The sequence below is a fragment of the Lipophrys pholis genome (assembly GCF_963383615.2).
Source record: "Lipophrys pholis genome assembly, chromosome: 21".
Lineage (NCBI taxonomy): Eukaryota > Metazoa > Chordata > Actinopteri > Blenniiformes > Blenniidae > Lipophrys > Lipophrys pholis.
The window spans coordinates 23184630-23256718 of record NC_137649.1 but is presented as its reverse complement, the minus strand read 5'-3'; the positions used below and the strand labels follow the sequence as shown (position 1 = coordinate 23256718).

The 72089-nt window shown below is 44.2% G+C and overlaps 3 protein-coding genes across 7 annotated transcripts in view; 1 reads left to right on the top strand and 2 right to left on the bottom strand.

Annotated features, from left to right (window-relative positions):
* Positions 1–17783, bottom strand: part of tab2 (TGF-beta activated kinase 1 (MAP3K7) binding protein 2) — a 23933-nt gene extending 6150 nt beyond the window's left edge. For both annotated transcript variants that reach the window (XM_080491108.1, XM_080491109.1), the window contains exons 1-3: positions 17650–17783; positions 1225–1415; positions 1–906 (exon numbers count right to left, since the gene is read on the bottom strand). The exon at positions 1–906 is cut by the window's left edge and continues 781 nt beyond it. In XM_080491108.1, coding sequence (XP_080347234.1) covers positions 1–906; positions 1225–1326 — 1008 coding nt within the window. In that variant the 5' untranslated portion in view covers positions 1327–1415; positions 17650–17783. The remainder of the gene's footprint in view (positions 907–1224; positions 1416–17649) is intronic.
* Positions 17784–28065: 10282 nt separating this feature from the next.
* cdk19 (cyclin dependent kinase 19) lies at positions 28066–67424 on the bottom strand. Of its 4 annotated transcripts, none has more exons than XM_080490123.1 (13): positions 67193–67424; positions 65378–65453; positions 46563–46673; positions 45567–45707; positions 36129–36186; positions 34539–34670; positions 33520–33663; positions 33247–33316; positions 33075–33147; positions 32849–32946; positions 32483–32561; positions 30296–30535; positions 28066–28270 (listed from the first exon to the last, which is right to left on the bottom strand). In XM_080490123.1, the coding sequence occupies exons 1-13, from the start codon at positions 67318–67320 to the stop codon at positions 28145–28147; spliced, it is 1476 nt and encodes a 491-aa protein (XP_080346249.1). In that variant the 5' UTR covers positions 67321–67424; the 3' UTR covers positions 28066–28144. The 4 variants fall into 4 exon arrangements, with proteins under 4 accessions (XP_080346249.1, XP_080346251.1, XP_080346250.1 ...); XM_080490125.1 differs by having other exon boundaries at positions 30308–30535; XM_080490124.1 differs by having other exon boundaries at positions 30296–30529.
* Positions 67425–69650: 2226 nt separating this feature from the next.
* amd1 (adenosylmethionine decarboxylase 1) overlaps positions 69651–72089 on the top strand; it is a 10157-nt gene continuing 7718 nt past the window's right edge. The window contains exon 1 of the mRNA XM_080491397.1: positions 69651–69899. Coding sequence (XP_080347523.1) covers positions 69787–69899 — 113 coding nt within the window. The 5' untranslated portion in view covers positions 69651–69786. The remainder of the gene's footprint in view (positions 69900–72089) is intronic.

Here is a 72089-nt window from a genome sequence, read left to right as displayed (position 1 = left end):
GTTGTACTGGCTGATAGTGGACAGGGAGCCTGGCATGGCCGAGGAGGAGGACGTGGAGGAGCACGAGGACACCCCGGAGGAGGAGGCCTGGCTTCCGGTGGGTAGGATGGAGGGGGCCTGGGGGTTCGTGGGGGAGCTGATCGGCATGTACACGTGAGAGGTCTGGTGGCCCTGGGCCTGGTGCTGTGAGGTATGCAAGGAGGAGGCGTACTGAGGGCCGGACCAGGAGCCGGACAGTGTGGAGGGGTGTGAGATTTGGTAGATCTGCTGCTGGGGCTGGGAGGTGGGGCTGTACTGGGCCCGCCCCCCCTGCTGCTGGGTCTGTCGGCTCGTGCTGGACTGGCTGACGTAGGGCCGGATGTAGATGGAGTTACCCTGTGGACTGCTGAGGCCCGACTGCGGCCCGCCGTGTATGTGCAAAGACGTGGGGGTGTTTCGGCCCGTCTGGATGTTGGGGGCCAGCGTCACGGTGATGGGGTTGAAGCGCGGCGCCTGCTGGCCCCCCATGGCGGTTCCTTTGACACACAGGGGGTAGAGTCCAAGGTGCTGCGGCGGCTGCGGTTTGCGTGTGGGCTCCATCACACCGAACACGTCGAGGGTGGAGGGCACCTGCACCGGGGCTGACTGGGGCTCCTGCTGAAAGAAGTCACTGTTGGGGGCTGTCGGGAGGGGCCCTTCGCTCACGCTGTGGGCCAGAGTCCGGCTGCCGTTCATCCTCAGGCCGTCCCGCACGGGGGCCACGTGCACATTCTGCGGCTCCAGGCCCAGGTTCAGCTGGGTCATGTGATTGCGGAGCCTGGTGAAGCTGGTGTCGTCGCAAAATCGGGGGTTCCCTTCTTCGCCGTACGCGTAGCCTGGACTGACCTGGGACAAGTATTCACAGCAGGCGTCTAAATTGTTGTTGTTCTGCAGGACGGACACACAGAGGACACACTCAGTTAAGGTGGAGCTCCGACAGGAGAACAATTAACACACATCAGTGCAAAAAGAAAGTACACATCCTGTCGACACGTGGAACCGATTCAGCAAGGTCTTTTCTTCCATCTCAGATTAACATCCGACACACAATGTTGAATGTTGTGATAATACAATCTGAAATGAATTCAAACGCTTGGAGACGATATCAATGAATTGGTGAGTGTGTCCTGGTCAGCAGGTAAGAAATAGTGTTGAATTAAGAGGTTCTATTTCCTTACACACGTCCACTGAGCAGAGCATGTTTACCTGCAGAACACACTGGGACACAACAACCTCTGGGACTTCTGGGAACTTTTGGCGCAGGTCATGCAAAACCTGAATGTCAATCGGCTGGCTTCCCTGGGCCATTCGTATTTTGCCGGTTCAGGTCTGCGGGTTCTGTTCAGCGCGCTGGGGCGTCAGTGGTGGCAGCAGACCGCCTTCATTTTGAACATCTTCTGAAAACACACCAAAGGAGAGAGAACAGGTTAAATTTTTCACATCATGACCAGATAACAATGATTCTTAATAGTAAGTGTTGTATGCTGTATTTTTGCATTAATCTGTTGCCGTCACAACCAAAGCAACATATCTGACAGACAGGAGTTAAATCTCTCACCGCCTCAGGTCACCTGTGGCACAAGCAGCAGATTTTAAAAAATCTCCTATTATCCAGCTTTTCAACACTTTCACATGGTCTCCTTGGTCCGAAAATGTTGTATTCAAAAGCTTATTGCCCCAAATCGAGATTTTCCTTGATTTTCCTCCATCCGTCATAGGAGCTGCATTCAGAATCTGCTGTGTCTGTGTGAGCTGGACTGGCTCCGCCCACACATGCCCATCTTGGGAAGAGGAGGAAGTACTTCCTCTCGTGGTGCCATGTGCCAGAGCAGAGCTGCCTAATTGTGGGAGGAGTCAAAGGGAGGAGCCTACCTTGATTGAGATTGGCTAAACCCCCGATGACACTATATAGGGTTTGATTTCTGATTGGCTGGTTGGAGCAACACACTTTTTAAAACCTGAAACAAGCCAGGGAGAGAGAGGACAGACTGTCTTCACTTCTGGGACGTCATTCCAGGTATGGGGACGATTAGTACTGATGGAGAACCTTTAGGAAGTGAATTTTGTATCATATGAGCTGCTTTTAAAGCTGCTTTTGAGTCTTCAGTGGTTAAACCCCCCCTCAAAAGGCTCCTACAGACTTTTAATAATCTTAAAAGTTGGTCACACTGTACGATGTGACTAATAAGCTTGAACCTAAACACGTCGTAGGTCGCACTGTCGAGCTTTATTGTTGAGTGAAGCAGGCAGTTCCATGCTGCCTGCTTCACTCTCAGCAGGGAGCGAACCCACACCACCACAGTTCTGTCACAAGGCCCCACAGAGCATGTCTCCCTCACTGAACCCCTTCCAGTTCCACACAGCTCGTCCACAGGTTTGGTCTGCACGGCCTCAGCTATTCGCTCTCCTGCGTGGTGGAGAACCAGACAAGAATGACTTGGAGCAGCAGCAGCAGCAGCAGCAGCAGCAGCAGCAGCAGCAGCAGCAGCAGCAGCAGCAGCAGCAGCAGCAGCAGCAGCAGCAGCAGCAGCAGCAGTTTCCCTCTAACCACAGCTCCTCTTACATGCCAATCAAAGCACAGTGACACACGAAGCACGTCCCATCCTGTTCTGTACCGACCGCAACCATGTGACACAGAGCGGAAGAGCCTGTGGGAAATCTCCCCACCGTACTACACAAGAGTCAGTTAAATCATTCACAGCAGGATTTACAAGCATTTAAAGACACTTTTTTAATGAGAAGAAAAAAGCAGCGAGTGCTTCGAATATGAGGAGCTGGAACTGTTTTATCTGAGCTATGAGAAGGTGCAATGTCGCTCCTGGAGTAGGTGCAAATCGGCACTGGAAAACATTTGTCTGGCTTTTCGGAGTCACACTCGAATAGAACATGCAAACTCCACGCAGCAAGGCGCGGCCCAGACGGGAGACCACGGCCACTTCACGATGACAACTCGCCACAGATCATACGTACACATTCCAACAGGATTACTCACAAACCTTCTAAACCTCCGGGAACGCATCACTCTGAGGGAACGTTCCAGTTGAATCAAACTAAAATGCTTGGGGCTACCAGACGAGTAAACAAAAAAACCAAAACGCTCAAAACTGTAAACATTTTGAGCAAGTTTTAGCCAAGTGTTATATATATATATATATATATATATATATATATATGGTATTAGGATCCATTTGAAGACCCGAATCAGAACTGTTAGATTTTAGTCTGTTGAAGTTGGAGGCTCTTTGTGCCCTGCAGGACTCTGGAAGTTAGCATTTAGCATGTAGCATTGTCCCTGCAGGGTGTATTCAGACTCAACCTCTTCCAGGAACTCCTTGAAGCATTTAAAAGTGCAGTGAGTGAAGTGAAGCAGATGTTTGAGCTCACTGTGGTGATGAGCTGTGGTATTGAAGGTCCCAGACCTTCAACATGTCAAATTAGCCTGAGCGAAGCTGTTTAGCAGCGGCAGCGTAGCTGGTACAGGTTAATATCCAAAGCTTCATGTGGTTGTGCATTTTTTTTCTTCTCCTGACTCGGCCTACATGCCGCCTGCTTTTCATTTTCTAGAACATTCAGTCAAACTGTGCTGGTTTTGGGGACATCACATCTCTCCATTTGTTGTTTTCAGTCATTTTTGTGCTTCTGGTTTTGGCCCCGTTGTCACCAGGTTTGATGCAATGTTGAAATTTGGGGAAACATAATCTATGGCAGTCCACTCAGCCGTTCTAATGAAGATAATTTTGTGATCCATGGTGCCGTTGGACTGTACACACTACAGCAAACTGCCATTCCAGCTGCAGCTTATACTGAGTGGAATTATGTTGGACAGCAGTGAGCTCCTAACCTTTAAAGGGGACATATCATGCTAAATCCACTTTTTTAGCCCTTAAATGCATTTTGTTGTATATTTAGAGTGTTTAGAAGTACAGAAAAGTTCAAAGTAGTCTCTTCAGGTGCTCCGTTGATATCTTTATATTCTGTTTTGGTCATATTTTGCGATCGGTTTCGATTTTTCTATTCTCTATTACGTTTTTTGAACAATGACGTCACAGTATTCTCAGCGGAACTGCCAAATTAGGACATCGACATTTCGAGCAATCCGCCATTTTTGTTTCTCGCTGCGATTTTGTAGTCCAACCGAAGTTACGAGAGGATAAGTCGAAATGTTCGGTTGTTGGATGTAGTAACCCACAAGCTTCGTTACACCGTCTCCCAGCATCAGAACCTTTTCGAAGTGCCTGGTTGAGTTTTATTTTTCACAGAAATGTACCCACATCTGTGGGTAAGGTCATTTTTGTGTGCGCGAATCACTTTAAGGACGACTGCTTCAGCAACCTCCGCCAGTATAAAGAAGGATTTGCCGAAAGACTTGGTCTGATTGAGCGGTCAGTTCCTTCTATCTATGGAGACGACGAACAGAGCACTTCGGTAAGCTGTATATAACGCTAAAAAGTGTGATGATAAGACGTCCCTGTCATTGTTTTGTTAGCATTAGCAGTTGCACCGTCTTCATATGTTAGCGCTGTGTGCTCGTTTTAGATTATAATGTAACTTCTGTGTTAAATAGTCGTTGTAATACAGGCAGTATTGTAGTAGTGGGCATGGATGGAGAAGTTAGTGTAAATATAGTAACACACCATTGCGTTACATCCATATGAAGACGTTGTTCTGTAGGTGCATCATCGTCATTTTCATCTCGCTCCGCCGGGTCCGACTCTGGCTCCAACATGTATGGCTGGATGGACAAATCTTCCGTTGTTGACATTTTGTAAATAATGTGTGAATATAAAGTTTCTGCGCCGCTAGATAATTGTATCTGTTCTATCAAACTACAAAGATGGCCGAACACGGTGACGTTGAACCGAGTGTCACCTCTGCAACCTGGAGAGGAGGCGGGGTATGAAGAGACCGCCCCAAAACGAGTTGCTCTCAGAAGCGCATCAGAAAAGGGGTAGAAAAGGGGCCTGTGGAGCTCTAATAATGAGGAATTTAGACCCAAGCATTGCAGTTTCGCGTTGTATAGACCACAACTGTATGATTTATATGTAAAAAGGAAGGATTTAAAAGCATGATATGTCTCCTTTAAATCAATGATGACTGCCCAATTAAAGCTGAACCTCAGACACATACAAACTAAATCCAGTGCAAACAATAACGATGCCATGTGACCTTCAATCAGAAACATCCTCCACAGCATGAAAAATGGAGCCAGCAGCAGTGTGAAAAGTCTGGCTGAGCTCCTTTTATAACACAGGGAGTACCGGGCAGTGGATGCTGTCGACTGCCGCTGGCCGGCGTCAGATAGAAGACTAAGCTATAATACACGCCACGTTAACCACGTTAAATCCTCAGACTAGGGCTGAGAGATATACATCCAAATTTACAATGCAGTATGTCAAGATTTTCCTAAATTTGCTGTTGGAAAAATTAATACCGATATAGCTTTTTGAATTCAAATACTAGTTTTAAGAGATGCTATGTTTCCCACGTATTATTGTATAATGTCATACTGGCTTCTTATTCATTTTCATGACACACAGTGGTGTTCCGGTGTATGGCAGAGTGTCCTGTCCGGCCTGTGAGACGACTGTGACTGTAAATACTGGAGTCATTCTTGTAGTTTCAGTTGCAGCAGCATTGGAAGCGACGTCTCACTGTATTTTGCACCAGGATACATCTTTTAAAATGGGCATGATGTTGAAACTGTACCCATTTTGAAGATATGACATTTCCCTGCATGCATTCCATTTATTTGCACTAGACCTCTCAATTAACTAAAATTAGTTTGAGCTGCCATAATTGTCTTTGGGGAAAAAGTTCATTGAGAAAAATAATATAGAGTTAACATTGTATATTGCCAAAGAGAGAAAAAAATATTGAGATGTGAACGTTGGGCCATATCGCCAAGCCCTACTTCAGACAGATACTGTCGGAGCTTCTGCACTTTGAATTGCCTCGTGTATGAACGTGGCCGCCATCTTGGATGAGGAGGACCCTCTTCCCCTCACACAGTAGAAATAATCCGAAGTTCACAACTCATTTCCACCTGGTTCAGTGAGTTACAGACAGCAGACAAGAAGTTATGATCCAGGACGTTCCTACACTTTAAAGTGTGGCTTTTTAATCTGAAATATTTCATGGAGATACTTTGTAGAAGCAAACCGACAGCAAGGCCACTCTTCGAGACAGTAAACTAGAATCCAGGAAAAGTCAGTCTCACAGAGCTTTTTATCCATCTTCTTATGAACGGATGAAAAAGTACAATTCCTCATATTTTAGAGCACAATCACCTACTCAGAAACCTTTGCTGTTATAAACGACTGAATATATTGAACCTGACAGATTTTTCTGGCTCAACGAGTACAACCCTTCTTTACTTTAACGTTTGTACCTGAAAGATGTTGTGGTGTGACTATACGGTAAGAATCCTTATTTGTGTCACAGGTTTTGAACTCCGGTAACTAGTTCACCAATCTGTCTATTTATATATTGGCCAGAATACGTGGCCTGAATATTGAACATGTTGAGGGAAACTGTAGCTCCGACGTGCTCCTGCGGAATTTCCATTCAGTTTTGTAGTGAAAACAACATTTACTTAAACACTGTACTTAAGTACAATTATGAGGTACTTGTATTTAACAGGAGCATTTGTATTTAATGCTCCGATTATGCTTCCACTGTTTTTTTTTCCAGCTCTTCTTCAGGTGTATTTATAGAAAGCTAATTACAACAATCATCTCACATGTCTGGACCAGTTACTGGATTTTCTGCTCCGCTGTATTTATTACACGGATTTAAATACTTTGACGATATAAACTGATTAAACAAAGATCCTTTTTATTTATTGGTTACTGATCATCTGCTGATCTTTTACCCCCTCTGCTAATGTCCCGCAAAAGGTGCTGAAAGGTTGATTTGAGGCAAAGTGCCTCCGACCACAATCGAACCAATAACTTGGATTTAAAATTCTCAGCTCGGTAGTGAAGCATTAGACATGGTGACACCGAGGTATTTGAGCATTTTTGTGTCTTAAATGACTTAAACGAAAGAATAAACAACGGGATTAACTTCATCCCATTTCCAAAATCCAAACAAAACGTTGTGGCAGACCACAAACTCAACACAACAACCACAAACAAGACATTTCTTTCAAAGTACGGCACCGTCTTGTATAATCTCAATCTAGTCACACAATATCAATCACATCGTAACGCTAGCCGCGATGGACGTCCTGAGGCTAGCCTCCTAGCTCGTGTCGCGGTGAGGTTTCTACACCAACAGCTGCCACGCAAACATGCAGTCAGCTGCGACGGCTTGTCCGAGTTAGCAAGAGTAACCGGGGGGGGGGGGGGCCTTAACCAAAGGTCAATTACACTCATAAATCAACGACTCCATGTACATTTGTGAAGATGACGTTGATCCTGTGTGTGTAACAGAGTGACTCCAATGAAAAACACCCCTGGCTCTTTCGGAGGCTGGGTTACAAGTACATCATGTTGTGGCTGCTCAGAGGTGAACCCGTGAACCTGACCAGCTGGAGGAAGGTTTCTGACCCTTTACTCACATAATCCGACCTTCTCTTGTGCTGCTCGTTGGTGGGCAGGAGTGTAAAAACATGTGTCGCCACGGTTAATTTCCCCAGACAGACGCTGGTGAACGGGACCGGCTCAGTGAAGGAGATAAGAATGTCTTGCGTGTTTTGAGAGGTCTGAAGTAAGACGGCGGTGGAGTCACAGGACTTGGCTGCACCGAGTCTTTTGGTTGGCCTCAAGGTGGAGAATGATCCACCTAACAGCTGCAGGAAGCATTTCCTGTGGAGGCTTTTCCTCCAGCCAAGCAGACAAAGGTCCGGCTATACATCTACTGCTGCTCCTGCGGCACAGGACACGTCAAACTGGAGCCCATCAACAGTACATTCCCTTCGATGGTTTCATTAAAGCGCCGCGCAGAAGGAAGGCAAAGAGTGTTTGGCGACACTCTGTGCTTTCCAATCTGCGTTTTTCTCCTCCGTGCACGTCTGCACACGGTTTCAGAAACAGGAGATGTAGTGACAATAGCGTTTAAACAGTACTGCCTCATTTCATATGGTCAACAATCAGCCTTTAAAGAAAATAGATCCGTCTGGAGCTGCCGCGTACGTTTAGTTTGTTTGAGCAAATCGAACCGATTTGCCCGATTCAGCCACTTTGGACACTTCCTGCCATCAGTTGTTTGAGATGTTTCATCCATTTTAGCAGCTTTACTTTTTAAGCGTTTTTTGGAGTTTCTATCCAGTTTTTGATAGTTCTGGCGTTTACCACTGTGGTCATAGCTGGTTCATTTTCAATGCCTCTCCTCATATCAAGCACACAGTCAAGATGATGTTGTAGTAAAAACAGACTTTTCTTCTCCAGTAAAACTATTGTTCTTCCCAGGAGTTAGTTTTTTTTTTTTTTTGGGGGGGGGGGGGGGGGGGGGGGGGGGATAAATAATTCAGACTAGAATTGATATCTTTAAATTCTTTATTCATATTTTGCACACAGCTGTGCTCTTATCCACTACCAAATGAATGGAAACTACATTCAACATTTACTATCTATTCATAAACAAATATAAAAACAAAGCATAATCAAATGGCTTGAATTAAAGCCCCATAATTTAATCAATTATATTAAGTTATCTAAAAGAGAAAACTACTATTGAAAATGAACATGTAAGTTTTGACAAAAGATTAACCTGCTGCTAATCCTCACCTAAAGGCCAGTCTGACACATTCCTCAGAAAGATATTCCAGACAGCTGCCACGCCCAGGCATTGTTCACCACACCGGAGAAACTTCACAGAAACTGACAATGTTTAACCTTCTTCTGTGCAAACATGGGGGGGTGGGGGGGGGGGGGGGGGGGGGGGGGGGGCGCAGAGGAAGAGAAAAAGGTTCACACACTTTAGCATTACAATATTAACATTGGTGATGACCGAGCGAGGCTTTGTGAGTTCTTCTCGGAGTCAGGTTAGGTGAGGAAGCACATTTTGTTTTGAGAAAGTTTACGTTTAATGTGTTTAATGTGTACGGCAAGACAACAAATTGTAGTAACTTGCTCTTAACAGGAAAAAAACTTCCACTAAATCCAGCACCAGAGGCACAGAAGGGTCAATTTAGTCCAGCGTCCCGACGCAGTGAAGTCAGAAGCACACAGTGGGACGTCTTCAGAGGAGACGCAGCAGCTTGTGACAACATGGTGCCACCAGGAAGTGAAACACAAAGAAACTTTCTCCCGGTTAAGAAAATACAATTCTCTGTTTGAGAGCAGCGTTTCTTCCGAATCCACCAGTCCAGCATTAACAAGAGCTTTTTCTTCTTCTCTTTTCTAAACACCATCGTGAAGCGTCACGTGGTTTACAGATTCTTTAATATTAACGAACACAAAAGTTAGACAGACTGTAAATTACGCTCTGACAGAATATTAAGAGAACGATAGTTCGTACAACATCAGTAACTTAATCACCAGAGACGTTTGGACCAGCAGAGGTATCCTGAAGTCGATCATTAATTGAACTGCCCAGTGGATCCAGGAGGATTTTACTCCCAGTCGTGCTACATGCTACACGCTAAAGAGTTTCCGGGCTCACCCACCAGCGATGCTACATGCTAAACATGATTAAAGTATGAGTGATGTGGGAAGGATGCAGACGCTGCGTGGGGGTGGTTCACGGTGATGCATAGCCTTCGCGTATTGTTTGTGTATGAAGTACGACTGAGCAAAATAAAATATGGATTGATTGAATTTGTAGCTAAAAAATTATTTTTATCTGCAAATTCAAGTTTTCTTTCCCCCAGTTTTTCACCATTTTTAAGCGTTGCGTTCCATCATTCCTTGTCGGTTTCCGTAGTTGTCGTGGCGCGTTTGCTTAAACCTGGGTTAAAGCTTGATTTTGATGAATGACAGCACCTCATTTACTTTATTTTGGGATTGTTTATATGCATTTTAACTCAATCACAGCAATAACGTTGCACTTTTGACAATATATCTGATGTCTGCAGTCAATGTTAAGTTCACTGAGAAGAAAATAAATCAAATCGAAACTCGAATTTTCTTCTCAAAAAAAAAGAATCACAAATTTATTGGGAAATATAAATTCGGCTTTAAGTGAAGCTGCGAATGGGAAAAAGTTATTGGAGATTTCAAACACTCAGCTTTAGCCTGCTCCCTCCACTCCAGCAGAACATACAGACCTGCTAGAACCGCACACTATCCACGGTACACTGTAATGATACTTACGATGCGATGTCTGAGATTCACATGTGGCAGTAAATTCCCACTTTGAGCATCAGCCTGGTGCGTTTGATGAACACGGTCAGGCGCCGACGATTCATGACAGTCGCGGAGCCTTTCAGAAAAGTTACGTTTACCTGCTGTGCGTTTGTATGTTGGACTCGGGACGCCGAGAATTATTGCAGTGTCCTTTAAAACAGCCAAAAGTTAACAAAAGTGAAAACTCAACAGCTTCTCCCAAAACACTACAAGGACAACCAAAGGTAAAACTGGATGAAAACATTTTTGCAGGTAAGGTGCGGACTCTGTGCTTGGCGGGTAGGAAGGATTTCTCTGGCTGTGGCAGCAGACGGTTAAATGTGTCATGAGTAGGTAGACACTGCTGAAGAGGCTGCTTACACTACTTACTTTGTGTTTAGTGGATATAAACTGACAATATCGGGTATTATAGTGAAGTTACAGTTAAGAGGCTGACCCACATCTTTCACAGGAATTCACACAATAAAAGCCTGCCTTCCGACCGCTCTGTAGCTCCGACTAGTGGCCGGCAAGCAACACAACCTTAAAACGACACCTTGTCCCCTAGTAAAATACTATTATATGTGGTGCGGATGTTTAATCGCTCGGTCAAACTGTCACTCACACGTCTCTTCTACAAACTGGATCACTTGCAAAGCTGCTGCTAAAGCTGGGAGATGTGGAGCATGGGCTCCCTCAGTGAGGTGAAGAGCACCATGAGCAGTACGTGAGGAAGAGGAGGAGGACTCCATTTAAAAGGGGAGAAGTCTACAAGGGAGGGGGATCTCTTCACACTGGAGAGGGGGGAGGGTTAAAAACAATACCCGGGTCTGCAGAAACTGCCCCCAGCTGATGGACCCTACCCTTCAACCTGCTCCACCACCAGTTAGCGTTACAACGGGAACTTTGCGAGCTGTGAAGCAAAGACGCACTGTGGACATGCGAGCGAGCGGCGGCGGCGCAAGCTCAGTGTCTGAAGTCCCCGTTAGTCAGAATCACTTCTGAGCCCGAGAAAGTAAAAAAAAAAAAAAACTGTAAGCCAAATCGTTTCCTGGGTTCAACCGACGGTGCGCTGTGGATCCAAACAACAAGCACACACACATGCAGCAATTATCTCCCCCACCGGTGAGGGGAGGGGGAGGGGGAGGCGGGGGCCCCTTCCCACTGTGGTGTTAACGTGTTGTGCAAACCCAAAATGATAAATCAGGAAAACAAGTTCTTCAGGTTTTAACGTGTTGGCACAGACTTAGTGACAGCATGCCACAATCACAGCACGTCCAGTAACACGACAGCATAAAAAAACAACCACGACTCAAAATCTTTCCCATTTGTTTCAGTGTAAAGGCGAAAATACGAAACTATCCAGAGAGCATGTCCTCGATTCAGCGCTTGTCTTTTCCCTTGAAATGACAGTACAACTGATGACTTTTGGAAATAGAGAGAAGCTTTTACTGAAACAGCCACCCCCAGTAAATAAACCAGAGTCAGATGTTCGTGATAGTGATGCACAGTGATGTTAGTCAACTCAGCGATTAAGCCTCCTCCGCCTCACGACTCAGCGCCACAGATATTTCACTTTGTGTTACTCACGTACAAGATGCTGCTTAACCGTCACTCACCCTCCCTCCGCTAGTAAGAACTACCGAGGTTCAGACAGCAGTACTCGAGTTAACTGCCTGCAGGAGCACTGGAGTAAACACATCATAATTTAGTGATATATAAATCACTCCACCGGGGCAAGGAAGCAAACACCTGCAGCAACCACGCTGCAAAAAAATACATTTAAATACTTTCTAAATACAAGCAAATTTACCTGGCCTGGGCTTCCGGAGTAAGCTTGTTCAACTTGCTTTAAAACGCAAACAACCAACGAATGAAGGAAGTATGTTCTGGGCTTAACCGTCAACATGGGTTCAAATTAGGGATGGGTACCAAAAACCAGTACTTTCTTTAAAAATGTAGGTACCAACCAAATTCCATCTGTAAAATCAAGTATCGATTCACGTAAAATCAAACGGTACCATGTTTCAGTATCTAAACGCATCAGTGTGACTGAGGGAGTGGAAGAGGAGATTTTTCTGGAGGCAGATTTGAACACAGCATTGTACGCACACGAGTGTAATGACGTCAAGCACGGCGGAGAAAAAACGCTCAAGAGGCTCTGTTTTTGAAAATGCGACGCAGATTACGCTCGCTGCAATATTTGTGACGTGAAGCGGCGGCGGGAAAACGTCTCCTGGTTAAGCACTAGATTTTTCTCAAGGCTGAAGAGGGCCCAACTTTACAGCCATGGATCGATTCTGACCACGTTCACACTGGAGCCACTCACACCGAGGAGGGTCAGGATTACTGGGCTTCTCCAAATCAGTGCAGAAACAAAATGAGCAAAATGTTTGCCCCTTTTGAAAAGTCACATCTGCACACATGCGCGGTTTGATAAACACCAAACAAACGAGAGAAGTGAGAAACATCAGCGCAAACACCACAGTCCTCCGGGGCTGTTGTTGTATGCATGTGCAGAAAAACTATCGAATGCAATCACAGTGTACAATAGTGGTCATTTCTAAAAGCAGAAAATGTGTTTTCCCTGTTTGGACGAGACGTTCTGCTCTGGAAGCCGTTTAACAAAAGTGCAACAAAACGTCATCGTCTTCGCTCGAAAGGCGGTAAAAACAAGCACAGCCGACCGACGGGACGCAGGACGGATTTTTTGATATTAACAATTCAACATTCCAACAAGAGATCGTTTGATCCACACCTTTCCCTTTAATTCGAAATGAACAAATAGAAACAAACAATTCAAGTAAAAATAAATAAATTAAAAAAAAAGCCAATATTTTGTTGTGTTGTGCGCGCTCGTCACACAGAGCGCTCGCTGCAGAGTCTCCACAGAGTGGCAAATCAGCAGAGTTTCCTAGCAACATATTTGCCCAGCTACAGACACACATGGTTTCAGTTAGGGGTCTGCACCTATAAACAGCAAGGCATGTCAGCTTATTGGTCAGGAAGTGCAATGTTGACTACAAGTCAAGGCAGGCACAAGCTGCTAATGAACGATACACACTCCTACAGTCGGGCTGCGACGACACAGATTAGGGCGAGCGTGCCGAGAGGCGCAGGAGACTTCTAGGAGTTGTGAATAAACTCCAAGAGAATCACGGCCAGCATGCGGAGCGGCCAATCAGCCGCTGACGGGGGTGGGGTGGGGGGGGGTTGAAATGAGAAGCCAGCACCAGGCTAACTTCAGCCAGGTATGCTGGGAGAACTTTGATGTCACAAAGTGGATTCAGGCGTCCAGAGGCCACTTCCACTACCCAGACACACAGATCCACCGCACACTGGCTGGTTCTAAAACGCCGACACGCCAACTAACAAAGCACAACCAACATTTTGCATTTCATTGAGCCGGTGGTAATATGAAGACGGGCCTCGGTCGCACAACATGGGAGAAGTGCAGGAGGCCTCCACACATCGACTTTCTGCCAAGTGGAGCGCCACACATGTTGTAACGCTGCCGTGAAGCTGGAGGAGTGTGGCAACGATGTAAAAAAAACAAACTCGTAGCAAACAGTAAGACGGATTCACAGTTATACTGCATTAAAATAATCTAGTAGAAGAAAAGCAAAGCAACGACTCCAGAAATCTGCTGTTTAAACACTTTATTCTATCAAGACCAGAGGTGGAACGCAATAAAAAAATTAATTACATTTTAATCTCACCTCAGTGGTGATAAAAGAAGCAGCATTCTTCAATTTAAACTGGTTTTGTTAAGTGAATAAATCATACATACATTTACACAACAGAATCATCTGTTTGGGTTTTAAACTTGAAATATGGACAACTTTGTTTAGTTTTAGAAATAAACTTAGCATTAGCTGGCCGCTACAAGTTCAGAGTTAGCTGGCGGCTACAAGTTTAGAGTTAGCTGGCGGCTACAAGTTTAGAGTTAGCTGGCGGCTACAAGTTTAGAGTTAGCTGGCGGCTACAAGTTTGGAGTTAGCTGGCGGCTACAAGTTTGGAGTTAGCTGGCGGCTACATGTTTGGAGTTAGCTGGCGGCTACATGTTTGGAGTTAGCTGGCGGCTACATGTTTGGAGTTAGCTGGCGGCTACATGTTTGGTGTTAGCTGGCGGCTACATGTTTGGTGTTAGCTGGCGGCTACACGTTTGGAGTTAGCTGGCGGCTACACGTTTGGAGTTAGCTGGCGGCTACATGTTTGGTGTTAGCTGGCGGCTATATGTTTGGTGTTAGCTGGCGGCTACATGTTTGGAGTTAGCTGGCGGCTACACGTTTGGAGTTAGCTGGCGGCTACAAGTTTAGAGTTAGCTGGCGGCTACACGTTTGGAGTTAGCGGCTTCTAGTGGACACTGAGTAAAACGTCCTTGTTTCTACAGACATGTACGTCTACTTTTCATATCCTATCCCCCCGAGAGGGTTTGATAAATATTTCTATAAAGTACGTGAAGCTTTTCATAGTTTTTTTTAAATGAATAACAACAAAAACGAAAAAAATATTGTTGCTTTTTGGATGTCCGTTGACACGACGACGGCGCTCGGACTCCCTGCAACGGTCCCTTCTTCAAACCGGCTTCCAAGATGAATCCCCAAAGCCTCACCTGTCCATACCAAAGTCTTGTACTTTTGCTGTGTCAGCGTTTATAGTGTAGCGCTCTCTGCACACATGCATGTGTGGTTTCATTACAAAAACAAACGCCACCTCGTGGCCTGGAACGCCAACTACATCGTTGTCAATGTTACTGCCATTGCTGTTTAAACGCTAAACAAGACATTGCCAACTGGAACGTTTTTGTGTAACCGGGGTCTAACATGTCTGACAAATTGCTTTCCAAAGGGACTGAGAGAAAAAAAAAAAATCTCATTTACAGATTTATTACACTGAAAAAGGGAAATTCAGTGAAAACGGGATTATCCCAAACTGACTTTAGTCAGATTATTATTCTATTATTTTGTCATTTTATTCACCCAATAAGTTGATATTTAGATTTTCTGTACAAAAGAGGCATCATTTTGACTTTATTCATTGATTCCAGAGTTTTTTGTACTGTATATTGTTGTTTTAGGCCTTATAGCGCATGTTCAGTAAACACTGAGGAGTTTTGTGGCTAAAAACTCAGAAATTCACCATTTCTATGTTGGATGCGAAGAGCGAGTCCGTTGTTTGCGAAGGTACCCTGAACAGCGAGACGTGTGGGGTTCTGTAACGGCAGGACGTAATAACTGTGGGCGATTTGGAACGGCAAACAGCAATATGGAACAAACACAAAGTAAAGTCGATCCAATGAAAAGGACGAGAGTATGTGAGACAGAGTACGAGAGGTTTATAAGTATTTTATACTCTTCATTGCTTTAGATTAAGGCCCCGTTGACACGGCAATGTCGTTTAGTGTAACTGTGTCCTGTGTCGTTTTTGGCCGATCATCCACACGGCGCTGCGTTTCAGAAGCCTGAAAACGGGTTGTTTTGAGAACGGGTTCTAGAGTGCAGAAATCTGAAAAAACCTTTGCTGTGACAACAGACACATTTAGTGAAAGCGATGATGTCATCGCCACATCACTCGACCCGATAACCTCGCAACGTCACTAAACAACAACGGCGGACTACATTCTGCAGAAGGCGATATGTCGGATTTATCGAATACGAGGATTTTTGCATGCTCAGTGTCGTCTTCTCCATTTATTGGTGTAATTCTGTGGCAGAGTTACAGTGCCACCTATAGGCCTGGCATATGTACTACACCCTATTGAGACGTGCTTGTGATGCCGTGTCGATGGGAAAATCTTTAAGAGCGACAGGGGAAAAAAAAAAAGCTTGTGGTTCGGTTGTTAGAGCAGCCGTCTTACAGTCGAAAGGTTGCAGGTTCGATTCCGCCTCATCTCCGCCTGTCCACATGCCTTGAGCAAGACACTGAACCCCAAACAGCTCCCAATGGATGGATGAGACACGTTGCACGGCGGCCGCCTTCATTGGAGTGTGAATGTGACTATTGATGATTTACTAATGATGCAAAGAGCTTTGGAACTGATCAGGCAGTCGAAAAGTGCGATATGAGTAACGGAAGCTTTTAAGTTACTCTACCAGAAAAAATATTTATGTATTTCCGAATAAAGGAATGAACAGAGAATAAACAGATACACCAAAACAAGATCATCGCCACTCATTCCCACTAATTTCCAACCCGTACTTTCCTCAAATCCATCACACCGAGGTCGATATGTTTACAAACCATCAAACTGTTTGTTTCGCTAACTGACATCATCTAGGGAAACCTGCCGCAAGGGTTTCTGGGATATCAAAGATGGCGGTCAAATCAACATTTAACTGATTCAACTTGGGGGGGGGGGAAACTAAAAAGCCAGGACAATAGTCTGAAATATTGTGAAACTGATTGTAGATTGTTTTTTCAGTGCAAATCCCAATCGAGTGTACAAACGGGGGAATCTCTAGGAGTTTCCGTAAGATGTCAAGAAAACTCACCGGGTAAAAACGTAAATGCTGGAAATACGTGTTTGTATGGGTGTAATGACGAATTTCCCTCAGAAAGGTGTTGGCAGCATATTAGAGATGTAGATAAACAACTAAAACTCGGTTCTACGTTATTATTATTGTTATTTTCCGTGTGGATTCTGATAGAGGAAGTTTAATGGATTTCTTTGTAAAGCAATATGAATTACCTCACATCTAGAAGGTGCTCTATGAACATATTTGCATTAAAAACAGTATAAAGTGCTACAGCTTGAGATAAAGATGACGTTTGAGGAGGTTTTTCTTTTTGGGGGGGGGGGGGTTCAGGTGCTACACACTGGGGGAAAACAAAGTCTCAATCCACTAACGTCGGTTTTATTGTGGGATCGGAAGGATTGAGGTGTAACGACCTGATGCCGAGGCTCGTCCTCCGGGTAAAGGGTTAAAGCCGAGCTGGAGTTTCATGATTTAAGGTTTCCATCCACGACTGCTTGCGGAGCTCGAAGAAGCTCAATGGAAAAAAAAAAAAAAAAAAAAAAAAAAAAAAAAAAAAGTAGCTCCTGCTAGCAGCGGCTACAAACATGTAGCGCCAGGAAGCGGCGCAAAGCTCCGCGAAAATAAGCAGCGAGCCAGACCCGGAGCGGAGCCCCCAAACCGGCCAGGAAGCACCCAGAAATAAAGCCCCGGGCTGCCCAGCCTCCGCCGCGGCTGTAGCGACTCAGTGAACACCGCTCCAAACACCGTTAGCTCCATCCAACAGACACAGAAAAAACTTTTTCCACTTCTCCAAAACTTTTTTTTCCCCTTCCTCCTCTCACACGGAGCCGAAGCGGCCGCAGCCTTTATCCCCCCTTCTCGTCCCCCGGAGGAGCGTTTCTCACCTTCCAGGCCCGCCGCCGCTCCAACCGGGCCGCCTTCGACGCCCCGAACCCGACCGCCGGACCTCCGCTGGACCGCGGAGGCGGAGAGGAGAAGCCGAGAGCGCCGCGGAGAGACGGGCCAAGCTGCACCGAGGCCCGGGGCCTTCGGTGTCCTCCACGCAGCGTCGGGAGGGGGGGGTCCGGAGCCCCAGCAGGCGGCCGTGTGACACGGGCTCGGGAGCAGCTTTCTGACAGTCGGTGTCTGCGGCCCCCCTCCCCTCCACAGCCCGTCACCAAGAACTTTTTCTCCACTTCAGCACATACGAACCAAAATACTGACACACAACATGGCGGCCGAGCTGCTGCTGATCCCGCGAGAACTGACGCTGCCTCTCAGCGCGAGCAACCTGTGGAGGGGGCACGTGCGCGCGCGTCAACACACACACACACACACACACACACACACATTCATACCGACATAGACACACAAATTCACACACACAGTGACAGAGAGGCACACTGACAGACACACGCACAGACATGAATACACGCACACAAATATACACCTCGAGATACAGACACACAAAGGCAGACACACACACACAAATATACATATATAAAGATATATACAACTCACTCACACATTTATACACATACAGAGACATACACACATAAATTCATACACACATTTACACGCAAATGCATAAATACACACAAAACATACACACACACACACATATCAAGAGACACACACACAGATAGACAGACCCTCAAATTAATACACACGTAGACATAAATACTCGCACACACAAAGATACACACATGCCGAGGTACACACACTCAAATATACACATACATAGATACACACATATACACGCACACACAGTTTTCCTCTTCTCCTCACAAAGCTGCTGCACTGAGCGAAGCGTCGCCGCCATGAAGACGCTTTGTGTTCGTCCACTGAGTCGAGAAGAAGAAGAAGAAGAAGAAGAAGAAGAAGAAAAGAAGCAGCTGAATAGAAATTCCTCATTTCTTTACTCCGAGGCTTCGTTTTCTCGGTCGCTTACAAGTAAAGTTTGTCAAAATGAGAAACGTAAAACTTCTTGCTCGTCACATTAATAACTGACATTAATTCTGCTTTCTACACGTTGGAGACGTTTCTCACCAGAGGCTTTATTACATTTTAAAGTGGTATCTTGCTGGTGTCGTGTTTTAAAATCCCCCTGATCTACTCATCCTGATTGTCACTTTATGAAACGTAATTTTTGAAGTTGGAAACTGTGACTTCTCCATATCGATGAATACAGTATGTAAACACAAGGGAACACAAAATATTCTTTTTCTTGGACAATGATATATTTAAAACAACCAGATATTAACCAACCAAAATAGATGAGATTAGTAAATTAGAAAAAGGAAAAGAACATTTTAATGTTCCCCACCTGCATAAATCAACAAAGATATAAAGGACTCACAAAATCCTTATATTATTTATATATTTATAAATATATGTAATATATATAAATAGAAATACATTTAAATATTACTTAGGAATAAAACTATAAATTATGCCGCAACGTGGGAGGAGGTAGAGGAAAATGTTCACAGATATTCAATATGTTCAAAGAAATGCAAATAGGAATACTTCAGCTTTAAAGGGGTCATATTACACAAAATTCACAGACTAAAGGTTCTCCAGCAGTACTAATCGTCCCCATACCTGGACTGACGTCCCAGAAGTGAAGACAGTCTGTCCTCTCTCTCCCTGGCTTGTTTCAGGTTTTAAAAAGTGTGTTGCTCCAAGCAGCCAATCAGAGATCAAACCCTATATAGTGTCATCGGGGGTTTAGCCAATCCCAATCAAGGTAGGCTCCTCCCTTTGACTCCTCCCACAATTAGGCAGCTCTGCTCTGGCACATGGCACCACGAGAGGAAGTACTTCCTCCTCTTCCCAAGATGGGCATGTGTGGGCGGAGCCAGTCCAGCTCACACAGACACAGCAGATTCTGAATGCAGCAGGAACCTTTGAATAGAATGTTTTTGGACCAACGTGTGAAAGTGTTGGATAAAGGAGATACTGGAAGGGATAATAATAATAATAATAATAATAATAACAATAATATTAATAATAATAATAATAATAATAATAATAATAATAATAATAATAATAATAATAATAATAATAATAAAAGTATTAAACAGGAAACAACTAACAGCTTTGATCATCATAACATAAAGATCCAGGTACAAATATGAATATTCCACTGTCATGTTAATGTCAGTGTCAGTGTTGCTAACCCTAACCCTAACCCTAACCCTAACCCTAACCCTAACCCTAACCCTAACCCTCATCTTTGTCCACATCCTGTCAGCTGGATGAGTTTTAAAGTCTCCTGGATGAAGAGTTTATCATCAGCACTCACAGTGTTCGACAGAGGAACCAAAAAGAAAAAGAAATCAGTATTTTAAAAAAGCATTAAAACTAAAGACTGTAAATAAGAACCTGTCTCACAGGGTTTGCTGTTAAAGTGTGAGGACTGGACGTGGGCTGGGAGTGAGTCCTGCGATGGCACAGCTCCAGACAGCGCAGGTCACACTGACCCTGAGCAGTGGACAGAAACACTCTGAATGCAGCCGGAGAGCGAGGAGGCTCAGATACTCCGGGCAGGAACAGGCTGAGATCCTCAGAAACAACAAAAACATCTTCAAATGTCACGTTTCTAACCAAACCAGCTTCGCTCTTCATACCATGACGTGCTGTACCATACCATACCATACCATACCATACCATACCATACCATACCATACCATACCATACCATACCATACCATACCATACCGTACCAGACCGTATCGTACCGTACCATACCATACCGTACCAGACCAGACCAGACCAGACCAGACCAGACCAGACCATACCATACCGTACCGTACCGTACCAGACCGTACCGTACCATACTATACCGTACCGTACCGTACCATACCATACCATACCATACCATACCATACCATACCATACCATACCAGACCATACCGTACCAGACCGTACCGTACCAGACCATACCAGACCATACCATACCAGACCATACCATACCATACCGTACCAGACCGTACAGTACCATACCAGACCAGACCAGACCAGACCAGACCATACCATACCGTACCGTACCGTACCGTACCAGACCAGACCAGACCAGACCAGACCAGACCATACCATACCGGACCAGCCATACCGTACCGTACCGTACCGTACCGTACCGGACCGGACCGGACCGGACTGAACTAGACCATACCATACTATGACGAAAGAACTGTAACCAACGGATACGATTTGTGGTTACTCCTCCATTGAGGTACCAAACACTTCCTTACGAGTCCATAAGGAGGAGCTACGACGCAGCCGTCTGTTGATTGGTCGGTGACGATCGTCACTGTGGACAAGCAGTATGAACTCTCCCGTTGTTGTTTACATACGCTGCTCTGCACTGACTTGGTTTATTTGAATTTTTATTTACTTAGTCTTTTTAAATGTTGGCGCTACACTGCCCCCCCGCTACACTGCCCCCTGGTGTTCCAACAAACACCGGGGGGCAATAAGAACATTAAAATCAACAGCAAAAACATTTAAAATCAGCATTGGACAGATCTTTCTTGAATCTATATTTTCCTTCAGGTAAACACACTTTGTGTTTCGACTGCTGCAGCAGAAACACACACTCTGTTCTTTCCTTTAAGTTTTATTCCCATTTAAAGTCAGGCCATATTATATATCAATCATGTTTACGTCCCGTCTTGCCGCGGCCTGTTGAGGTATGTTGAGCATCGCGTTTCGTCACACTATCATTTGCATGTTGCTGCGTGCACCAATGGCCTAAACAACCACTCAAACTTCCCTTTTTTAACATTTTTTATTCTCTTTACATCAAACCTCACGAAGTTCAGTATAAATATAGTGTAAATATAACATAAGAAACCTCCAGAGTCCGTGTGTTTAGGACCAGAGGCCGGGGTTTGTTCAGTCGCCGCACCTGAAGGAGGAACCGTACGCATCAACACATTCTCCTCTCAGCTCGATCCACGTCGCTCGTAAATCTCCCGGGAGCTGCGCAGCGACGCCACGAGCCGCAGCGCAGATCCGGCTCCGCTGCCGGAGCTGCCGGAGGGACCGGGACGCCAAGCTGAGGCTTGTCCACGACCCAACCAGGACGAGTCAGCGTGGAGCTGGCAGAGCACATCCCCAGGAATGTCCTGGTGCACACACACACACACACACACACACACACACACACACACACACACACACACACACACACACACACACACACACACACACACACACACACACACACACACACACACACACACACACACACACACACGGGGGGGTGGGGGGTGTCTTTCTATGCCATTGTCCTTAGTGGGTAAAGTTTTCTCTCATGTATCTGGTCAATCCAGTTTTTCCACATTTTTTTACATTTTGCTGATTCAAGTCGAACTGAGAAAGTTTTCTCTGCTTCTCTATAGTATAGATGGTTATAGTATAGAATCTATACTATAACCATCTATACTATAGAGAAGCAGAGAAAACTTTCTCTAGTATAGAATCTATACTATAACCATCTATGGTATAGATTCTATACTATAACCATCCATACTATAGATGGTTATAGTATAGATTCTATACTATAACCATCTATGGTATAGATTCTATAATATAACCATCTACAGTATAGATTCTATACTATAACCATCCATACTATAGAGGGTTATAGTATAGATTCTATACTATAACCATCTATGGTATAGATTCTATACTATAACCATCTATAGTATAGATTCTATACTATAACCATCCATACTATAGATGGTTATAGTATAGATTCTATACTATAACCATCCATACTATAGATGGTTATAGTATAGAATCTATACCATAACCATCTATGGTATAGATTCTATACTATAACCATCTATGGTATAGATTCTATACTATAACCATCTATGCTATAGATTCTATACTATAACCATCTATAGTATAGATTCTATACTATAACCATCCATACTATAGAGGGTTATAGTATAGATTCTATACTATAACCATCTATGGTATAGATTCTATACTATAACCATCCATACTATAGACGGTTATAGTATAGATTCCATACTATAACCATCTATGGTATAGATTCTATACTATAACCATCTATAGTATAGATTCTATACTATAACCATCCATACTATAGATGGTTATAGTATAGATTCTATACTATAACCATCTATGGTATAGATTCTATACTATAACCATCACTACTATAGATGGTTTGATGACCTCCATCCGATCCTCCGTTTCAGGTGCCTCCTTTTAGCCACTTCTACGGGATGGTTTTATTTAAGTTATTTCTAATAGTTTATTTCTTAGTTTTTTTGTGTGTTTTTATTTATTTTTTTATTAAACATAGTAATTACGGTCAGATTTTGCTTATCTTTTTCTCTTCTGTTTATTTATTTATCCCCCCCCACCTTTAGGTGACACGTTGCGGCCGTGGAGCCGCCCCCCCGGCTACAGAGCAGCAGGACAAGGCGTAAGGACGAGGGAGGGAATATTAGACGGGAAAATATCACTTTAAAAAGTTTCGCTACGGCTCGTCGGAGACAGCGAGACTATTTGTATAATTCGTAAAGCCGAATTTACCGACCGTGGAAAAACAACAGGTTGCCATGTTGGCTGATTAGTAGCCAAAGGGCAGAAGCTGGAGGAAATACTGGACACTTGCAATCGGGAGACATTTAAAGGGACGTCCCCCATCATTGACGTGAAGGCTCCGCCTCCACTACCCCCGTGTCTGCCGTCCTCGATGTCCTCAGGACAGGATCGTCTTCTTCTTCTTCTTCTTTTGGGTTTAGCGCCAGTTTGCTCCATAAAGTCGCAATACCGCCATCTGCTGGTTCTATCTACATTGTCTCCCACCGTCGTCCCTGATGACTGTTTCCCTTCTTCTTCTTCTTCACTTGGGTTCGATGGCAGTTCGCATCTGTGACGTTGCACTACCGCCACCTGCTGGTTATGGCTAGTCACTACCATTGTCACCGCTCAATGAAAGAAAGAAAAAAGAGACAGAAGGAATGAAAGAAAGAAGAAAAAGAAAGAAAGAGAGAGAAGGAATGAAGGAATGTTTTCCAACATCTAGTTTCATTATTTTCTGCTGAAACACAAAGTTTCTTCATGAAGCAAAATGAAGCCACATTAAACAACCTTTAGTTGAAAACACTTTATTAAGATTCTAAAACTCTCGTTCTCATCCCCTCATCACCCTGCGGCCGAACCTCGCAGCGCTTCGTAGAACAACCTAGAACCAACGGCTCTTCATCCTCGATGAAGAGCCGAACATCTCGGGTTGTTTTTTTTTTTTTGCTTTTTACAGAGTTTGAGTTGGAATCAGTGAAAGTCTGTCGTAGTTTGATGGTGAAGATAAAGAAGAAATAAAAAGGCACCTTCTACATAAACCATCATCATCATCATCACTGGAGAAGCTGCTCTGTGTGTGTGTGTGTGTGTGTGTGTGTGTGTGTGTGTGTGTGTGTGTGTGTGTGTGTGTGTGTGTGTGTGTGTGTGTGTGTGTGTGTGTGTGTGTGTGTGTGAGACGCAGCTTCCCACTGGAGTTAAGGCAGAGGGAATTTCAAACAACGGGTATCATTTATACTTGGAAGGAGAAATAATAATAAATATGATTGTATCCATATATATATATATATATATGCATTTCTTTACAATAGTTCATTTAAGGTACATTTACAAACGCTGTGGGGAACAAAAAGTAGAAAAACAAAAGCAGATGAAAAACACGTCCGACATACAAATCTTCTCAAACCCGCAAACTCAGCACATCTTAAAGTCTGTAGTCTGTTTGCATAGGAGAGACTGACACACACACACACACACACACACACACACACACACACACACACACACACACACACACACACACACACACACACACACACACACACACACACACACACACACACCTGCTGGGGTTTGTCCGTCTGCTGTTTAACGCTGCACAAACTGAAGCTGCTCCACCAGTGTGTCATACTGAAGCAGTGACAGGGGGCGCTGCACACCACAAGCTATACTATAATCTGTGGAGGAAGATGCTCTATAATCTGGATGTTAGAGGATGAAGATGCTCTATAATCTGATGTTAGAGGATGAAGATGCTCTATAATCTGATGTCAGAGGGGGAAGATGCTCTATAATCTGATGTCAGAGGAGGAAGATGCTCTATAATCTGATGTTAGAGGAGGAAGATGCTCTATGATCTGGGTGTTAGAGGATGAAGATGCTCTATAATCTGATGTTAGAGGGGAAGATGCTCTATAATCTGATGTCAGAGGGGGAGATGCTCTATAATCTGGATGTTAGAGGATGAGGATGCTCTATAATCTGATGTTATAGAAAGAAGATGCTCTATAATCTGATGTCAGATGAGGAAGGTGCTCTATAATCTGGATGTTAGAGGATGAAGATGCTCTATAATCTGATGGCAGAGGAGGAAGATGCTCTATAATCTGGATGTTATAAAGAAGAAGATGCTCTATAATCTGATGTCAGGGGAGGAAGATGCTCTATAATCTGATATTATAGGAAGAAGATGCTCTATAATCTGATGTCAGAGGAGGAAGATGCTCTATAATCTGAATGTTAGAGGATGAAGATGCTCTATAATCTGATGTTATAGGAAGAAGATGCTCTATAATCTGGATGTTAGAGGGTGAATATGCTCTATAATCTGATGTTAGAGGAGGACGCTCTATAATCTGATGTTAGAGGAAGAAGATGCTCTATAATCTGGATGAAGACAGCAGAAGAGAATCTTCAGAGGAGACGCTAACCATGCTAATCACATGCTCGTGTTACGTTACAGTCACTTCAGGACTAATGAGGTAAACTGGATTCTGGTCCAGCAGCAACAGAGCTGCTACTGGCTTGAATGGCGCTAATGCTAAAGCTAAGAGTCCTAGATCTGTAACACTGGTGGCGACGCGTTGCTCTGTCGATAAACAGTGAAAACTGTGACACGTTTCCATTGTTTGTTCCTCAGCAGACACACATCCGGGGGGGGGGGGGGGGGGGGCACTAAGAAAACAATTATTCTTCTTCTGTTTTGTTTTAAATATCTGTGAGTCGTGGCACAATAAAGAAATGTTTTATTAGACTTTTTTTTAAGGCCTCTACTTTCTCCATTCGTAATATTTTCATATTATTGAAAGTATCTTAATCAAAAGTGTAAAAAAAACAACAATGTGCAACATGAAAAAACAGTCGGAGCTTTAAAGGTCCCCTATTACGCCATTTTTCAACAATCTCACATTGTATTCAAAGTTTATCTCCACAAATCCAGCCTTGGTCCTGAATTTCAGTCTAAAAGTCCCTCTCATGAGCTCTACTGAGAGAACAGGCGGTTTCTGTGTCTATACCTTTAAATGCTAATGAGCTGTGGCGTTTGCGAGAAGAGAAGCTTATATTTTTAGAGGACAGAGCTGTTCTACCTGTGGGAGGGTCAAAGTGAGTACCCTCTACCAGAGGGGGAGGTTATCTCCCCACGTGATGTCATGAAGGGAACAATGGCAGAATCGCCTGTACGAGCGGACATTCGCTACAAAGTGGAGCGAGTGAGGGAGATGATGGACTTTCTTCACCTCTGGGGCCTCGTAGAGGAGATGCAGACACGTGTTACTGTTAGAAAACCATCACAGAATGAATGTTTGTACGATACGGGACCTTTCAAAGATCAACGGGCCTGTTTTCTCTGCTCCTTCTCGACAAATCAGTTAGTGCAACTTTAAACCCACCGGACCGTCTCTCCAAACCCGGCAGCCTGGCATCGCGACAAAGACGTGGATTTGATTTTCAGACGGGGGAAAAAATAAATTCCTGCAAAAAACCTTCCTTCACAACTGGACTCATCATCATCATCATCATCATCATCATCATCATCATCAACATCATCATCATCATCGTCGTCACCACCGGATGCAGCTCACACATGATCCTGACAGGTCTGGTGGCGGCTGGTTCCAGTGGTTGGATCGAACTGTGAGCCTGAACAGGAGGAAGCGGGTCTGAAGGAGGTGCAGTTCTGTGTCCAGCCTGCAGGGGTCGGTGTTTCTTCATCGGACAGAGGCTCTCTGTTTCAGTCAGTTTGCTGTGAACGGAAAAGCATGAAGACACAACTGCTGCTGTGAAAGTCTGAAATGAAATCCAAGATGAGAAAAAAGAAAGAAGCACAACTTTCATCTGAAGGAAGAAAGGGAGAGAAGAAGAAGAGGAGAGAAAGAGGAAGAGGACAGGAAGAGGAGAGGGAAGGAAGAGGAGAAAAACAGGAAAAGAAGAGGTAAAGGATGAGGGGAGGAAGATGAGAGAGAGGTAAGGAAGAGGAGAGGAAGCAGAGAGGAGGAAGAATACAGGGCATGGAGAGGAAGAGGAGAGGATAAAGAGAAGGGCAGAGGTAAGGACAGGAAGAGGAGAAGAGGAGGGAGAGGAAGAGAAGAGGAAGAGGAAGAGAAAGCGAGAGAGGAAAAGAGGAAGGGGAGAGAGAGGCAAGGAAGAGGAGAAGCTGAAGAGGAGAGGAAGAGGAGAGGAAGAGAAGAGGAAGAGGAGAGGAAGTTGAAAAGCTGAATAAGAGAGGAAGAGGAGAAGCTGAAGAGGAGAGGAAGAGGAGAGGAAGAGAAGAGGAAGACTAAACTCACCCAGTTTGTTCCAGCTCTCTACAGATGGTCCGGCGGTCAGTGCAGGTCTAGAGAATGAAACAAAATAAACACAATAAAAAACACACACACACACACACACACACACACACACACACACACACACACACACACACACACACACACACACACACACACACACACACACACACACACACACACACACACACACACACACACACACTCCTACCTGTTGGGGGGGTCGGGGTTTGTAGTGCCGTTAGTTAGCTGCCCTGTACGAGATGCGCTCGTTGTTTATAAAGTGATCGACGGACGATCGGACGGCGTCACGGTCGCACGTCGACCTTTGACCTCCAGAAGCTGCCGTGTTGTCGGGGGAGGGGCGTTAACGCAGCGGCGAGTCCAGACGTGAGCCCTGATCCCGTCCAAACGTAGAAAGTCGTGGAACTGAGCTTTTGATTTTTCCCGCTTCCGCGTGTGACCGTATTTATCATGACATCATCGGAGTCACGTTAGCGAGAGAAAACAAATCAAACAGAAAAACTAAAAAACTAAAAGTGCAGTATAATGTACACGTATGAAACACAGTCGCAGTCCTTCCTCCGTCACGTAGTGTCTGTCGGTCCCTCGGTTCGCCGCCGCGGCCCGGCGAGGCGGAACATGTGAACTGTTTCCTGTTTGGGAGTGATGAGATGGATTGGACGGTGGGTGGGGGAGGGGGGATGGTGGAGGGGGGAGGGGAGGGCGATGGCCCCCCCTGCTGGTTGAGGAGACGGAGCAGGAGAGCCTTAGTAGCGGTGGGTCTGGTGGGAGTACTGCGAGCTCTGCTGGGTGGAGGACGAGTATCCCATGGTGCTCTGGGGCTGGGCGGAGCCTCCCACGTTGCTCTGGTAGCCGAGGCGGGAGCCGGAGTGCTGAGCGCCACAGGAAACAAAGTGTGAAAACAAACGTTTGTTTTTCTTTTTCTAATTCACTTCATACGACTAAACTAGAAATTTAAAAAAAACAATAAACACAAAAACCTCCAGTCCGACAGTCTGAAGAGAAGATCAGTTCCTCACAAACACTTCACATGTCTCTTATTTTGTTAATGTCCAACCTTCGAAATATTTACAGTTTTACACATATTTTGGTGCATTTTATGTAAAGTATTTAGTATACAGAAATACAAAACCATCATTTTCATGTTTATATCTCACATTTATTTATGTCCAGATCGAATTTTCATACTTAAGAGTTCCTGACGCTTTTACTTCTTTCTGAAGTTGCGTTCCATAAACTACTTCCTTTTACCTTTTTGTCTTTTTTCCTTTTCTTTTTCTCTTTATTTCCTTTTTTCTTTCTTTTTTCTTCTCTTTTTTCTTTTTCAAACTCCACAGTGTATGTCACACCTCAACTTTTGTAAAAAAAAATACAAATAAAAAAGTAAACTCCAATAATCAAATCAATCTTTATTGCAGACTCTTAAGTCCACATATATATAAAAAAACCTAAAAAAACATGAAAATAAAATAAACTACAACCTCTTTTAACCACCTTCTCTGTTTTACCGTGGAGCAGTAATCTTTGCCGTCGGTGTAAATTTCAAGCACGTGAACAGTGTGATCATGTTAGGTGGAGCAGGATTATTTTTATTATTATTTATTTTATTTTGGAAGCATATTCAGCAACGCTTCATCTTCTGCTTTGTGTTCACCCAGTGAAGAGCCGGTCCATTATGCTGGCAGCGTCCAAGCATTCATTTTTTCATTCATTCTTACCATGTCCCCCCTGCAATGGCACTGCGCGCCCTCGAGAGGGCGCCACCACCACCACCACTACTTTGGGACTCACTGTCTTAAAGTTTCTCCTTTCTTATCATTTCACAGTTCTGCCTTGTGTTCCTGTTTTTCACGCAACGGATCAGGTTGTGCAGCTGAATAACGGGATTACCCAGAAAGCAGGTTTATTTTTATTTTGAAATGAAGTTCACTCTATATTTACTGAACAATGAATCACAAGTCGGCGATCACACGGGTCTTAAGAAGCTGCTGCTCAGGTCCCGGGTATTGTGTTTGTGTGTTTCCCACGTTCTCAGTCTTTTGTGTTTCATCACTGTTGTTGCTTTTGCTTCCTCTTATTTTCCCCCGTTTCCTGTTTTTAAAAAAAAAATTTGGGGGGGGAATGTGTGTAATGTTGTTGTTGTTGTTGTTGTTGTTGTTGTTTTTCTCTTCAGTCGCTGACTGAACGACACTCAGCATGCAAAATAACAACGTTCAGGCTTTTTGTCTTTTTTAATTTAATTGAGTGAGAGCAGTCTACATTTCCATCTAAACTCTCTCTCTCTCTCTCTCTCTCTCTCTCTCTCTCTCTCTCTCACCATACATCAACTAGAGCTACACTCGGTAGAGCGCAGAACTTCACTCACCCCACATTTGTTTTTGAGTATTGGCATGTTAGCCGTTAGCTCATATCGATGCTAACTAGCATGTCAGGTGGCTACATCGCCGTGTGAAACACTGAGCGGGGAGCGTCTCCATGGCAACAGGCGCTGATCTCCTTCGATCTCCTCCATGAGGTGCCTCTCTCATTCGCTTTGTATGGGGATTTTCTTTTGTAGTTTCTTGTGATTTATTCAGAAACTGTTAGGTGTTAACGTCCCAGAATCTAATGGACCGGTCCTTGGACGATGACAAATCATTCCTGAAGATTTCAAGTAATTCGGGTTTATAGTTTTTGCAAAAAGTTGGTAGAATACATACAAATCAGTAAATAAATACAAGCAGATGAAAACAAAACCTCCTCGGTCAACTTTCGTTAGTGAAGATACATCTAAAGATTCTATTACATCTCAATCAGGATCCATGGACACACACCCACACACACACACACACACCCACACACACACCCACACCCACACCCACACCCACACCCACACACACACACACACACACACTGACCTGGTACTCTGACTGCAGTACTCCCGTGCCTGAGGCCCCAGAGGTGCCGATACGAGGTTTCTTGTTGGGGGGCCCCTGGTCCTGGCTGTGCTGATGACCCCCCCCACCCCCGCCCCCGCCCCCGCCGCCGCCAGCCCCGGCGGCGCCGTTGGTTTGAGCCGAGCTCTGCTGGGAGGCGGCCTGCTGCTGGTTCTGGGTCTGGGTCTGGCCTGTGGTCTGCTGGTGCTGCTGAGTCTGGTTCTGCACACACACACACACACACACACACACACACACACACACACACACACACACACACACACACACACACACACTGTTCACACAAGTCACTTGTTCACCTGAAACGCTGAACGGGCTGCAGCGAAGGATGTCGACGTACACTTCCTCTGGTACTTTAAACTTTAAAGTTACTCTACCAGAAAATGTCTTTAAAATATTCTTCCCACAAAAAAGTCTCACTTCTGCACAGAGAATAAACCAATAAACCAAAACCAGACCCTCACCACTCATTTCCACTGATCGTAGGTACTGCTAAGGTATTAAAAAATATTATACAGTATATATAGTATTAAAAATGTACATCAACAATTAAAACTGGATCCTAATGATCTAAATCGTTCCCTTGTGGATTCTGGTCGAGGAACTTCATAAGAAAACCATCTTTTCTGAGTTCTGCTCTCGTTTGTAAAACAGAAATGTGTTTTGATCATTTCGTCATCAGCAGGTCGCCAAACTGTGACGGTGTGTGTGTGTGTGTGTGTGTGTGTGTGTGTGTGTGTGTGTGTGTGTGTGTGTGTGTGTGTGCGCGCGCTCCTCATGTGACAGAACCAACAGAGCACGAGCCTCTCATGACTTTCAGCTTAAACTCTGCAAATTTCGTCGGAGTCTGAAACCTTATTAGCGGATAACTTCGGGCTCAGCGTGGAAGCCCGACAGGTGTGTGTGTGTGTGTGCGTGTGTGTGTGTGTGTGTGTGTGTGTGTGTGTGTGTGCGTGTGTGTGTGTGTGTGTGTGTGTGTGAGTTAATCCTTCATAAGGATTATCTTATAAGGCAGAGAACAATACTTTATAATCATTAACAATGGGAGTATGTGGATATTCGTATGGACAGACGACTCATTTAGATTGTTTTTGTCTGTTTACACAACGATGGTTCCCCCCCCCACCCCCCCACCCGCCACCCCCACCCCCCCCACCCCCCCCAATGCGTTCTGTTCCGGGTGCACACAGGAACTGCCATACGAAGGTCAGCCGCCCGCTGCACTTTGCTTGAGTGCGTGCAGCGTGACCCCGCCTCCGGCAAAGTCACGGCTGGGTCCGCACGGTGATTTACTACTACTGCAAAAATAACTGAAGCCGCCAGGGAGACGATTTATTACTGATCGTCGCAGTACTTTAGTGTCTGGGAAAACGCATCAAACACACCTGCTTCACCGACACGACCAGATTCATGATTCCTGGACCAACGAGACCAGGAGGAAGTGTTGAACCATTTAAAGACACCAGCCTCCATCCTCTGATCGGGCCGCTATATATTCTGTCACCAGTAGATGGTGCTGCAGTTCTACCCACAGCTAAAGTTTCCGTAAAACTATTTTTGCACTGAACCACGGCTCCCACAGCTGTCAACGGTGACGTGACAGTCGAAGCTCCTCATATCAGCCAGTCTAATCTCGTGTGTGTGTGTGTGTGTGTGTGTGTGTGTGTGTGTGTGTGTGTGTGTGTGTGTGTGTGTTAACTGTAGTATTTTATTGAGTGTTGATGATCACATTTCAAATGACTCCTATAATAATGATCACTCTGAATGATGTTCTTGCATTTAATTTCCAGCTGCATGCAAGTCGCCTTCCTCTTGCTGGATTGAGCCTAAATTAAATTAAATTAAATTCAGATTTTACACCTATTTATTATTTCTACCTGTCTGCTGCCATGTTAAGTATGTAAGTATGTTAAGTATGTTGTGATCCTCCGCTACTGTGTTAATGTTAGTACTACTGAATGATCTTTTTAATTTAATAGCTCTTTTATTGTATATTATTGTCCAGCGGGTCTGATCATGGACGCCATGACGTCAGTCCTGCACTAAATGTCTCCGACCCGCCGTTATTGAAAAATAATCCACGTTTCCGCTTCATGGCGTCACGTTTAAAAGCCTCCTCCCCGTCGGGACTCGAGAGGAAAACTTTACCTTTTCGGTTTTCTCCTCCGGCTCGTCCTCGTTGAGAAACTCTCGTTTGGGGTAGGGGATCTGACAGCCGGCGAACACACTGAGGAGCAGACGGAGAGCGCCGTGTCACACACACACACACACACACCTCACTCCGCAAAACACAACCCGGCAGGCTCGACGGCGGCGTGGCGCTTTGCACTGTCGACTCGTCGCTCGGTTCGATTCCCAGTGTGTGTGCGTGTGTGTGTGTGTGTGTGTGTGTCCTGCTCACCTGTCCAGGTGAACCTGCCTTCACTGTTACTGGGATCAGATCAGGACCGTGAGACTCTGAGGTGGATAAAGAGGGATGGATGGACAGGGTGAGTAACGTGCAGTGGGACTCACTCGGTGGTCGGTAGCGGGTCCTCCAGGAAGTAGGGGTCCTGCAGCGCCTGCTCCGACGTGATTCTATTGGTGGGGTCCATTGTGAGGAGTTTCTGGAGCTGAGGGAGAGCAAAACAAAACAAAAAACAACGACTGAAAACAAACGACAGACTCAAGGTGGGGAAAGCTGTCGCCTGCAACGTGTTGTTGTTGTTGTTGTTGTTGTTGTTCGGAGGCGTGGACTCACCAGCAGGAACACTTTGCTGTCAGGTTTGACTTTATGCTTCTCCATGTATTTGATTAGGCTGCTGTTTGCATACCTGCAGGATAAGAAATAAAAGAAAGGAAAAAAGAAGCGTCTTTATAGCCGTCCGCTCACGGCGCTCGGCGGTTTCTCACAACACTCGGCGCTCGCTCACGTCGTCCTCCGGAAGTCCTTCTGCAGCGTCGGGTACTCGGGCATCTTCCTGATGTCCTCCCAGTCTTTATCTGAGGTAAACAAAAAAACAACAATCAACAAAACACACACAATCAAACGCACACGGTGACAGGAGGCAGACAGAGTTCGGCTGCACGATTCCTGAGTTTGATTAAAAATAGAAAAAAACTGGAATCTTGTATGTGTGTGTGTGTGTGTGTGTGTGTGTGTGTGTGTGTGTGTGTGTGTGTGGGTGTGTGTGTGAAGCACAGACCTGCGGGGAAGCCCATGACGCTGAAGATCCGGTCCAGCTGGTCGTGATGAAACGGGTTACTGGTCTTGATGTCTTCCTGCCGGCAGTGAAAGATCGGCTCCGATGTCAGCAGCTCCGCGAAGATGCAGCCGATAGCCCAAATATCTGCAGCGCACACACACACACACACACACACACACACACACACACACACACACACACACACACACACACACACACACACACACACACACACACACACACACACACACACACACACACACACACACACACACACACACACACACAAACACACACACACACAGACTTGTTATTGCGTGACTTCATCAGATTATACGATATTAATACGGTGATATAGACGCACTGTGATCACTCAGTTTCACTTTATTCCAGCAGAAACTTTTCAGGCTGAACTTCCTCACTGATCTTCTTTTACTTAATTCATCACCGTGACGACAGGAGTAAGGAGATTCTGCAGGTCTGTCAGGTGAGATCATGAACCTCATTAAAAGAATAAAAACATCCTGGTGAGAAGTGAGCGAGCGCCGTAGCACGGAAAACCAGAGGTAATCCTGAAGTTATCTGGATAAGAGAAAATCCAGCGTCGTAGTACAGGAGTGTACTCAGGAGTGACTCCACTGAGTCCTACACCAGAAGCTGAAGGTCCTTCAGAGCAGGTTTCCACAAAGTGACCAGGAAGCAGAAGGATGAATGGATAATCTGGGCGTGGCGCTCATCAGCTCAGAATGTTAAAGCTAGACAACGGTTGTTTTTCTACCCACAGTGACTTCATCATCAGCTGCTGATGATTCAGGAATTGCTTGGTCAGCAACTTGTTTCAGTCACTTTGACGAACTATAACAGATTTTTTTCCTGAGTCACTGGGTGCACTATTAGGAGACAGGAGGGACTATAGGACACACCCACCCACCCACTCACCCACTGACTCACTGACTCACTCACTTACTGACTCACTGACTCACTCACTGACTCACTCACTCACTGGTTCACTCCCTCACCGATAGCCTTGGTGTAGTGTCGGGCCCCCAGCAGCAGTTCGGGGGCTCGGTACCAGAAGGTGACCACCACGGGGTCGAGGTCCGCCAGCGGCTTGAGGGGCGAGTTGAAGAGTCTGGCGAAGCCCATGTCGGCTGAGGACAGGAGGCAGAGAGGCGCAGACGTTCAGTGCACTGATTGACACTCAGAACAGAATTCCGCAGGTGTTGGTTGTAATTTGGTTTTTAAAGACGCGCTCAGGAATGAAGACGTCAGAGCAGCATTGTGTCAAATCTGTGCTGCTTTTCAGAGGAAGTGAACTAAAATAGAAATACACATTTACAAAGTCAAACTGTAATCCTCGTGAGGCTGTTTTCTCATTATATTATAACTCAGGACGCAACAATCCGCAGACATTTTATGGATTTTTACGGGTCAACAAGCATCATGCCGCCAACACATGGGTGATGCGTTCATGTGCATCACGGAACTCTGAACTTTCTTTTGTTTTCTTTTTAAAATTCGCGGGTTCGGCTCATATTCAGGTGCTCAATAGTCCGGAAATTATGTTTTTACCTCTATGCTATTTATAAAAACACTATAATAATGCAAATCAATAATTTATGATTTATTTACAAACCAAATATTAATTTATAAAATATTTATTCACAGTTGTTAATAAATGAAGAAATTATTATAATTATTCATTTCAAATAATTAATTTATTTGGGTATTGATTTGTAAATAAATAAACACATAGATAAATAGAAGAAATATTAAGATCATTAATTTTTGATCATTTATTTATCCACTTATTTAATTATTTACCAATAAATAAATAAATACAATACATATTTTTTCAAATAAATCATTTTAAATAATAAATTTTGTTACCTAACCTATAAATAAATAAATCAATCAATCAATCAATAAATAAAAAAAATAAAGTACATATTTTTTCAAATAATTAATTTTAAATAATTAATTTAGTTACTTACCATATAAATAAATAAACAAACAAACAAAAATAAATAAATAAATAAATAAAAATAAATAAATAAAATAAATAAATACTAAAACATAGCCTCACCCAACCTTCATTGGCGACAGTAACAGAGAGATAAAAATGTTCATTGACCTTTGTGAAATCTACAGGGAGCCGCTCTGGAGAGGCTGTAGAGCCACGTGCGTCTCACCAAAAGGAGAGACCATCGGCCAACCGACTCGCCGCTGAGCAGCGTCTCTGAAACTTTGACTTGAATTAAAACGGCTGGACGGCGTTAAAGAACAGGTTGCCATGTGTGAACCTTTAAACGATTGTTGCCTGCATTAGAAGAGTTGCTGTGGCGTCCGGGTCACGGCGGCTGCACTGGAGCGCCCGCTGAGCTATTACTGGGAACTCTGTGTGTAAAAATAGACGGCAGCCCGAGCAGCGGGCCCGGCTGGGCGGCGGCCGGCCGGCTTATGTAAGCACTCCGACCCGAGGCCGCTCGCTGGGGAGAAGGTTAAACACTGCAGCCACTGGCCACTCAGGCAAGTCGCAGACACGCGTTACATAAGGCCTCTGCAGCAGCTTCCTCACACTCATGTTCTTCATTTAAAATGGACTTTACCGATTTTCACCCTTCCCCGCTCGGGACCTTCGCCCATCACCAGGATGTTCGCCGGTTTCTGTGGGACAGAAAAACACGTGTTCGTTACTCCGCTTGAATTCCCTGCCGGGTATTGCAGCACATGAGCTCATGAGTCAGTGTCCCCTCTGAGCCGAGAGTCCAACCGAGGATCAGACCGAACTGAAGCCCGGCAGATCGTTTCGTCCCTCAATATGTCCAACATGTCCAATATGTCCGATAACCGTCTTCATCAACAAGCCTTCAACAAGTATTGTGGTGTTTGTGGTGGATCGGAGCTCCGTTCGATCAATCTTTTGGCCGGCTGAAGCAAATTAACATGGAAACAATCCAGTTTCCATGGCGGATCGTTGTTGTGTGTCAACATATTGCCAAAAGTATTTGCTCGCCTGCATTCACACGCACGTGAACTTGAGTGACATCGCATTCTTAAACCAGAGGATTTAATTTGATGTCGGTCCACCTTTTGCAGCCGGAACAGCTTCAACTCTTTCTAAGTAGGATTTGTGTGTGTGTGTGTGTGTGTGTGTGGAGAGACAGAAGTTCATCCAATTAATACAGATGAATAAATCAGTAAATCTCACATTTAGACCAGAACAATCTGACAAAATGTATTTTTATTGAGTTGATTTTAGCATTTCTCCTGAACAAGAGGAATCTTGAAAGCTTTCAAGACGTTCCCAGATCTTCTCTCTTTTAAATGAAATCATTCCTAGAAATATTTCAGGTTCCCTTCAGTCGGTCATCTGAGATGTGCCGGTGTTGACGTGGAGCTAATAAAAGACCTTCCTTCTTTGGTGGGTCTCACGAGGGGAACCCGGGGCAGCGTCCAGGTTCTGGTTTTAAAAGTCACAACATCTCTGGAAAAGACACTAAAATCCAGTTTTAGTTTGACTGTCAAATTGTGCTTTCTGTTCTTTGTATTTGAGGATTCCTTCACATTGTGCCTTCAAAAAGGATCAAATCGTGCGTATTGGTAAAAATTGAACAGCTTTACGAGGGGGACGTTCCAAAAGATACTGATGAAAACTTTCCCCAGAACCTTTTTTGTTTGTTTGTTCGTTATGTTTAATATATGCCTCATTCTGAGAACAGGAGGCGACACCTTTCTTGCGGTTATTGACGAAGAGCAACGTTTTCAAGTGTTGGGGGATCCGCGTACACGACAGCGGTGGCTCCGAGTAGGTGGAACCTTTGGAAACGCAGTGTGTTTTCACTTGAAACGTTGCGGTGTGGACGGTGCTGTACAACCCGGCAGGATAATGGAGGCGGCGACGTCGGCGGCGACGTCCCGCACGCTGCCCAGTCTCTCCGAGTGAACCCCCGCGGCTCGGCCGAGTCAGATCTGCCAGGCAGGCATGTCTCGTTGCCGTGGAAACAGCGGCGATAATGAGGGGGGGATTTATTCACGCCGACAATACAACGCGGCAGAATCGGCAAGCACAAAGACAAGCTTCTCTCTGGAAAGGCCGGAGGAGCTCGGCTCCTCGTTCCAAACGGGCCGAAATGAAGACGCGCAAAAAATAAAAAAAAAAACCCCAGTAGTGAGCCCCGAAACGCTCTGAAGGACCCGAGTCAGAGGAATCAAAACATGCCAGAAGAGCCACATCAAAGCTAGAAAAATAAAAATAAAACAATCATTCAGCTTCCCAAAGAATCCCTGCACCAGAGGCACAAAGTGAAAATTCGCCAAATCTGCTCTTGAGTTCCTGCAGTGAAATGAATCCGTTCCAGCTGGTTGTTCCTTCGGGATGTGGCCCTTTTTTCTCCCTCTTGACAACAGCGTCTCCGTCTTTGTCTGAGAATCAGGCCGGCCGCCGCAGGCACACATTCCCAACGCCCGGATAAAGAGGAGGCATGAAAACCAACAGAAACATCCACTCAGGAAAAAACACTTTTCTCTCCTCGTCGTTTTTTAGGGGGAAAAAAACAAGAAGCTCGTCTTTCAGGACATTACAATAGTAACAAACAGTAACTTAAATAAGTAACTTTAATCATGTACTGGTTTGGAAATAGTAACGCGTTAGAAGTGTTTGTATTAGAGTAAGGTTTTACTGCTGAAAACGATGTGGTACATATGCCAGGCCTTTAGGTGGCACTGTGACAGAACAAGACAGAGAGAATACTCGTGCTCATTCTTGTGAGACCAGATTTTTTTGCGTGATCATTTCAAACGCGACCTGCCGTACGAACGTGATCGGACCGGATGTTTTCGTGCCCCAGAGCGCAGAAGACGACGTTAGGTCACGCTATATACGTATGGCACGCCGGTCAGCAACCAGGGTTGCCAGACATGACTCACTGTTTCAAGCCCAAACAAGGTAAACACACACCTCAATAAAAAACAGCCCAAATCTCAGCTTGTGTAGGAATCATGTTAAAACCATAAAACTAATATATGTGTAATAAAGAACACGCTATGAACACACAAATGCAGGAAATAAACAAAGTTAAAAGGAAGAATTTGGCTCCCCAATTGGGGGATACTGACATATCTGGCAACACGGGTCAGCTGTAGATCCATTTTCAAGTGGTTGTTAAATACGAACCGACAGAATCTAGACAACATGAGGAGGAAGGAAGAAGGAGAATGAGAAAAAAAGAGAGAACTGCTTTTATTCTGGCGGAGCAGCTTCCTCCGGCGCTTCTCCGTGACGTCAGTTACACGTTGATGACGAAGCAGTCGGTGTAGAAAAATATCTGAATTGGTTCCATATATGACCGAGGCCTGGGTCTGGGGTGAAAACGTCAGAATTGTGAGTAAGAAAATCTGAATTGATTGGCATTATCCTGCAGTGTGAACGAGGCCCGAGTGCCTCCATTGTTATCCACCACCTCACACCTGCAGGGAATATGTTGTTGTTGTTGTTGTTGTTGAGATGTTGACCGGAAACACTTTTCAGAGAAACTGTGTAAACAAACATTAACGGATTAAGTAACACAGCAGACGGATCCTGAATGGTATTAAAACATTTTCTATTATTGTGGTGCAGTTGTGTCATTTCCCCTCTAGTTGGTGCTGTTCAGTCTGACTGTGTGTGTGTGTGTGTGTGTGTGTGTGTGTGTGTGTGTGTGTGTGTGTGTGTGTGTGTGTGTGTGAGGTCACTAGTATTAAATGTGTGCCACTGCACAGTTCACCAAGGAGCCATCAGGTACAGTGTAACAATAACAACAACAACAACAACAACAATAATAATAATAATAATGATGATGATGTCGTTCCAGAGGCGCCTCCGGGTCGCTGTGCCACACTAATACCAGCGTGCAGAGCAGCTCACCATGCATCCTGACTCAGCCGTGCGGTGGGTTCGCTGTTACATAACATGGGGGGGGGGGGGGGGGGGGGGGGGCTCAGGAGTTGCAGGACGGGCGGGTGGGAACTGTGCAGTGGTGCAATGCAAAGCACATGCCTGTTTTCTAGAGACGCAGCGGCGCGCTCTGCATGCCAGCACAAACACAGCGTTACATAACCGCTCCTCCGCCGCTGCAGACATGGGAGGCACACGACGGCCAACTCCTCCTCCTCCTCCTCCTCCTCCTCCTCCGACGTGTTCCGACAAAGAACCTCCAGCGGCGAACCCGCTTCGGCAGATTGGCTTCAAAAATGGCGACGGGCCTCGTGGGGCCTTTTTTCCATTAAGGAGCAGCGACGTATTTTCTGCCTGTTTTTATTCATCGCTCACAGCCTGACAGTGTTGATCGACCAGCGAAAGCTGAAGCACTAAAAACACCAGGACGGGCGGGACGTCCTGCCAGAGAGAAAACACCCACTGCCATCCATCAGCGGGTGCTCAGGTCTGACCGCCAAGGCTTTTACTGTGGCGGGAAGGAGGGATTATCTCCCCTGCTACCGTGCTGCTCCGTCAGGACTCATGAACACATGAACCAGACATATTCTGTCCCCGTTTTCCCAGCATGCACCGGGGAATGTCGGCAGCGTCGTAACGGATCCTCTTTATCTTATTTAACTCTGCTAATCGGCAGCTGCTATGGTTGGACAGCCTCTCCGTCTCCATGGTAACCAGCTCTGTTTACACGACACATTTTCAAGGGAAAACGCGAAGACTTCCGTTGCGTTTTTAGGTGCGGCGAGCCACTAAAAAAACTTTTTGAAAACGGCTCCCAAGGTGGAACCTTTTCAGAAACGCTCTGTTGTGTTGTGCAGTAGAACCTCTTGACGATGCGAAAGAAGCGTTTGTGTTTCGATGACGTTTCATCGAAGAGGTGTTAATGCCGAAACGTGACCAAACTCGCTGTTTGGATCTTGTCTGGGTCAAATCCACCAATTAACTCCGACGTCTTCACACACCCGGCCTGTGTTGGCCGAGCTGAAGCACTTGAGCCTTTGTTTGCTGGCTGTTGTACGCTCTGACAGAGCCGGAGAACGCCTGGTTGCTTTGTTTCAGTGAGGTTACGTCCCACAGGAGAACATTTGTTTCCTTTAATAAACAATTCCTGCTCCTTTTCTCAGCAACGATACCGATGCGGCAGAGCATCAGTGTGGGAACAAGCTAGTGGCGGACGGATGTGTGCAAAATATGAACAAACAAAATGTAGAGCGATCACCAAGAAATTCAAGTCTTTGTGTCAGCTCAATGCTAAAACATGTAGCCACCAGCTAATACTAAAGATGTCGCTTTCAGCTAATGCTACACATGTAGCCACCAGCTAATACTAAAGATGTCGCTTTCAGCTAATGCTACACATGTAGCCACCAGCCAATGCTAAGCATGTCATCATCAGCTAAACATGTAGCTACCAGCTAATGGTGAACAGTAGCAAACAGCAAATGCTAAACATGTAGCTTTCAGCTAATGCTACACATGTAGCCACCAGCTAATACTAAAGATGTCGCTTTTTCAGCTAATGCTACACATGTAGCCACCAGCTAATGCTAAGCATGTCATCATCAGCTAAACATGTAGCTACCAGCTAATGGTGAACAGTAGCAAACAGCAAATGCTAAACATGTAGCTTTCAGCTAATGCTACACATGTAGCCACCAGCTAATGCTAAGCATGTCATCATCAGCTAAACATGTAGCTACCAGCTAATGGTGAACAGTAGCAAACAGCAAATGCTAAACATGTAGCTTTCAGCTAATGCTACACATGTAGCCACCAGCTAATACTAAAGATGTCGCTTTCAGCTAATGCTACACATGTAGCCACCAGCTAATGCTAAGCATGTCATCATCAGCTAAACATGTAGCTACCAGCTAATGGTGAACAGTAGCAAACAGCAAATGCTAAACATGTAGCTTTCAGCTAATGCTACACATGTAGCCACCAGCTAATGCTAAACATGTAGCTTTCAGCTAATGCTACACATGTAGCCACCAGCTAATACTAAAGATGTCGCGTTCAGCTAATGCTACACATGTAGCCACCAGCTAATGCTAAACACTTAGCCACCGCCATTATTAGATTTAAACTACGCACTGTCCACATTCGAAGCTCAGACTCCCTGAATAAAGAATGTTTTGTTGTGTAAAGATATATAAGTCTATTTATTGATTCATTCATCTGAATATGTTGTTTCTGGTATAAAAAACTGCGACGACCGTAACCCCGTGTTTGATTACTCATGAAGCCTCAATTAAGTGTATTCTCTTACAAAATGGAGTCCCGCCACCAATCACCTTTGAACCACTGTTGTCGATCGATTGGCTGGAGTCAGCAGTGAGCAGGTTTATGTAATGTGACGTCCAGCCACCACATGATCATCGGGGATTGTCGGGGATTACACAAGAGCAGACGCCCCGACTCAAAGAAGAGGTCTGAACCACGAGAAGAGCTCTGACCTTTGACGTCTTGGCCCGACTTATCCTCAACAGACAGCTTAACTACACTTTCACTCGCACTGTAATCTCAGGCCCGCAAACCGGCGCCTGTCTGGAAACCTTGACGTAAAGCCAGTGATCACAGTCATCAGGTCCAGGTTCTGCCATGCGACGCATCATGTTTGATCAATTATACGGTTTCCTCTACAAGCACCGAACGTTAGCAGTGGCAGATGCAGAGCCACACACACACGCACACACACACACACACACACATACACGCACACACACACACGCACACACAGATGGGCTGTGGGAGTCAGATATGAGAACAAACTGCTTTGTGCTATTTTAAAAACTCCTCAGCGACAGATGTGTTTTTCTCAGAAGCTACAAGGAGTCACAAGATTTTTTTGGGGGGTTTTGATCTCTGGTAACTCTGGTATTTCTGTCCCTGACCAGGCTATCAGACATCCAGTGGCATGGGGGACGACATAGCCACTGGGTTCTGGGTGACGGCTGGAATGTGTGTAATCTGAGAGATATCTTTAGTTCAGAGCTCGGAGGACGACTCATGCGAAACTGGGCGGAAAACATATTTCAGTGGAGTCGACGAGCAACTCGTTCACCAACCAGTGAGGCGTCACACTGGGCGAATCACACATTGACAGGGTCAAGACATTTTCACCCAGTCAAAGTGATCGGGGGCCAGAGAATGAAGAGCACGCAGTAAAACCTGGAGGGATGTTTTACCTCAATCTGGCCATTCTGCCTCACTGAGTCTGCAAAGCATTGTGGGAAAAGGGGGTGGAGGGACTCCCACAGACTGAAGGACAGACTGGAGAGATCAGGTCAGTCTGATCTTCAGCTGCGTAATAATCACACTCCTCCAGATAATAAAACCACAACAGTGACACATGACAACACTGCAAGAAGGTAAAAGACTGCAAAGCAACTAGGTACGTTAAAGCTAAACTCCCCAACAGACAATGAACAGCGTATGAACAGCTAAATAACGACTAATGAACAGCATATGAACAGCATATGAACAGCTAAATTACAGCTAATGAACAGCTAAATAACGACTAATGAACAACATATGAACAGCTAATGAACAGCTAAATTACAGCTAAATTACAGCTAAATTACAGCTAATGAACAGCTAACGAACAGCATATGAACAGCTAAATTACAGCTAATGAACAGCTAAATTACAGCTAATGAACAGCTAATGAACAGCATATGAACAGCTAAATTACAGCTAATGAACAGCTAAATTACAGCTAATGAACAGCTAAATAACGACTAATGAACAACATATGAACAGCTAATGAACAGCTAAATTACAGCTAATGAACAGCTAATGAACAGCATATGAACAGCTAAATTACAGCTAATGAACAGCTAATGAACAGCTAATGAACAGCTAATGAACAGCTAATAAACAGCTAAATAAAAGCTAATGAACAGCTAAATAATGACTAATGAACAGCATATGAACAGCATATGAACAGCATATGAACAGCGTATGAACAGCTAAATAACGACTAATGAACAGCATATGAACAGCATATGAACAGCTAAATTACAGCTAATGAACAGCTAAATAACGACTAATGAACAACATATGAACAGCATATGAACAGCTAAATTACAGCTAATGAACAGCTAAATAACGACTAATGAACAACATATGAACAGCTAATGAACAGCTAAATTACAGCTAAATTACAGCTAATGAACAGCTAATGAACAGCATATGAACAGCTAAATTACAGCTAATGAACAGCTAAATTACAGCTAATGAACAGCTAATGAACAGCATATGAACAGCTAAATTACAGCTAATGAACAGCTAAATTACAGCTAATGAACAGCATATGAACAGCTAAATTACAGCTAATGAACAGCTAAATAACGACTAATGAACAACATATGAACAGCTAATGAACAGCTAAATTACAGCATATGAACAGCTAAATTACAGCTAATGAACAGCTAATGAACAGCATATGAACAGCTAAATTACAGCTAATGAACAGCTAAATTACAGCTAATGAACAGCATATGAACAGCTAAATTACAGCTAATGAACAGCTAAATAACGACTAATGAACAACATATGAACAGCTAATGAACAGCTAAATTACAGCTAATGAACAGCTAATGAACAGCATATGAACAGCTAAATTACAGCTAATGAACAGCTAATGAACAGCTAATGAACAGCTAATAAACAGCTAAATAAAAGCTAATGAACAGCTAAATAATGACTAATGAACAGCATATGAACAGCATATGAACAGCGTATGAACAGCTAAATAACGACTAATGAACAGCATATGAACAGCATATGAACAGCTAAATTACAGCTAATGAACAGCTAAATAACGACTAATGAACAACATATGAACAGCTAATGAACAGCTAAATTACAGCTAAATTACAGCTAATGAACAGCTAATGAACAGCATATGAACAGCTAAATTACAGCTAATGAACAGCTAAATTACAGCTAATGAACAGCTAATGAACAGCATATGAACAGCTAAATTACAGCGAATGAACAGCTAAATTACAGCTAATGAACAGCATATGAACAGCTAAATTACAGCTAATGAACAGCTAAATAACGACTAATGAACAACATATGAACAGCTAATGAACAGCTAAATTACAGCTAATGAACAGCATATGAACAGCTAAATTACAGCTAATGAACAGCTAATGAACAGCTAATAAACAGCTAAATAAAAGCTAATGAACAGCTAAATAATGACTAATGAACAGCAAAGTAACAGCTAATGAACAGCCAATGTACAGCTACCAAATAGCTAATGTAGAGCTAAATAACAGGTAATGAACAGCTAAATAATGACTAATGAACAGCATATGAACAGCATATGAACAGCTAATGAACAGCTAAATAATGACTAATGAACAGCTAAATTACAGCTAATGAACAGCTAAATAAAGACCAATGAACAGCAAAGTAACAGCTAATGAACAGCCAATGAACAGCTACCAAATAGCTAATGTAGAGCTAAATAACAGCTAATGAACAGCTACCAAACAGCTCGTGAAAAGCTAAATAAGAACTAATGAACAGCTGATGAACTATTAAGAGCAATATGGCTGATGGAGACTTTGGAACATCAACACAGGAGGCTGGGTTTAGATGTTTGGTAAATATTTCTTCAGCGGTCTAACTATCACTTAGAGAAGAATTGGCACTATCAGTTAAGTAAATAAGAATACTCAGCTGCTTTGTTTTTCCTTTAAACATCCCCTGACCAAATCCTGAAAAAGAGCTGAAAAAACTCATTCAGTCAATCTGTTTCATTTGCTTAAAGACTCCTCAGAACCTGAATAGGGAAAAGTCACCTTTCTGATCTATCAATCAAAGAAGGATTTTATCACCCTTTGGAGAACCCCTTCAACAACTCTGTGGTGTATTTGTGCCTGTTCGGGGAACCGGCCGGCAGGATGACACCACGGGTAGGTCTTTTCACCGAGGTGTGTAACAGCATCTGAGACAGCAGCAAGAGTCGCTTTTAGAAACGACTCCAAGACGAGCTTCGTGTGCGGGAGTGTCTGTGAAGGGAAAATAGAGCAGTGGAGCTAATTTAGCCGCTCACCAGATCCCTGTGGAGAACCCAGTTGGCGTGGAGGTAATGGATCCCGTCCAGAATCTGATACAGGAGAGACTTGACCATCCCCCGGGGCAGCTGCATGGGCTTCTTGTTGGCCTTGGAGGCGCGGTGGAACTTGATGATGTGCTACAGAGAAAAGCAAAGTCTCCCCTGAGTGGGACTCTTCTGTTTAGGTTTAGTCAAATCAAAGCAGAGGGGAGGAGAGGACCAGGTGTATCATGGTACAGGTAGAACATGGGGTGGAGAGAACTTTGGTACAGGTAGAACCATGGAGTGGGTAACAACATGGGTCAGGTAGAACCATGGGGCGGGTAGAACCATTTGACAGGTAGAACCATGGGGTGAGTAGAACCATGGTATAGGTACAGAACCATGGGACAGGCAGAACCATGGGACAGGTAGAACATGGGGTGGAGAGAACCATGGTACAGGTAGACCTATGATACAGGTAGAACCATGGAGTGGGTAACAACATGGGTTAGGTAGAACCATGGGGCGGGCAGAACCATTTGACAGGTACAACCATGGGGCGGGTAGAACCATGGTATAGGTACAGAACCATGGGACAGGTAGAACCATTTGACAGGTAGAACCTTGGTAAAGGCAGAACAATGGGACAGGTAGAACCATTTGACAGGTAGAACCTTGGGACAGGTGTAGCTACTGCAATTATTAGTTGACACTGTAAAAAAAAATTGCTGATGAATTTAATATTGAACAAGGAGTCATTGGGCAGTAAAGTTGCACCGAGTTGCACACGTCCAGTTACTTTTATCGGGTTTTTTATTTTTATTTTCCCGACAGCATTAATCTTTATTTTTTTAACTCACCTGGGTATCTCCATGGAAGCGCTGGACGCCAGCTATTGATGCTGACTGAGCCGGTCAAATCAAGTCCGGCTATAAGGCTGTAAAATGTGGTTTTTTTATCTAAGTGACGGAGCACAGTGACGGAGCACAGTGACGGAGCACAGCGACTCACCCAGAGGTCGTGTTCGGCGTAGTCGAAGAGGAGCCACACCTTCCTGTCGCTGTGGGACAGGAAGACTTTCTGCAGGGCGATCACGTTCTGATGCTTCAGTTCTCGGAGCAGCTGGAGGACACGCGACAGAAATGCGTCGATCGTTAGAAAGGGACTCATTTCACACCGATTGCAAGAACTTCTGTTTGTACCTCGTATTTCTGCCTGTGAGTACGAAGAGCACAAAAGAGCCTTTGCCACAAAGCAAACAGCGTTTTTATTGCATATACTAAAGCTGTGGTTTATGTTGTATTCTGTATTTGCCACTGAAAACCCACTATTACACATTTTATCACCAATTTAGTCATTTTTTTTAGCTGCTGTTTGACAGAGTTCAGCTGCGTCTCAGACATTTAAGTTGCTCCAGCTATTTTAACAGTTTGAACTGGTTGTGTTTTTCAGTGTATTTTGTCCATTTTAAGCGATTTTCAAAATAACTTTGTCGTCGGGAAATTTCTCTCCGCATATCAAAAATACAAGTAAATCAACTTTACCAGTATAGTAGCACTTTTCCTCAAAGCATTTAACAGTTACATTAAGCAATTTAAACACACACAGTTATGTGTTACTTTATTCTGTTTTATATAGACTCACAAAAGACTAAATCAAGGGTATGCAACGTAGTACAAATTTATCACATTTAAGGTCCCATATTATGCAAACTTCGCTTTCTAATGGTTTTTTTAATAGTAATATGAGTCTGTGTATGAGGCACCAGAAGTGAAGAAAGTCTGTCTCCTCCCTCACTTGCTAGCTCATACAGGTGATTCAGAGATTTCTCCCTTCATGACATCATACTGGGAAACAACCACTTTGACCCTCCAACAGGTAGATGAGCTCTGCCCTCTAAAATTACGAGTGGGGTGTAATTTCTTTCCTACTCGCAAACGCTACCGGGTGAACAGACATGGAGCAGGCGTAGGCGAGTAGCTCATTAGCATTTAAAGGTACAGACACAGAACCAGCCTGTTCTCAGTAGATCTCATTGGGGGGACTTTTAGACTGGCTGGAATTCAGGAGCAAGGCTGGATTTGGGGAAATAAACTTTGAATACAATATTGTGGGACCTCTGACACCGATGCGACATTGTTGAAAAACTGAATAATATTGGCGCTTTAACATCCAGCTGATACAAGACAAAGATTGTAGCATAGAATGTATGACGGTGTAAGGTCACATCATTGAAGATGATGAAAATAACAGAATGTTCTGGTCAAAGCTCAAATAGGAAAAGTATTATCAGTGGAAGAATGCATGAAACATGCAGATAAGGAGAAGCAGAGAAACGTCAACGAGCTTCTCTCTCTCTGAACGTGAAGTGGAGGGCGGCGCATGCACCGCTGCACCTCCGTAACGACTTCATTGATTTCCCTCACTCGCCATTTGCCGACCCATCAGAGACGATCCATAATCAATGGCAGCCTTTAGACAGAGCTCAAAGTCTGCAGTGTTTCGGAGCAGAGAACCCACAGCAGTGAATCCACGTCTCGGACAAATCCTTCATATGAAGGAGCTGCACTTCACCTACGCACAGATGCAGCAGAGGAAAACCAGGCATCGTTCATATTATCATAACTCATCAGGCAGGAGGAGCTTTTCTTCTTTTATAAAAAATGAAAGGCTCCGGTTTAGGCCAGAAATAGATGGAAAACAGCCCAGATGCCTGCAAAATCAATATCTGCAGCTAAAACTTTGATTATGTTGAAAACTATGATAAATGTTAGCAGTTTTTAAATGTCAATAATGCAACTTGACACTCAACACTTTAGTAAATATAACAAACATTTATTTTGAAAGTTTATAGGCTGTGTTATCTTTATTTCAAAAGTTAAACCCATTTTGCAGCTTCGCACTCATTGGTGGAAAGTTAGACTTAAGACTTTTCTATTTAAAGTTCCTCTACCAGAATCCAAAAGGAAAATATTTAAGACCAAGTTTTACTTGTTGATGTACACCTCGAATACATCGTCAATACCTTTCCGAAGAAAAATTCGCCTTTACACTCATACAAACACATATTGCCACCATTTGAATTTCCCAGAATCCCTTGCGGCAGGTTTCCCAAGGTGACAGTCGGGAAACATAAAACAGTTTCATGGATGCAAATTCCTGTTTGTTTGTAAACAAGTCAACTTTGGTGTGATCGATTGAGGCAACTGAGGCAACTGAGTGGTGATGGGCTTGTTTTCATCAATTGGTTTGTTCTCTGTGCAAAAGTGACGCCTTTTATGGGAAAATTAGTACAGTATATAGAATAGTATATATATACTGGTATATTTTAAAGATTTCTTCAGGTAGAATAACTTTAATAAAGCTCACAGTTTGGGCTGGTTCAGGACATCCTGGACCATTTTCTAGTGAAGCTGCTGTAGGTTTAGACTGATGGAGGAACTACAGCTTCTTTCCTTTCTCACTCATCATGTTTTCACGATTACGTGTCACTAACGTTGGTCTCTTTCCTGTAATCTGTGCTCTCTCTACCTCTCTCTCTCTCTACCTCTACCTCTCCCGCTAAATCTCTACCTCTCTCTCTCCACCTCTACCTCTCTCTAACTCTGCAACTCTACCTCTCCATCTCTCTTATCACCTCTTCCTCGCTCTTTCCACCTCTACCTCTGTCTCCATGTCTACCTCTCTAACACTACATCTCTACCTCTCCCTCTCTCTGTCCACCTCTACTTCTTTCTCTCTCTACGTCTACTTCTACCTCTCCACCGCTGCCTCTCTGTCTCTACCTTTCTCTCTCTCCACCTATACCTCTCTCTACCGCTACTTCTATCTCTCTCCACCTCTACCTCTCTCTACCACTACTTCTATCTCTCTCCACCTCTACCTCTCTCTACCACTACTTCTATCTCTCTCCACCTCTACCTCTCTCTACCGCTACTTCTATCTCTCTCCACCGCTGCCTCTCTGTCTCTACCTCTCTCTCTCGCCACCTCTACTTCTACCGCTCTCTACCTCTACGTCTCTACCTCTATCTCCTTCCAGCTCCTCACCCCTACCAGAACAGCAGAAAGTCTCCCCCTCTAAGCCCGGTTCTGTTCCTGTTACAGGGAAGTTTTTCTTCCCACTGCCTCCTCTGCTGACTCATGTGGAATTGTTTGTTTTTCCTCTGTAAAAGTGCCTTGAATTGACTGAGTTGTATTTTACGCTACATAAAATAAATGGACATGAATTGAATTCAAAGTGGGTGAAAGTTGCAGGCGAGCGTGTTTCTCCCTCTCTCTCTCTCTCCCTCTCTCTCTCTCTCTCTCTCTTTCTCTCTCTCTCACACTCCAGAGGAAGTAAAGCTGAGTAAATACCTCCTGGCTTTAAAAAGCAGGTCAGCGGCTCACATTTCAGAGAATCCACTGACACAAATGAGTTACACGGTAGAGCTGCTTCCTTACCCGGACTGGTACTGTTCCTATTACAGAGTCCATCTACCAGCCCTCCAGTTTCAGTGTGGAGTTCCTTGCTTTGAAAGTGACACAGCTAACAGAAGAACACTGGTTTCTAAATGTGCGATAATATATATTTATATATGAGGAAGATGAGAGTGAGCAGAGCTGCTGTCCAACTAATAAACTGTTTCTATGTGACACTCTCACACACAACACCCAGAGGTTGTGAAAGGTTATTGGTAAAGAGTAATACTGAGGCCTGAATAGCTCACATAACGCATACCAATACTGTCTTAAGGTAGTATTTTAGTGTGAAACTACACATTTTAAAGTACAGAAACATCTTAAAGGAGACATATCATGCTTTTAAATCCTTCCTTTTTACATATAAATCATACAGTTGTGGTCTATACAACGCGGAACTGCAATGCTTGGGTCTGAATTCCTCATTATTAGAGCTCCACAGGCCCCTTTTCAACCCCTTTTCTGATGTGCTTCTGAGAGCAACTCGTTTTGGGGCGGTCTCTTCAAATGCAAATGAGACACTTCATACCCCGCCTCCTCTCCAGGTTGCAGAGGTGATACTCGGTTCAACGTCACCCTGTTCGGCCATCTTTGTAGTTTGATAGAACAGATACAATTATCTAGCGGCGCAGAAACTTTATATTCACACATTATTTACAAAATGTCAACAACGGAAGATTTGTCCATCCAGCCATACATGTTGGAGCCAGAGTCGGACCCGGCGGAGCGAGATGAAAATGACGATGATGCAGCTGCTGAACAACGTCTTCATATGGATGTAACGCAATGGTGTGTTACTATATTTACACTAACTTCTCCATCCATGCCCACTACTACAATACTGCCTGTATTACAACGACTTTTTAACACAGAAGTTACATTATAATCTAAAACGAGCACACAGCGCTAACATATGAAGACGGTGCAACTGCTAATGCTAACAAAACAATGACAGGGACGTCTTATCATCACACTTTTTAGCGTTATATACAGCTTACCGAAGTGCTCTGTTCGTCGTCTCCATAGATAGAAGGAACTGACCGCTCAATCAGACGAAGTCTTTCGGCAAATCCTTCTTCATACTGGCGGAGGTTGCTGAAGCAGTCGTCCTTAAAGTGCTTCGCGCACACAAAAATGACCTTACCCACAGATGTGGGTACATTTCTGTGAAAAATAAAACTCAACCAGGCACTTCGAAAAGGTTCTGATGCTGGGAGACGGTGTAACGAAGCTTGTGGGTTACTACATCCAACAACCGAACATTTCGACTTATCCTCTCGTAACTTCGGTTGGATTACAAAATCGCAGCGAGAAACAAAAATGGCGGATTGCTCGAAGTGTCGATGTCCTAATTTGGCAGTTCCGCTGAGAATACTGTGACGTCATTGTTCAAAAAACGTAATAGAGAATAGAAAAATCGATACCGATCGCAAAATATGACCAAAACAGAATATAAAGATATCAACGGAGCACCTGAAGAGACTACTTTGAACTTTTCTGTACTTCTAAACACTCTAAATATACAACAAAATGCATTTAAGGGCTAAAAAAGTGGATTTAGCATGATATGTCCCCTTTAAATCATAATTGCATGTCTGTCATTGGTAACAAACAAAACCAGGTGGACATAAGCTGTAAACTTAGTGACTTCTAATCACTTTAGCTGTGTAAAGACCTCATTCTTCAACAGGAGTGAATGTATTGGAGGGGAAGATGGTCCTCATCCAAGATGGCAGCCACACTGACGTCAACTTCTATAGACAGCAGCAATAATGTGTATCTACTAATACAACTCTATGTTTCTACTTACATACAGTGCATCTATATTTCTACTTATATATAACTATGAGTCTACATACATATGTCTTATGTGTCTACTCATACATCGCAATGTGTCTACATAAATATGTCTGTGTCTACCTACACTGATCTATGTGTGGACTTATATATAGCTATGAGTCTTCTTACATATGCCTATGTGTCTACTTCCATATTTCTATGAGTCTACTTACAATTGTCTATAGATGTACTGTCAGTGGAGACCGTGTCCATGTGTCGGACATCCACACATTCATGTCTTTTTGCAGATTATAACTTAGTACTAAATAATAATGACACACTGCTAGAAGGCCTGATGAAAAAGCTGGTTTCATCAGGCAAAAATCACAAGAAGGGTCTGCTGGTATTGTTCAGCGCCTCCAAGCATGGAGGCCGACGGGAGGGGGATCGCGTCAGCAGGCCGCTAGATGAAGGGGAAGTGAAGTTAAATCCACAGCGACCAGGGGGCATTGTGGTGGAGAGCCTGGGGTTTAGAGCTGGCAGGCCTGCTGCCCTGTGGCACCGCGTCACTACCACCCACACACACACACACACGCGCGCACAGACACACACACACACACACACACACACACACACACACACACACACACACACACACACACACACACACACACACACACACACACACACACACACACACACACACACACTTAATCAGGCAATTTGCCCACCATTCACAGAGGGATCAGGAATGATAACAGGTGGATTTATACAATTTGTTTAGTACAAGTTGCAGGAACGTCAGACCGACACTGTTAAACCGATAGAGGAAACAAATAGTCTCAAAAACAGCTAATTAATAGGAGCTTTGTAATTAGTTTGTCATATTTCAATCTATTAATAGACTTAAATGTGTTTACACACTAATTTTTAATACCTTAACGTGGTAAATTGTGTGTAGTTCAATATTGACTGTTGGAGTGGTGTGTGTGTGCGTGTGTGTGTGTGTGTGTGTGTGTGTGTGTGTGTGTGTGTGTGTGTGTGTGTGTGTGTGTGTGTGTAAGTGTGAGAAAGAAAAATCTTTGTGCTCCAACTACTTTACATACTAATCATAGTTTTTTTCCATTTAATCATGGGAACAGAGTAGATATCAAAATCAGCCACCAGCTAATGCTAAACATGTAGCCACCAGCTAATGCTAAGCATGAAGTCACCAGCTAATGCTAAACATGTAGTCATCAGCTAATGCTAAACATGTAGTCACCAGCTAATGCTAAGCATGTGGCCACCAGCTAATGCTAAACATGTAGTCACCAGCTAATGCTAAGCATGTGGCCACCAGCTAATGCTAAACATGTAGTCACCAGCTAATGCTAAACATGTAGCCACCAGCTAATGCTAACCACACCACACACCCCCACAGTCCCATAAAGCCCCTCTTCCAGCCACAGTTGTGGCTGCTGGCTGCTCATGATGGGAACATTTAGAAACCTACACTTATCCCACCTGTAAGTAAACCTGTGATCACAAAGTACCGGCGTAATAACACCAAACAATACAACCAAAGCTTGGGGAAATCTCTGATCCGGTGGAAGCCAGAGCAACGTGAGTGTACTGTGGGAAAAAGTTCCACATGTAGATAATCTAGTGACTGGTGTTCATGCGAAGAGCCATTCACTCCACTGAAGAACCACATCAGACTCCGTATACGTGTTTTCATTGGAACAAAAGATTGTGCTCTCCGCTCCATGTTGTGCCGTCTACCATGTTTGGGTTCGTTAAATAATTCTCAATCATAAACTGAACGCCCCACCCTTTAGCTGACAGAAAGACATCGGCACTCATTTGACCCCTAGCAACCATGTGTGGGCAGCTATTTAACCTCCACCCTCTGCAAATACAACTAAAATATGTCCATGTTTACACAGTGGCCGGCGAGAATGGACCAAATGGGCCAGAAATCACGCCGCCGTCTTCGTGGAGGAGGAGGAGGAGGACAAGACGAAGGCTCATTGTTTGATGTGTCGACCTTCGAGGGTGAAATGATCACAGTTCTCATTCCAACAACAGAATACCTTTCTGTGCTTTTATGAGGCAGGCCTGGAGAGGAGGAAGAGGGAATATTTATGAGGTTGAGACATTTTAATGAACAAAAGACACGGAGATTAAAAAAAAAAACACAACCCCCCCCCCCCCCCCCCCCCTGGGAAACAAGCCTCATTTTGAGCTCACGAAGGTCAAGATTCAATGTGAAACAGGAGCAGGTGTGTGAAGAGTCTAACCCTAACCACTGCAGGACCACTAAATGTGCATAAAATCAGGTTGTGTAACTACAATACAAAATACACTTGTAACTTGGATGAGTTTGGAAGAAGAGTAAGACAGGAAAGCCGTCACACTGAAACAGTTCATTCGTTACACAGCAGCTGTCTGAGGTCATCTACTACTGCTTCTCGCCTTACTTTCCCTTTGCTTTGGAAACCAGTACTGATACCGGCAATCCACCAAGGTCTTGCCATTCTCATAGTTTTATCTTGACAACCCCAAAACATGCATGATTACCTTCACTAACAAGAGTTGGGCGAGAAGGTTTTTGTCTGTATGTAAAAAACTACTCACCCGAATTGCATGAATTGCTTTCAGAGAGGATTTGTCATCATCCAAGGACCAATCGATTAGATTTTGGGACGTTAACGGCCAACCTCTTCTGAAAAAATCCCCCAAAAAATGCAAAAGAAATGTCCCACACAAAGCGGATGAGAGAGGCACCTCATGGAGATCAACGTGATCAACTAACACGTAATGGAGAAGCCTAAAAACCAAGTTTTTAAAGGAGTCATATCATCCAGCTTTCCAATACTTTCACATGGTCCCGTTGGTCCAAAAATGCTTTATTCAAAGTTTCTAGCTCCTCCTTGATTTTCCTCCATTTGAATATTGGATCATAGGAGCTACATTCAGAATCTGCTGTGTCTGTGTGAGCTGGACTGGCTCCGCCCACACCTGCCCATCTTGAGAAGAAGAGGAAGTACTTCCTCTCGTGGTGCCATGTGCCAGAGCAGAGCTGCCTAATTGTGGGAGGAGTCAAAGGGAGGAGTCTACCTTGATTGGGATTGGCTAAACCCCCGATGACACTATATAGGGTTTGATTTCTGATTGGCTGGTTGGAGCAACACACTTTTTAAAACCTGAAACAAGCCAGGGAGAGAGAGGACAGACTGTCTTCACTTCTGGGACATCAGTCCAGGTATGGGGACGATTAGTACTGCTGGAGAACCTTTAGGAAGTGGATTTTGCGTAATATGACCCCTTTAAGCAGACCAAACCGTCCCCGGTGTTTTTGACTGGACAGTTTGAATATGATTCGATGTTGGAGCCATAAAGAGTCGGACACCCTCCCGAGTCACACAGGTTTCAAACACTCTACATTCCAGCTGAACATATTCGGATACGAAACGCAGACAATTATCAAAATGCAAGCGATTACATGTCTTAGTGTGTTCGATCACTTGTCAGTTGGGGAGATTTGAGTTTGGTTTTCTCTTTGTTGCTGGTAGAAGAAGAATCAAAGCATAAACATAAAAGAAGTATTAGAAACATTAGTCGGAGGTAAATAAGCTGTTACTGACTGAACACAAGCACGAGGATCTGAGCCTTCTTTGGGGTCTTTAGTAGTGATCATAAAATGTTTAGATTAGCAGAAAACTAATGTGCTATTAAATCTTTTGACTACAACCAAAACAGCTGCAATCACCTGATTCGTGGAGTTCACACGCTCCTGTGGTCTGCTGGTGAAAACTCACTTTGTGTGTTCGCTGTTCATTACATGACCATGGCAGTAATAATAATAATAATAATAATAATAATAATAATAATAATAATAACACTGCTAATGTAGTAAGAATTCTAAACATCTGAACACATAGACTACAACTTTTGTGAAGTAGTACTACAGTTACAGTCAATAGTATGTGTGAGGAGATAAACAGTGACAATGGTTGGTAATTTGTGGCGTCAAGGCCACAAACTGCCGTAAGCATCGTATTGACGCAGTACAAGTTCGGCTTTAGAACTTTACAGCTCATTTCCTGCCGATTACTACGCCATTATCTGCATACGCGGAGACACATTGCTTCCATCCAGAGTGGACCGACACCATGAAGGGCTGAAATTAACACAAGACCAAACCCGCAAACCACCAGGGAACATTTGCTGGAGAGAAAAAAACAAAAAAAACAAAAAACAAACACAGCCAAACTAAATTTACACCCTGGTTCCTGTGGTCCAAATGCATAAAGTTCCTGTGATGGGTCCCGGTAATCAGAGAAAGTTTTATTCTAAGAAATCACATTGCTGCAACACAGAACAAAAAAGAAAACTGAAACATGTATAAAGAAACAAAAAATAAAAAATTAAATTGGTATTATAGCTCAAACAGCTCAAACATGTGGAACAGCTCAAATGCCAAAGAGGGAAAATCCATGACAGGACGTTTGTATGTGAAGCTGATTTTTGTTTTATTTTCTTTGATTTTTTTTTATCTTAATTTCGGTTAATTTGCATATTTTGTGGCTCCCGACAATTTTTTTCTGGTGTAAAATCGGCTCATTTGGTCATAAAGGTCATGATATATACATAGAAGTAAGCTGGATTTAACATAACAGGCCCTCAACATGCATACCTAACCAGGAGCTCCGGAGCCAAGCCAGCCTGTCCTGCCCCTGGAAGCCCCTCTGCTCGTGGCCTGCCAGTTGCCGCGCTGCACAGTCTGCGAAGTGGCAGTTTGGGAAGCACAAAGACTCCTTTGTTCTGCAGGGCAAGTCTGAGATTTTTCTTTTTTTTTTTTAAGACAAGACCCATTTCTGGTGAGAGACAAGCAAATGTTCCATTTACACTGGAGTGAAGGGTGTAAAGTTTAAAGTCAGTTTCTCTCAGACAAGTTTTCACCAAGCAGAGGTACTCCCGTCCTGTCTCTTCATTAAACAGTAAATCACAACCAAACACCAGCTGCTTCAACAACAGACTGTCCATCAGTCACAGGAGCAATTCATTACCAACTTCATGATGTATGGGAACACGGACGACGCGATTAGAACATTGAGAGGCTATATCAAGATCTCAAATCAAACAAAACAGAGTTTGGTCCGATAAGTTAAAAATCTGGATCAACGCGTTATTGTAAATGTAACAGTAGGTCCTGGCTCTGATTGCTTTTTATGTTTGATGAAGAAGAATAACGAGATCCACACTGATAGTAGAACAAAGTGTTCACTTTAGCTTGTGTCTTTTTCTGACAAACGAAACAACCAGAAGTGACGGCCAGATAAGAAGAAAACATGTGCCAGTGCCCAGAGCGACAAAGAGACACTCGATAGTGAGTGTCAGGTACGTTCGTCCTACACACTAAGTGATCTCCAGTAAGCGACTATATACAGCAGATCGGGATAGATTTCTCGTTCGAGCCAAAAAAAATAAAAAATCTGCTCTGTTTGCTCCAGGTGGATTCATCGCTCAATGAAGAATAGGAGCAACACAGAGTAACAAGACCACACAGAGTCACTTTTCAATCATTTCCTGACCTGACCATGTGGCACCTCTTCACGACTCCCACCGTTTTGGAAAACTACCGGTAGAATTCACGTGGGATACCAGCTGAAAGAAAATCCGCAACAGTCCTCTCCCCTTTCTTGAGCTGGTGCATTGGATTTGGTGCAAACACACGACTGTGTCGTAAACTCAAAAAAGCTTGAGTAGGCCTGATTACTAACACGGAGCGTAACATTACTCACAAAACCTCTGACCAGAAGGCCTTCATGGACGAGTGTTACGAGCCCCTCTTTATGAATAAAACACCGAGTTCTTCATCCAAAACAACTCGCCCGGACTGCTCTCCACCGGCAGCGACATTAAAACAAATGATCAGACTTCTCCAAGATTCAAAGACGCACCAGGCAGCTGTGTCCACTCTTTCCCTCTCCCTTTGCAATATTAATTGATTATTTATCTGTCATCAGACAGAAGAACAACATAAAAGGAATACGAAGAGCAAATGTGAATGACAAAACACCCCTGTACGCAGACGATGTGTTACTCTTCCTCCAAAACGTAGGACTTCTCTTCCAGAAGCAACAGAGTTAATAGACAGATTTTCTTCAATTTCAGAATATTCTACAAACTGGAACAAGCTGGTTGTCTTGTCTATGAACTCTGTTTTTCATAACAATCAAATTAATGGTCCTGCCCAAAATGTATTAAGTTTTTCTCAAATGATCCCAACAAAATCACTCAAATTCTACTAATTGGCATGAAAAAACAAACCATCTCTTATCAGGTTAAAAACTCTAGAGAACGCCAAGGACCAAGGTGGCTTAGAACTGCGAGACTTTAGTAATTATTATCTTGCCAATAAAGTACTCTACGTTCTGAAACGGATCAAACACAACTCTTAAGACAAAGCCTGGCGAGACACTGAATAAACATCTTGTAGAGATCTTCAAATCAGCGAGCGTCCACTTATTTTTAGTCCTGCCATAAAAAATAAACCGAGCTGCTTCAAAAGAATCAATATCAGCAGATCTCTGACAGTGGTGAGAATTTCTTAAAATGAATGGGTCTTCACTCAGACTCACACCCATCTAGAACAATCCTGACTTTCTTTCTTTCTTACAGGCTTCTACGAAGGCTGCTGGAGGCTCTGGGAGAGGTTTTTTCTGTCCCCCTTTTTATTTTTGGTCCCAAGTACACAAAACAAAAAAAGGCAACATTGGTCTTATTGAATTTTATCTTTGCATGTGCAAAACTTGGCATTTGGCGAAGCAGGAGGAACCAGGTTTCAGGTGACGGTTTTACTGATCCTCTGCATGTTTTTAAAGGTCTTATCACAGCTCGCCTGAGAGTGGAACACAGTTTTTATAAACTCACAAAGAATGTGACTGGTTTTATTTCTGTGTGGGGAATCAGGCAGGTCCTGTGCTCCCTTGGTGAGGGGGACTGTCTTATCGTGAACTTTTAATATTGTATGTGATCTTGTGTTGACTTTATAGCTGATTACAGTGGGTGACCTGTTTGTGGTTCCACACTGTGTTTGTCTACATACTATTGTTCTCTTTTGTGAGGAGGATAAACATGTAAATTATTGATTTTTTGAATAAGGGGTTTTTCAAGTCAAGTCTTTTTTTCTTTCTTTCTTTCTTTCTTTCTTTCTCTGAGCGGTGGGAATGATATAGACAAGCTGGAACCAGGAGATGGCGGTAGTGCGTCTTCACGGTTGCCAACTGCCGTTGAGGCCAGGTGAAGAGGAAGAAGAAGGGGAAACAGTCATCAGGGATGACGAGAGCGGTGGGAAACAATGTAGATAGGTAGAACCAGCAGACGGCGATAATGCAACTTTATGGATGCAAACTGCCATTAAACCCACAAGAAGAAGAAGAAGAAGCAGGAAACAATCATCGAGGAAAGCTCACAAGGTTTGAGACAAAAATGTGATATATTGAGGCTTTCTGGAAAAGTGAATGTAGAGCAAAAGCAGGATAAATCTAGAGAGAGAGAGGGAGAGAGAGAGAGAGAGATGAGTAAGAGGGGGGAGAGCATCTTGAGAAAATATGGAGAGAAAGATGGCGCTCACAACTAAAAAACAATTCCCCCGTACGAATTCAAAATAAGAAAAGTATTGTTACGAGGACTAGTTGTTGGAAACTCATGTCAGGTTCCAATAAAGGCAACAACAGGAGGAAAATCCTAATCTTGTCCTGTTGAAAGAGGAAATCCAGTTCGGACAATAAAAAGCTTTCAATCATATTTCATTCTACGCCTTCCTGAGGGTTAGGGTTAGGGTTAGATAACATGGAGGGTGTTAGAGCGTGGAACCAAAGTCCGTCTCCCTTCTTACATCTTGAATCTTCACACTTTGTGTTTCCTCTCAAGGAATAAAGTCTTCGTGCCTCCTGCTGCGTCACACAGTCAAGATAAGTTTGATTTTATCACATGTTGTGAAAACGCAGTGTTTCCCTGCCTTTGTCCCCTTGGAGCGAGTTGGGAGTGTGATGGGATAATTCTAGGGAGGAATGCTTTCCAACGTCCTAACGAAAAACATCTCGTATTATTTTTAGCTCCCCGGGCGAGCGGATATAAAAACCAGGCTGATTTTGAAATCATGAGAGGCTTCATAAAAGGGACAATTGTTCTCTCGAAGCTTGAAAGGCGGAGCAAATTTGCATTCTCGCCGTAACCACATATTCCCCCTCTTCAACTGTAACACAACACGGTGCTGGAGGTGGAGGCCAACAATACAGTGTGAACACATTGCACACACAATCCCAGGCCCGGACTCATTAATCGTCACACAATGACAAAGCACACCAAATGATTTCTGTGTGGAGCCATATTATATGATTTTCAACAATCTCACAGTGTTTAAAAAGTGTATTTCCCAAAATCCAGCCTTGATTCTGAATTTCAGTGTAAAAGTCCCTCTAGTGACCCTACTGAGAACAGGCCGTTTCTGTTTCTGTACAATGAGCTGTGTCCGTTCACATTCCTCTGGGAGAAGATCAGCGTTGCCAGATTGGGCGGGTTTCCATCCAATTGGGGTTCCTGGAGAGGTGTCCTTATGACATGTTCTTTATTACGCAAACAATAGTTTTATGGTTTTAACATGAATTTCTCCAGAGGTTGAGATTTGAGTTAGTTTTATTTTTGGGGTTGCCAAGTTTTACATTGTGTTTTAGCTGGAAAAAAGTTAAATCAGATCTGGCAACCCTGGAGAACACATGGCTTTACGGTACAAATTGCTAATGTTTACGGTTGATTTATTATAAGCAACACACTAATGTGAATTACCAGGTAGCTAACGCTATCCTGCTAACTGTATGGGCAACTGTTTATTCATACTTTATTAGTATATCAATAATCTTGGCAAGTTTTTATCGATATGTCGGAGGGTCAAAGTGAGTATCCACAACCAGAGGTAGTGGGTATTTCCCTGCATGACATCATGAAGGGAAAATCTCTGATTCTCCTGTATGAGCACACATTCACTAAATAAAGTAGAGCAAGCAAGTGAAGGAGATGACCGACTTTATTCACTTCTGTCGCTTCGTACCCAGGCTATGGGGATTCTTTAGAATACAAATTTTGCATAATATGAGACCTTTAATTCCCTGATGTTGTGACTCCATGTTTGACTCTTATCAGGACTACAGGAGACGCAAAGGAACAAGCAATGTGATACCACACATACGCACACGCACACACAATCTTCAACAAATATTCGTATGATGATGAGTCGACTAGTCTAAGAAAAGTCAAATTGTCTGAAAACGGTCGAAATACATCACATTTTATATTGCAGTATTCAAAACATTGTCCTGAAACATACAGTGTGTATTAAGATATTTTTAAAACCCTTAATCACAGTCTTGAAGTGGGAGGCTCTTTGCTCCCTGCAGCACTCTGGGGGGGGGGCTGGTTAGCATTTAGCATTTAGCATTGTCCCTGCATCGTGTATTCAGACTCAACGTATTAACTAACATATCGATACCCGGACAGGGAGAACATGCAAACTCCATGGTTCTGAGTCCAGAGTACAACTCAGGGGGTCCCAGCTTACGTCCCTCCGTGACTCCTTTAGTTTCACACGAATGTTTTCGCTTCCGCGGGTTTAAACCGTTTGGAGACGTTTGCGTTGGAACGTGTGTGTACGTGTAAACCTAGAACTGCTCCGTGTTGACAACCAATGGCATTTAGTGCGCTCACACCAAGAAGACAATCTGAAAACTGCAGCGCTCACATCCTTGTGGCGTTCTGTACTCAAAACATGAGGCGTTACATCACAGCATGCCTTCTGCCGCAGTGTGAGTTTACTCTTTATTGTTGGAAGGTGTTTGCACAACGTCAGTGACAGTGGCTTTTCAATTCAGTTGTGTGTCCCCCCCCCCCGAAAACTTGCATAAGAGTGCAGCAACCTGTCACAAGGCCCACATTCTTCTTCTATCTGCAGGACGAGTGGCATGCTGACACCCACCCCCACCACAAGCCTGCCATACCGGAGGAGCGTGGGCTGCTCACTGTGTGAAAGGTTATATACCACATGAACAGGGACATTTGTAAATCAGTCCATTTTGTACACAGACATTAATAAGACTCAATTCATCAGCAGGGAACGCAATAAAAGTTATCCCGTGTCTACAGGTTCGGTCGTTTGTGCAGCATTTAGCATTTAGCATTGTCCCCGCAGCGTGTATTCACACTCAACATCTTCCAGGAACTTCCTGGAGCATTTAAAGCTTCAGTGAGTGAAGTGATGAATTTCTTTGAGCTCATTTCGTCTCTGGACTCCAACTAGCCTGAGCAGCTAGCGATAGCAGCTAGCGATAGCAGCTCGCTGCTAGCAGATATCAGTGTGGTTGGTGCAGGTTAAAGTTGCTTCATGTGGTTGGTGCAGGTTAAAGTTGCTTCATGTGGTTGGTGCAGGTTAAAGTTGCTTCTTGCGATTGGTGCAGGTTAAAGTTGATTCATGTGGTTGCTGCAGGTTAAAGTTGCTTTATGTGTTTGGTGCCGGTTAAAGTTGCTTCATGTGGTTGGTGCAGGTTAAAGTTGATTCATGTGGTTGGTGCAGGTTAAAGTTGATTCATGTGGTTGCTGCAGGTTAAAGTTGCTTCTTGCGATTGGTGCCGGTTAAAGTTGCTTCTTGCGATTGGTGCCGGTTAAAGTTGCTTCATGTGGTTGGTGCAGGTTAAAGTTGCTTCATGTGGTTGGTGCAGGTTAAAGTTGCTTCTTGCGATTGGTGCCGGTTAAAGTTGCTTCATGTGGTTGGTGCAGGTTAAAGTTGATTCATGTGGTTGCTGCAGGTTAAAGTTGCTTCATGTGGTTGGTGCAGGTTAAAGTTGCTTCTTGCGATTGGTGCAGGTTAAAGTTGCTTCTTGCGATTGGTGCCGGTTAAAGTTGCTTCATGTGGTTGGTGCAGGTTAAAGTTGCTTCTTGCGATTGGTGCCGGTTAAAGTTGCTTCATGTGGTTGGTGCAGGTTAAAGTTGCTTCTTGCGATTGGTGCCGGTTAAAGTTGCTTCATGAGGTTGGTGCAGGTCATAGTTGCTCCATGTGGTTGGTGCAGGTTAAAGTTGCTTCATGTGGTTGGTGCAGGTTAAAGTTGCTCCATGTGGTTGCTGCAGGTTAAAGTTGCTTCTTGCGATTGGTGCCGGTTAAAGTTGCTTCATGTGGTTGGTGCAGGTTAAAGTTGCTCCATGTGGTTGGTGCAGGTTAAAGTGTTGCATCATGAGGTTGGTGCAGGTCATAGTTGCTCCATGTGTTTGGTGCAGGTTAAAGTTGCTTCATGTGGTTGGTGCAGGTTAAAGTTGCTAGATGTGGTTGCTGCAGGTTAACGTTGCTCCATGTGGTTGCTGCAGGTGAACGTTGCTCCATGTGGTTGCTGCAGGTTAAAGTTGCTTCATGTGGTTGGTGCTGGTTAAAGTTGCTTCATGTGGTTGGTGCAGGTTAAAGTTGCTTCTTGCGATTGGTGCCGGTTAAAGTTGCTTCATGTGGTTGGTGCAGGTTAAAGTTGCTTCTTGCGATTGGTGCCGGTTAAAGTTGCTTCATGAGGTTGGTGCAGGTCATAGTTGCTCCATGTGGTTGGTGCAGGTTAAAGTTGCTTCATGTGGTTGGTGCAGGTTAAAGTTGCTCCATGTGGTTGCTGCAGGTTAAAGTTGCTTCTTGCGATTGGTGCCGGTTAAAGTTGCTTCATGTGGTTGGTGCAGGTTAAAGTTGCTCCATGTGGTTGGTGCAGGTTAAAGTGTTGCATCATGAGGTTGGTGCAGGTCATAGTTGCTCCATGTGTTTGGTGCAGGTTAAAGTTGCTTCATGTGGTTGGTGCAGGTTAAAGTTGCTAGATGTGGTTGCTGCAGGTTAACATTGCTCCATGTGGTTGCTGCAGGTGAATGTTGCTCCATGTGGTTGCTGCAGGTTAAAGTTGCTCCATGTGGTTGCTGCAGGTTAAAGTTGCTTCATGTGGTTGGTGCAGGTTAAAGTTGCTCCATGTGGTTGGTGCAGGTTAAAGTTGCTTCATGTGGTTGGTGCAGGTTAAAGTTGCTCCATGTGGTTGCTGCAGGTTAACGTTGCTCCATGTGGTTGCTGCAGGTGAACGTTGCTCCATGTGGTTGCTGCAGGTTAAAGTTGCTTCTTGCGATTGGTGCCGGTTAAAGTTGCTTCATGTGGTTGGTGCAGGTTAAAGTTGCTCCATGTGGTTGGTGCAGGTTAAAGTGTTGCATCATGAGGTTGGTGCAGGTCATAGTTGCTCCATGTGTTTGGTGCAGGTTAAAGTTGCTTCATGTGGTTGGTGCAGGTTAAAGTTGCTAGATGTGGTTGCTGCAGGTTAACGTTGCTCCATGTGGTTGCTGCAGGTGAACGTTGCTCCATGTGGTTGCTGCAGGTTAAAGTTGCTTCATGTGGTTGGTGCTGGTTAAAGTTGCTTCATGTGGTTGGTGCAGGTTAAAGTTGCTTCTTGCGATTGGTGCCGGTTAAAGTTGCTTCATGTGGTTGGTGCAGGTTAAAGTTGCTTCTTGCGATTGGTGCCGGTTAAAGTTGCTTCATGAGGTTGGTGCAGGTCATAGTTGCTCCATGTGGTTGGTGCAGGTTAAAGTTGCTTCATGTGGTTGGTGCAGGTTAAAGTTGCTCCATGTGGTTGCTGCAGGTTAAAGTTGCTTCTTGCGATTGGTGCCGGTTAAAGTTGCTTCATGTGGTTGGTGCAGGTTAAAGTTGCTCCATGTGGTTGGTGCAGGTTAAAGTGTTGCATCATGAGGTTGGTGCAGGTCATAGTTGCTCCATGTGTTTGGTGCAGGTTAAAGTTGCTTCATGTGGTTGGTGCAGGTTAAAGTTGCTAGATGTGGTTGCTGCAGGTTAACATTGCTCCATGTGGTTGCTGCAGGTGAATGTTGCTCCATGTGGTTGCTGCAGGTTAAAGTTGCTCCATGTGGTTGCTGCAGGTTAAAGTTGCTTCATGTGGTTGGTGCAGGTTAAAGTTGCTCCATGTGGTTGGTGCAGGTTAAAGTTGCTTCATGTGGTTGGTGCAGGTTAAAGTTGCTCCATGTGGTTGCTGCAGGTTAACGTTGCTCCATGTGGTTGCTGCAGGTGAACGTTGCTCCATGTGGTTGCTGCAGGTTAAAGTTGCTCCATGTGGTTGCTGCAGGTTAACGTTGCTCCATGTGGTTGCTGCAGGTTAACGTTGCTCCATGTGGTTGCTGCAGGTTAACGTTGCTCCATGTGGTTGGTGCAGGTTAATATTCAAAGTGTTGCTCCATGTGGTTGTTCATTAAACCTAAAACATTTTCTGACTCCGCCTACATGCTGCCTGAATATTATATCCGTGGACTCGTGTGATTGGTCAGATATGTTCACATGCAGAGCGTTAATATTTCAATGGAAACATCATTCGTCTTTACTCTTTTGTGTAAATGCATATTGTGCATGTTGATCTCATTTCAGATGTATTGTGCAGCCCCTTCATGGAAACCTCCAGCACGATGTCGATAAAGCTTTGTGAATTTGAACGATGTGAGGAAGTGGTGCGCGCGGGCGGAAAGAAATGAAGAGCAACTCACGGCGATTTCTCTGCAGGCGGACATCGATATCCCAGTGCCTTCTATTTGTTTCAGTGCATACTCCTTCTCATCTTTCCTGAGGAGAGAAACACAACATGATGCAAGATGACGAAAAAACACCGGGAGGACTTTACGCAAACATTTACGCGTCTCTCGTCTCGAATGTGAAAGATTCAACGGAAACGGACAGAAAGGAAAACTGCCCCGGACCTTGTCTTTTTGCCCTTGTGTGTGTGTGTGTGTGTGTGTGTGTGTGTGTGTGTGTGTGTGTGTGTGTGTGTGTGTGTGTGTGTGTGACATTTGGTGCATGGGAAGGGGATTATAAGTGAAATGTGAGCCGATCACGTTCAGCAGACACGTATTGATTACCTGGGATAAGTCGTGTTTCGCTGTGGGAAACGTGGATCAAACCTCCGTCCACCTTCGTATGAATAATTAACGTCTATACACTGTTTTTCTTTTCTTTCTCTCCCTTCATTACTCCTCTTACTCTGTCGTCAATCATTAATGTTATTAATGATTTTTTTCAGGATGTATATATGGTTATTTTATTTATTTCTTCTTCCTTTAGTTTTCTTTCTATCATCTTTTATTCTTATATTCTATTATTTTTAATTTTCTATTATGATCAAACCACCTTCGTATGTAATATGTAAGTCAAGCATGTCATATGCTCAGGAACCTTTAAAGTTTTAACCCGCAGCTGAGGAAATAAGGAAAGGTTCCTGCGATGGTTCCTGGTATTCCTGAATTGTTCTCCGTGATGCTTCATGGTACTCTGGGGAGGTTCCTGATAATCTGAGAAGGTTCATGATACGCTAGAAAATTCCATGTGATGATTCCTGATTATCAGGGAAAGGTTCCTGTGATGGTTCCTCATAATAAGGAAAGTTTCCTGTGATGGTTCATGGTACTCTGGAAAAGTTCCTGATATTCTGGGAATGGTCTTGAAAATCTGTGAAGGTACCTGATAATCTAGGGAGATTCCGGTGATGGTTCCTGATAATCTGAGAAGGTTACTGTTAATCTGAAAATGTTCCTGTTAATCTGGGAAGGATCCTGAGGATCTGGGATAGTTCTTGATAAAACTAAAAAGGTTCCGGTGATGGTTCCTGATAATCCGAGAAGGTTCCTGATAATCTGGGAGGGTTCTTGATAAAACGAAAACAGTTCCTGTGATAGTTCTTCATAATCTGAGAAGGTTCTTGTGATGGTTTCTGACAATCTGGGAAGGTTCCTGCGAGGGTACGCGGTACTAAGGGAAAGTTCCTGCTGTAGGACGCAGCCTTGGTGTATTTTGCCGCCCTGGTCTGGGGGTTTCCTGACACGGCGTGACGGTACATGGACTTCCTGCAGTTTGAGTGACGGACTGTAGACATCCTGGGACAGAACCGTGAGAACTGACCCGCTCCTGTCCCGGTGCTCACGGAGTTCCTACTCTGTCAATGACTGACAGGTCATGGAGGGAAAAGGAGAACAATTGAAGGTGCTTGTGAAAGTTCAGTGAGCTGCAGCTCCGTCCTGAAGACCCTGGAAGTCCGGACCCGCTTATACCGAGACCCCCGACACAAACGGCGGCTCCGGTCTGGGGGGGGGGGGGGGGGGGGGGTGCAGGGTTAGAAGTGTGTGTGCGTGCGTGTGTGTAGGGGGGGGGGCTGATGAGTGAGTGAGTGCCTTACATGAAAACAAAAACACTGGGACACGGCTTCCCAACCCCCCACCCCCGTACCGACACCAAACCGAGCCGCGCGCGCCCACCAAGCATCCCGCACTCACTCGCATGTCAGCATTCACGCGACGTTCGCGGTCTCTTACCCGTCTTTGCGCTTAGCTTTATAAACGTGCCCGTAGGTGCCTCGACCCACTTTGCAACCTTCATATTCGAACAGATCTTCTACTCTCTCCCTCTCGGCCGCCAGCTTTGTTTTGAAGTCGTAATCCATTTCAACCCATAAATACGTCTTAATTTACAATAAAATAAAATATTAATTATTACATGCATTAATTAAATAATCTGCTCGTTTTATTCCCCCACCATTTCCTTGTTTGGGATTTTGGTCTGCTCCGCTTAATGTTCACTGGCTCGTTGACGTTTCTAATTGGCGCGCGGGGCATGCTGGGTAATGCAGTTTGTTTTTGGTGGGCGCCTCGTATGCCCGGCCGGGCGCGCGCGGAGGATAAAAACTACAACGCGCGTTTGTCGCTGCGGTTTGCTGCACTTTGCGTACGCACGTTGAGTTTGCTGCTGGTGTTTATCAGCAGCTGAAGCCCAAAACAAAAGCAGACTTGAAATATCAACACTGTCATTCACATTACTGTGCACGAGATCTGTGTATTTTCACACTGAGGTTTGCATAGTTTGTATATGTATTATTTTTTTTTCTGTCAAGTATGTGTGTATTTGTGTGTGTACTGGCAACACTGTGTATTTCTCCAAGGTGAGATAAATAAAGGCGTATCGTATCTTAGCTCATCTTATGTTATCTTATCTGTAATAATCTGGCGCAAATGTATCTATATATCTATATATCTAATTCTATCTATCTATCTATCTATCTATCTATCTATCTATCTATCTATCTATCTATCTATCTATCTATCTATCTATCTACATGATCTTTGCAGGAAAGATCATATATATATGATCATCATATAACCTTTCACCAAAAGGTAGCGGAAGCCAACGTGATGCTTCAACAATCTCTTGTTTTCCATTAATTAATTTATTTTTAATAATTTTTTATGCATTAATATATAGATTTGTTTGTTTTCAAAACATTTTAAATGTATTTATGCTGTCAAAATGGTCACGTTTGGACAAAATAATATCAATTATAAGCAGAATAAAATTATATTGAACATTTTGAATGTTTTTGCTGAAAACTGCCTGGTTTCTCCAAACTCTGGGTCTTTTGGGACACCGGTGTCACACTCATTTTACATCACGGCCCACATACAGCAAAAAAATTAATCATGAGCAGGACCCTAAAATGACAGCATGTTTATCTATAGATAACCACAATTTAAAAACCACACTTTAGCAGTGACACTAAGCAAGCCAGCGGCTATGTCTCCAAATGAAAAAGTGCAGTGATCAAAACACAAACACAGCAAATTAAGCTGAATGTGCTTGTTTTTTGAAATCTTTACATTTAGACACTCCCGTCTTAGGAGATAGTTGAAGACCTTTCTGTTTACTGCCGTTGATCAGTAACACAAATATAAATTCTGTTTATGCTGCTTTGTGTATTTAACCCCTTTTGCTTCAATTCTGTTGTCCTCATTCTGTCTTATAGATATATGGATAGATGGATAGATAGATAGATAGATAGATGGATAGATAGATAGATAGATAGATAGATAGATAGATAGATAGATAGATAGATAGATAGATAGATAGATAGATAGATAGATAGATAGATAGATAGATAGATAGATAGATAGATAGAAAAAATATTAATTCATGTCTTTAGCCTGCCTTAGTGACAAGGCTCAAAGAAATCTATCTGTCCTTGGCGGTCATTTATTCTTCTGCCGTTTGTTGAAACACGGACACAAGAAGCACATCAAAATGGGCCTTTTGTTCGGGAATAGATCGCTGTGACCTTTGCTGACGATTCGGTTAAACATTTCTGAATGAATCCCGTAAAAACAGCTAAAACTTTCCCATACAAAGTGGATGGGAGAGGCACCTCATGGAGGAGATGAAGGGAGATCAGCGTCACAGGTGAGGCAGGCATACAACATTTCCTCTGGAATATTTTTGTTGCTCTAACTGTTTTGTCACAATATTCTTTATGTAATATGATCTATGTCGGTCACTTGGAGTCAGGATTGTGTATTTATTTGTGGTAACAACAAAGTAGTTGTCAGAGTAAATATTGACAGAAAAAAAAAGATATACCACACAGAAAATAAAAGAGTCTTAATGGTGCATGTCAAACGCATGTTCCTAGACTGTAAATATCATCACAATGTGGCGCTATTACATGAAATTATGCGTAAAGTGTCAAAACACAAACACAAACCAACGTGAGGCGAAGACGCGCTGGTTTATGTATGATTGACAGGCCTTTCGGCCAATCACAAATCCGACATCGAGGCCCTTCCGCCGGATTGGCTTGTGCCTGGTGTGACGTCGCAGAGCCAGGGTATAAAACCGGAGCGCGCTCGTCTCTCAGCGCTTTACACAGTATGGCCGGCGATATTAGCTAGCACTCGCTAACGCTATTCTCTGCAAAAGGGAAGACGGAAACTCAAGAAAATCAACACCTGGATCGCTTAAAGGACTGTAACCTCAGTAAATTATAACCGGTCGAGGAAGGATTAACTAATCCGTGAACGTTACAAGCGACGTTTGATATATATATCTCTCTATATATATATAATTTTTTTTTGTCGGTCGTCTCATGATGGAAGATAACGGTGCACATTTCTTCGAGGGGACCGAGAAGCTGCTGGAAGTGTGGTTTTCTCGCCAGGATGAGACCAAAGGAACCGGGGACCTCCGCACCATCCCAAGGTGGGTTACTTTCCCGTCCGCGGTGTGGCGTCTCTCTCCGGGTGCAAACCGCGGCAGGAGGCTCGCGCTTTACGCCCGGCTGACTTCCCTCGCCCTCCGGGTGATGTGTTTTTTTTTTTTATTAATATACATGTTATAGCAAATCCGACTGTGCTTCGTGTTGTGGCCTGGAAACAGTCCGGGAGAGAGACTCTGGAGTCAGGCCGGAGCCTCCATCAAGTGCTAACGTCGTCATTCAAAAATGGCCACCTCCCCCTTTAACACAGCCACTTCCACGCTGAGTCATTCATTCCTCACCCGGGAGTTCTCAGGCCCCGTGTGCCGATCTCAGCCCCCGGGTGTTGACATAAAGTGCTTGACAACGTGTTTTTTTTTCTTCTTAATCTTATTAAAGCATATTTAACCAACTCGGTTATTCCCCCTAGAAATCGGAGTCCTCGGTTGTTTGCATGGTGAACCTGCTCCTGCCTCGTGCTGCGGGTGACTCTTCTCTGATCCTTTATTTAAATGGACTTTCCCCTCCCCGAACATGCCCGGTTCTCTGGTTTATAGAAGTGTAGATCCGAGTGGTTTAGGGAGACAGCGCCCCCCCCCCCCCCCCCCCCCCCCGCCTCTCATCTTCCGCCTGAGGAAGAGGACGTGAAGCATGTGGTCGGTCTCTCACCCTCGTGTCTTGCTGCCTCGAGACCGGAACCACCAGAACCCTGGACCCGATCACAACATCTGCTGGTGTGTTCACACTATTCAGAGGAGAAAGGCCTCAATCCTGACCAAGTCAGAAGTTTGACTTGGTCTTTAACTTTTTCGTGGCTCTGTATTTTATTTTTTATTTTTTTTGCATTAATTGGAGTGGATTCTTTAAGGTTTCTATGCAGATAAGTATTGAGCAGAGTGTTGTTGGGAGTATGGTTTCTTTCCCACATGCTGACTCAGTCCCACACTACGAGAATCAGTGGTGCTCCAGGTCACGTTTGCAGTCATGCAGGCTCTCCCCTCCCAGCTCCTCTGATTGGTCCCGGGGTCTTCCTCCCCTACCCCCCCCACCCCCCCACCCCTTGATGTATGTGCTCCCAAGACATTCAGACTTCACTGTGACTTTTTGCCTTAAACCTCACACGTTTCTTGACTTTGAGAAGCTGGAGATCAGTAGGGTAAAGTTGAAGTGTCGGCACACATTCCATTTTTATCTTGCCGACTATGACAACCGCTCATTTACTGTCGCACCTAGTTGTTAAACATGAGGCGAGTGCAGGTGTGTCAGGACGGCCCACTATTTGACTCCAGGTTGTCTTCACGTCTTTGGTACGTGGGGGAAAAAAAACGACTCGACAGCATTCACGAAGACACTTCAGTGATGTTTTTGCGATGAGAGGAGAAATGTGTGTCCACACTGGTATTAATATCCCGTCAGAGGGCAGATTATCAGCTCAGAGGGACACAGTCAGTTGATCAGGCTCGCTGGACTTCAGCCAATGTCCAAATAAGTCCACAAGGGCATCTGATTCACAAATGTGGAGCTCACTCGCGTTGCGTGCGTCGCTGCCTCTTGTGACCGTTGAGCAGCAGAGGTCGGCCGACCGTTTCACATCCACACATGTGGCACAGTTTGCCGCCCTGTCGTCGTCTCGCCGCATTTAAGAGGGTTTGGGGAACCTAATCTGCTCTTTTCAGGGAGAACTTCCTTGTCTGAGGGGAGAACCTGATCCCGCTGAGCCACCAGAAATAGCCTGCGCTGCTCGGTCAGACGGAACCCGGCCGAGGTCTCCGGTAACTTCTACCGTTCGGTACGAAGCCGGCGTGTTCCGACATCTGACGTGTGAAATTGTGAAGTGGAGCGTCGGCTTGGCGCTTGGAGACGACGCACGGCCCGGCGTTTTGAACGACAGAGGTCGGACATTTGCGCTCCGTTTTATATTCTGCTTCTGGTCACTAGGAGAAAGTGTCAGAGACGCCAGCAGGTTGGCTCTGTGGAATCTGGAGGACCTCCCCTTCTTCACGGCTGGTAGAAGTCGGCAATCTGCTGCACGTGAAACCTAAAGCTCCTACGAGGTTATATGGACATCAACGGTTATTTCCTCGGCGGATTTTCCAAATAAAAGCCTTTATTGAAAATGTAAAGACTTCCAGCGACGCTGGTTCATCTGTATGTTTGATTGAGGGGAAACGCATGAAATGACTATGGAGATGGTA

Bases quoted from the DNA above. Each gene is read 5' to 3' on its own strand.
- cdk19 (XM_080490123.1), bottom strand. From the start codon at position 67,320: ATGGATTACGACTTCAAAACAAAGCTGGCGGCCGAGAGGGAGAGAGTA. The intron at 33,148-33,246 runs GTGAGCGAGCGC...CTTATCCTGCAG, and splicing joins AAGGACTTCCGGAGGACGAC to GTATGCAAACAGCAGCCTAA. The intron at 32,947-33,074 runs GTGAGTCCACGC...GCTCTCCCTCAG, and splicing joins ACAGCAAAGTGTTCCTGCTG to CTCCAGAAACTCCTCACAAT.